Source organism: Mauremys reevesii, linkage group 5 (assembly GCF_016161935.1).
Source record: "Mauremys reevesii isolate NIE-2019 linkage group 5, ASM1616193v1, whole genome shotgun sequence".
In the NCBI taxonomy this organism is placed as follows: Eukaryota; Metazoa; Chordata; order Testudines; family Geoemydidae; genus Mauremys; species Mauremys reevesii.
Genome location: NC_052627.1, coordinates 43,803,887 through 43,875,975, shown reverse-complemented (window position 1 = coordinate 43,875,975; position 72,089 = coordinate 43,803,887). Strand labels below are relative to the sequence as shown.

Genomic DNA, 72,089 nt, shown 5'->3' with positions numbered 1-72,089 from the left:
GGGCCGGCACCCCGGGAAAGCCCAAGACCCTCCGACCCAGGGCGCTGACCAGGAGGAACCGAACCCTGCATGTACCAAAGTCCCACACAGCGCTGGCACGGGGAAGCCTCTCCGCCCCTCAGCTAAGCTCTGGAGTGGCGGGGGGATGGAAGGATGTGATTTCCAGCCTGTTCACACACTGACTTTGCAGGTTCCACAGCAGCCCCCGGACAGGACCTTAGCACCCCCTAAGGTCTCCTAGGCACCAGTCTCTGCTGAGCCACCTCTCTGGCCGGGTTTGCTGAAGCCCCTGCAGTCAGGTTCCCTGCGTCCTGGTGCACAGTTCCTCCTTAGGGCTTAACCCCTTCCTGCCCGTGCTGTGGCCGGGGAGACAGGAGACAGCTGGGGTATGTTGGTGGCCAGCAGCAGCCTGGAGATGTTAGCTGCCTTTCGACACTGTGCGGGCAGGAAGGGACGAGCTGCTTCCAGCCGCAGGGAAGCAGGGGAGAGGTGTGGAGGGGTGGGAAGAGATGAGCTCTGCAAAGACAAAGGCCAGGTCATCCCTCCCCTCTTCCCCACCCCTGCGGCTGGAAGCGGCTCCTGTCCTCCCTCCCACACAGTGCCAAAAGGCTGCTGCTGGCCACATTCTGTGAACCCTGACAGAAATCTGGGGAGGGGGGCCATGTGACCCTGCATGCCCTCCCCCACCATGAGTTGCCTTGGGAAGATGTGGTGCCAGGAGAAGCGGGTCTGTCCCAGGGGCCCAGCCAGGCATGGAGGGCAGAGAGCACATTGCAGGGAGGGTCAGGTTGGTCAGTTACCTACCCTGTGTGAGAGAGGTGTATGGGAGTGTGTGTGTGTTACTTCTCCCCAGGGCCGGCTTTAGGGACCAGCGCTCCAAGCATGTGCTTGGGGCAGCGCTTTCCAAGGGGTGGCACTCCGGCTCCTTTTTTTTTTTTTTTTTGCTTGGGGCGCAAAAAGCCGGGAGCTGGCCCTGAGCGGACGTGAACAGCGGTGGGGGGGCGCAGGGAGGGCTGCAGGAAGTAACCCTGGTGGCGGGGCAGAGGAACCACTCCTCCCCAGCTCACCTCTGCTCCACTGCTGCCTGCTCCCCGGAGCGCGCTGCTGCTCCGCTTCTCCCCCCTCCCTCCCAGGCTTGCCTGGGAGGGAGGGGTAGGAGGGGAAATGTGATGCACCCGGGGGAGGAGGTGGGGCCGGGGATTTGGGGAAGGGATTGGAATGGGGTGGGGAAGGGGCAGAGTTGGGGTGGGGCCGAGGGGGGGTGCGGGAACATTTTTTTGCTTGGGGCAGCAAAAAATTGGCGCCAGCCCTGCCTCTCCCCATGTGAACCTTAAAGATAAGACAGTAAATAAAAATAATCCAACTATGCAGTATTTCTTTTTAACAAGGTTTCAATCAACTTGATGTTAATTTGAACGTTTGTTCTGCATAGTTCTGATTGATTGCCATTGAACTCGCTTGAATACGACTAATTTTACCAGGTGTCCCGTATAGGGAAATGTGGTCACCCTAATCAAGGTGGTCCTATATGCCAATAGTTGCATCATCTTGACCATCTATGTCTATTCTTGCTGGATGTAAAATCCTTGCTAAGTGGCTTTGAACCTTAAACAATGGGAAGACAGAGTAACACCATCCAATCAAAGCCAAAATACTCACACCTATGGTAAATAGATAAGATAGTAACAATCTCTACCTCTTTACCCTTCTTGCTCTCCACAAAAAAAATCCTCAGTCTTAAAAGCAGATGGAGATAAAATAAAGATGCATTTTGCTGACAAAAGCAATTACTTCAAGATGGACCACATTGGTTGATAAAAGAGATGTACTGGATATATACTATGAATTATGTTCCTCACTAACACAGAACCTTACAGCATTATGTTGTAATCACCAGCCAGTTCTGTGAAAAATATTGGAAACCTGCTTCGTTAAAGAAGTAGACAAAACATTGTAAGTTAACATTACCAAACCTCTAATGTAACCCTTTGGAATTGGTGGACCTATAGGCCCAGGACTTGAGCCACAAGAGTGGACTAGTTTTATACAAATGTAACTCCAACTGATGCATTTACACTGGGGCAAAATTGGCATAGTGGAGTGAGAAAAATATGAAGTATACTGGAGCACTCTGCACTTTGGCTAGTGGTCTGAAAAATGCTGTGATTCTAAGGGTTAATATTTTGTAAGCTACTTTTAATTGGAAATAAAAGTTGTGTAAAAGAGGTTTTTTTATGACATTAATCTGTAGATTAATGTTTCCTGTGTTTTAATGACATGTTCCCCAGCAGCAGATGAGTGGTATAAAAATGTTTAATTAAAGTCACTCATAGCCTGTTGGCAAGCAATGACCTTATCTTCAACTCAGCATACTGGATAAAGAACGTTCAGTGTTTTCTTTATTTATTTTTAACAGAAGTTTTAGGCAGCAATTGAAAAGGCATCAAACATTTTTAATGTATCCTGCTGACTGTTGACCACAGTAATCATACAACAGTGCTTGTTTTTGTTATGCAAATAACTTTGTTTCTTTGCTAGAATTTACCAAATGGAAAATAGAAGACATAAGGTTCAGCAGATTTCCTGATGCAACTTCCATTTGGTTAACTCTTCCTAAAAACAGTGTGTTAGTTAGTTTAGGAAAATGTTAATGTAATTGCTTCACTAAAACAAGGCCCATAGCCACCACTAACTATTTCCTGTGGCATTTATTATCTTAGGCACCTATTCCATGAATTATGCAGGGGATATGGCATGTTTGAACATATCATCTTAATGCTTGTGTGATTTCATGTATCTCTATGGTACCCTGAAAGTTCCTCCCCCCCACCATTAACAATATACTGTACCTGCATTGTCCTGTTTCCTATGAAAATTTTCCTCTCATTCCTCTCTCACGCACAAGAAAGAAAGAAAGAAAGAAAGAAAAAACCCATGTAGCATTAAATGCTGATGCACTTAAACAAGAGGGTTGGCTAGCTGCACCAAGGGCCGGCTGCAACTCTGAAAAGTACTTGTGTGTGTGTCTATCTATTTATCTATCTATCTATGTAGGTTGTATCTGGGACATGCAATTATTTTTCTTCTGGTTTTATTTAAGCTTTTAAAATGAGGTCCACTCTCTTACTATTGCCAAAGTAAAATAAACCAAGAGTTTCTTTCAGTACATCTTTCAATCTTTATCAGCTCAATAAATGTACATGAGAAAACCAACGAGTAACTATTGGTGTTCTTTAGCTGAGAGAATGAAACAGAACCAGACATTTTTTAGGTTTATGAGAACATGTAAAATTCTCATTTCCTGTAAAAGTTCCTAGCAGTAACTGGAAGATCAAAATGTCCTATTTAGGCTACAGGGTTAGTCACAAAATATGATACATACAGTGCATTTTGGAACTATCATCTGCTTAGTATTACTGTTGCCAGATTGGAAAGACTGGCACATACCGTGCAACCTCATTGAATGTAGCAATAATAATGAAAAAATGGAGGAGGGAAAAAGGTAGGGACTGCTGTAGCCAATCTCCTAACTAGAGTACACCCTGTGGTCTGAATGATAATCTCCAGCCACCCTGAAACTGAGTTGGCTTTGCCACCTACCAAGATCTGGCTCACTGGCTAAGAGCATACATAACACATCACTACCTTTATAAAGGAGACTAGAATAAAATTGGGGCAACCCCTGGCAGTATCTACTCTTGGTTTGCCCTGTCCTGACGTATCAAAATCCCTAAATTTCTGGTTACCAGACTGAGAGATGAGACCTAGTAAGATTTGTTTAATTGCCAATTGGCTTGAAATGTGTGTCTGTAAGAAATATCCTGTAGACACTCAAAGTTGCAGTTGAAGATTTCAATAAATAGAACTTACTGAGCTGCAATATCAACGCCTCAGTACACAGAAACATACTAAATATAGTCATAATCACTAAGGCTTGTTGAAAGCTGTTTTTGATGGAAAATTGGATGTTTTGTGTGTGAAAACTATCTGCTTTCCATGGAAAGTTTGACTTTACATCAGAAAAACCAAAAAATTAAAAAAAAAAATTGAAAATGTCTCCATAATGCCTCCTGGGAGTTGTCATTCAGTTCTCTCTTGCCCCCATTCTCCTCTATGGGACAGGTTTCCAGCCACACTATATCTTCCATGATGCAGCTTGGCACCAAGAGGAGAGACAGTGATTTATCATGGGAGATGTAGTTTAACCAGGGAACTTGGTCCATAGAGGAGGAAAATGACCACACCGCACCTTTAAGCGTTGGGGGAAGGGCTGAGGGGAGGGGAGAATTTGGCAGAATTCAGAATGAAGGAAACAGTGCTTTATGGCTGGGTCTGGGGTCAGGGGAGCTGCAAAAGGGGACAAGGGTCCAGCCTGACAATGCTGACTCATCTCCTGGGAATTGGATGAGCAGAAGGGTTTAAAAGGTGCAGCCCTGTGAGTGACGTCCCCTTTTACATGGAGCAGGCTGAGGCATCATCCACTCTCCCTCCCCTTTAGGTGGTCACGACTTGCTGTGGGTATTGCACTAGCTGCTCCTTTTAGGGGGGCTAGAATGAATTTTTCCCACACCACCAGATTGGCCTAGATGAAGTTAAGGTGTTTTCGCCTTCCCCACAGGAGGTTCAGGAAAGGCTCTGTTCATGCATGGCATAAATGGCGGTAGGCTGTATGTGGCAACTCATTAAGTGTAGGGCGGATGTCCAATGCAGGTACTCCATAGGAAAAGTACTGGTATAGAGTGACCAGATAAATGGATTGGAAATAGACTTAAAAAGAAGGTGTTAATTAAAGGAACAGAATGGGGGGTGGGAGGCTACTATGATTGTATGGCAGGGAGCCAACCCCCACTCCATTCTTATAGCCCACCTTAACCCTTCTATGGAGTGGGGGATGTTAAGGTCCCAGAAATGGATTGGCCAGGGGGACCTGGATGGAAAAAGAGGGGGATCTAGCAGAATCCCCCTGGGTAATTTTGGAATAAACATGGAGTTACCTGCACTGTACACCTTTATCTGCCAGGTAGTCCCAGACATCTAATAATAAAGTTGTAGCCTTATTAAATCCATATCAAATGTCTCCTTTTGGTATGGTCGTTCTTTTGGTATAGCTGGACAAGGAGGCCATGAAGCACCTGAACTCCCATGTAGTAGCTCAGTAGTATTTCAGAATCAAAATTGTATCTGAAAATTTTCAGGTTTAGAATTTATAATGAAGTGGAAATTTTAGATGGAAAATTTAGATTAAATAATTTGTTTTTAGTTTTCTTCAAAATTTCCCATGGGAAATGTAAACCATTTTCTGACCACCTCTAGCAATCACCAATAAAGAGGAGCTTAATTAACATGCATAGCGCTGCAGTGCATGTGAGGATGTGTGGGAGCCATGCTGGAAGGAAAGGGGATGCCAAAGGGAACACAGGAATTCTCATCCTTGATTGGACCCAGGGCCCATCTAATCCAGTATCCTGTCTCTGAGAGTGTTCTATATCAGGTATGCTACAGAGTAGGATTTAAAAACTCCACCCTAGGCAGATTTGGGCTAATCTATCCCTCACATTAGGTTTCTTATTAGTCTCTAATAATTAGAGACCATAAACCCTGAAGCATGACATTTAATATCCCTTCCAAAATTTTGTTATAATTAATTATAACACTGGATACTTTTGATACCCATGTAAATTCCCAATCACTCTTTGAATCGTACTAAGTTGTTGGCTTCAACAATTTCCTGTGTCATTGGGTAAAAAAGTATTTCCTTATATTAGTTTTGAAACCCTGACCCTTTCAATTTAATTGAATCTCCCTTTGATCGTGTGTTCTGAGACTGGGAGAACACAAGCTCCTAATCTACCATCTTCATGCATGTATTAGTATTCACCATCCAAGCTAGTGGAGTGCCTGCAGAGCCACTCAAAGACTACTTCAGTTCCATCAGTGAAATACTCATTTATGCTTGTTACATACCCCCTCATTCATATCCTTTCTAAGTTAAACAACCCTACTCTTTCATATTGTTTTTTCAAATAAGTATTTTTCCAGGCCCTGGATCATTCTAACCATTCTCTAATTCCCCCTCTACTTTTAAACAGGGAGACCCAGCCTCCTCGGAAACCTCTCTTAAGAAGAAGGTGAGGGATTGTCAAACCTTGCCACAAAATTCTGGATCCCGTCAGGACCCAAAGAGCAATGAATCAGATGTTCCAACACAAAACTGTGTTCTGATTGGCTGGCCAGGGCCCTTCCAGTGCTCCCCAGGCAGCCCTAGCAAGAAGACCCTGGAATCCACCCTTCGGGACTCAGGGTGGGTCATTGAACTAACACATGTTCATTTCTGAGCACCCAATATATTAGGATACAATAATATGTAATGAAATGTAACACAATGTAATGAAATCTTACAAAATTATGTTATGTTAACATGCAGGCATTTTGAATGCATGATTTTCCATGACTTGCATCCGAAGAAGTGGGTATTCACCCACGAAAGCTCATGCTGCAAAACGTCTGTTAGTCTATAAGGTGCCACAGGATTCTTTGTTGGTTTTCCATAAGCGGATCTTTCTGTTACCATTGTTGGAGGGTAATAGGGACTTCTGCAGTTTGCCTCACAACAATATCTTGTTTCACTATGACCTTTAATATAGCCAACTTTTCAGAAAAGGCATCCCATTCAAGAGGGCCTTGGGGGCTAGGGTCAGGTTAAGTTGACCCTTACCACCATTTTGCCTCTATCTCAATTATAATGTATAAAACATCTTAGGCATACAGAGCACTGAGAAAATTTACCTGTTATCATCACTCACAGTGCAAAGTGCAGTGTTACCTAGGTGCATGTATCTCACTTTCATTACTCCTGTTGGGAACCTCAGATTTTTCACTTTCATGGCTCAATACCATGAATTCAACTGGAACACTCATGAATATTGTCTTCCTATTATCAGCATGCTTTGAAAAAGATCAGACTTCCGTGTACTGTAAGGTTCCTGGCATATGTGTAACTCTTGTTTCAAATGCTGAAGACAAAAATTATTTGACCCGCCATCCAAACTAGTGGAGGGCTGCAGAGGCACTGCAGGGCTACTTCAGCTCCATTAGAGAAATATTCATTTATGCTTGTTACATACCCTCTACCTGGGGGAGAGGATGGGAGGAGCTACATAACTGTAGATCCTGTTTTCCCACCCATCTCCAGACTCTCTCTCTTACCTCCACATGTAACAGGGCTCAATTCTGCACATAACATGCATTGTTTGCATGGGCCCTTCACATTGAGCCTTTTGCAGAGCAGAGTTGCACTGGGTACAGCACCAGGAGACACTCTGCAGCCACCACGCATGGGACTGGATGTGCCTCTATGGTATTTGTGCACAAAGTCTGGTAATATTATATATACAGGAGAACTTTAGTTATCTGCTCACTCCATAAATTGCACTCTTTCCACCTCTCAGCATTGTGGACTTCGTAGTGAGATCTCTTACTACTTGTAATAAGAATCCCACTTTATATATACTAGTCTATGTGATGGTATATACAAACACTACACTGGGCAATGCTGGGTTAATAAGCTAACGTAGGACTCAGGCAGCCTTGCCTGACCACAGCTGTGAGAGATGTCAGACCTTCAGGGAGGATCTTAAAAGGGTAAAACCCAGGTTATTTGGTGGTAGGTTATAGAGAAGGGTAGATGTGTAGTTCTCAGCTCTTGGAAAGAAAGTAAGCTGAAGCTAGGAGCTCTTTGTTTAGTGGCTGCCTTGTAGCTCCTTCCTGCAGGAAGTGGGCAGGCAGGCAGGCTGACTGGCCTGGTGCTGACTTACCTTTTGAGAGGAGTATTCCTTTATATTTTCCTGTGACTTTAGCTGGGGGACACAGCTCAGCAAGCTCTTCCCTGAAGGAAGAGAGCCTCACCACAGTTGAGGGATAATTTATTTGTGTTAATTCCCCTTTTCAGTTCATTGACCATTGTAGAAGGGGTGGACTGTCTGAGGCTCAGCCAGAGCACTGAGTCTCTTATGACTGGACTGATGTGGTGGAACACATGGACAAAGCAGAATAGAGGCCTGGAGAATTCTGGGGCCCAATTTAGGGGGTGAGTGTATATAATTGGCAGTTATAAATAATTAAAACGTAACTGTGTTTGTTAATTATAAACGGGGCGGCTCCAGGCACCAGCGCACCGGCGGACCTCCCGCAGACATGCCGCCAAATCCGCGTTACCAGCGGACCTCCCACAGGCATGCCGAAAGCCGCCTCACTGCCGTGCGTGGGGAGGCAAAATATATAGAGCCGACCCTGATTGTAAATGATCTAAATAAAATGGATTTCTGTTGTTATACTTGAGGTTTGTTTACCTAGGCTCTAGCTGTAAAATTCAAATCTGGATCTAAGTTCATATTTTGATACCCCAAAGTTCTGTGATACATTGCAAGGTTTGTTTTTTGTTTTTTGTCTGGTATCTCTGTTTCTTTTAAAATTATCTCTGCTTGCAAACTATTTGCTAAGATTCAATAATTCACTTTCTAGTCATTAATTCAAAGTAGTGAAGTGAATTATTGATATAATAATATATTGATAAAATTTGATCTATGTATTTAGTGATTTTTTTTGTAGTGCATATATATATATATATATATATATATATATATATATTTTACAACAAAACATTCTGAAGGTTGAAAAATTTTAGATTGTTTACTAATTTTTTCCCAGGTGGAAATACACTGGTTTCATAGAAAAAAAACCTTGAACAGAATAAGAAGTGATGATGTGAGGGTAAATGGTTTGAAAAACAGCAAAACATGCAGTTAAAACTTAGTTTATCATATCTTTTTTCCAGGGGGTGGACTGTTTGAGGACCAAATATTAACTTTGCTAAGGAAGTTACAGTTATTTACAAATTCACTATGGCCCACTCTAATAGACATTGAAGTCAATGGTCATCTCTCACAGGCTGCTATATATCTGATGTAGAACTCCTACATTAACTTTCTCTAAAAATATACCAGTTTTCTGAATATTCAATTCCTTGATAGTTTTCAATATCTGAAATTATTTATAGACATAGATTATACTAGAAATTATTTATGAATGGTTTTGTAGCCAACAGTATATTAGTAGTATTTTAAAAAAACAGCTCTTGAATTTTATGCTGTTGTTTCTCAGTTTGTTTATTAAACTGTTTGGTTGGTAGCCTCTGAAAAGGACTTATTTACAATGGTAAGTAAAGCTTTGTTATGTGTCTATAAGGTGAATGGCAGCATATGTCCCAGGCCTCTAGGTACTATCAAAATGCAAATATTTATTTTCCCATTTTTAACCTTATACTGTTGTTATATGCACAAGATCTTCCCCTCTTGACAAGATTACAGAGCTATTTCCAAAGGATATTTATGCCATCAGGTACTAAAACTACTGGTATCTGCCATTATTATCTACATGCTTGCGCCAAGAAGAGGACATTTTCAGGTTGTTTTTCTTCTGGGTAACTGCTGGCTTCCTGTAAAGTAAATGAAAACTGTGCAATGTTGCTTTTTTATTAGTATGTTATGACTAGGACCAGGGAACCTCATCTGAAATGACAGGAGTGTTGAAATTGCAAGTAGTGTTTACATTAGAGCTTTCTTCATTAGAGTTCTGGAGCCTGAAGAGGCAGGCTTATGCACTGAAAACTGAGCTTCATCAAAACTATTAAAATTTCTCTACAATCAGCCAAATGAATTAAAATTCCCATGATGTCCTCCCCTACCCCACAATCTCCCCCTCTCTTTCTGGGACATCAGAAATTGTTCTGTCATCAACACAGCCAGGCATATCTGCACATTAAGCAATTTGGATTTATAACAAAATACAGCTTGGCTGAGGCTTTCTCCCTGGTAAACTGTTTTCTTGCACTGTTTCTCTTTAGCTGCTCATCTGACACTGAATGTCTGACCCCTGCTACCATAATAGCTGTTAATGGAAACTTCACCTCATGCAAAGATAAGATGAATTTTTGGCAGCTGTGAGAGATTATGAAGAGTAAAAATAATCTTAGCTGGAATCAGAAGAAAAGAAGGCATCTATACCTTGAGAACTACTCAGCTGGCTTTCATTACACACCAGGCCTATATTTATTACAAAGAGGCTAGCCAAGAGATGGAAATTGATAGGCCTCTACACTGGGAGCAAGGAAGCCAATATTGGCTTGACAAATTCTTCTTTTTCAGATGTGTGGGCACAAGTGACTAGAGCTGTGCAAAGTTGGTATGATCTGTCGGCAGCTAGACCATACACAAGGAGAGCTTTGTATTATCTACTGCTACCCATGTTGCTCCTTCTTCTCTAGTTCTCACTCCTTCTACCCCAAGCTAAGCAAAGAATATAAATTGATTAACTTGATGCTTGTGGCAGCAATCTTCCCATTTCAAATTTTAGAGCTTCTTTTCCTAAATGTAAGGTCATAACAGTAATACACAGCCTGTAACACCAGAAAAGGACAGCTAAAGATCTATTCAAGGATATAAATTACACTGTTTGGAGTGAAATATTTAGCTTGTTGGAAACTTTCTGTTGAAAAGATCTGTCATTGAAAAATGAGAAATGTTTGAACCTTTTTTTTCCTGTTTTCTGTCCAAGTCTAGAAAACACAGGATACTGAGCTGTCACTAAGGTTTTGGAAGTAAATCGCTACCAACCATGAACCATTTTTTTCTTTTTTCTTGCTGCTCTGACCTGGTGAATGTGATGGGGATGGTTGCCAACCCTCCAGGATTGTCCTGGAGTCTCCAGGATTTAATGATTAATCTTTAAAGATTGTCACGTGACAAAACCTCCAGGAATACGTCCAACCAAAATTGTCAATCTAGTGATAAAAGGCAGTGTAAAAGGAGTGAAATTAAGTTAATAAACAAAACTCTGGGCCAAATCCTGTGATCAGGTACACCAGCATAAAAAATGGAATTATGTTGGTGTAAAGGAATGCAGTTTGTAATGAAAACTAGTCCTAAAAGGCAATTGAGTGGGTACTTCACAATACTTGTTACAAGCTCTATTTCAATATAGGAGAATGGTGGGAGACACTTATTAGTCATTTTCCCCTTTATGGACCAGTTTACGTGCATATGTTGGAGGGGAGGGGGCAATGGGTAGGGGAGACAGTGAATATGTCAGAAGCCTTCCTTGTGCTTGCATGGCATGCATAGGGGTTTGTCACAATTGTTCTTGGGAGCACCTACCACCTCAAAGAAGGAGAGGTGTGAGAGAAGTATCCTAGCTCTGCACCTCCTATGCACTAGCCTGCAGAGTGAGCTTGCCGCACAGCAGCAAGCAGTCTACCCTGGCCTAAAGTATAGTACAGGTTGTGTACTCCCCCTGTGGTGTCAGTCAGGAGGCACTAGTCTCTCTGAGGAGGAAATATCCTTACTGAAACCAGTCAGGATTCAAAAAGGTCACTTCATTGCCACACATACACAAGCACAGAACAGGCCTATTTTGTTAGTTCTTAACCTTTATTATTCTTGCCTATTGTGATATAAAATTCTTAGTGACTAACCTTTTGGCTTTTTTAAATGTGGAAGCTGGAATTTAGTTCAGCTTGGAAACCTGCTTTTATGCACCTGCTGGGAGTGCTAGAGAGCCCTCTTACACAACCACTTCAATAGTTCAAAAGGGCTGACTAGAAACTAGCCTCTGGGATCTTAATCTGATAATGATGAAAAATTGAGTGACTTTATCTAGCCAATTTACAAGTAGTGCAGTAGACAATAATGGATATAAAATTGAGTCTGTTGGGGGCAAATCCTGCCCATTCCTCTGGTGTGGATTCTCTGACCACTGTTGGTTTGCTTAAAATGTGTTGAGAATTAATTCATGTCTAGAAGTGAGGATTTGTTTCCTCATCCTTCTTGTATCTGTCTGTTACATCTGCCCTGTACGGCTACACAAGATGGGTGCAGGGGATGAGGATTTGGAATGTGAGCCTATGCAAGAATCTAAATCTGAAAAATAAGGTCAGACACATGGTGTGATGCTTTTAGCATAGCACCAAATGACTACAAATGGCTTAGTAGAAGAGCAGGATAATTCCTGCTCCAAAAGACTCACATGTTACATAAAACACTCTGAGATCAACCCTTATTTACTCCTCTGTCCCTAAAGATGCAGTTTTCCTCTAATTCTTTCCTTCATGGCTTACTTTTGAAAGTTTTCACCAAAGAAGGGACGTCCATGAATGTGGGATATGGTCCTTAAAATTTCTTCAGAAACCAGCTCATCAGAGTGCTCAGTCAGCAAAGTATGAGGGAATTTCCTCCTAGTCTAGCTACAGTTACTTAGTGCAGGTACAATAGACATTACTAGCTCTCTGGTCCAGATGGATGACTGAAGGATTTCCTCCTTTTCACCAAAGATTAACTCCTAATGGGACATGATTTTGCTTTCCTGCACCCTTCTAAACTGTGTCTGGAATTTGAAGGGAGTACTTTAGTTATCTGGTCTATGGACGCAGCCATTTTATTTTCAGAAGACAAGGTTAAAAAGCTTTACTAGAGAACTTAAAGAATTATGTCGTGCTGGATCAGATGCAGACTGACAATGCTGCCTTGCTATTGGACTCATGCATTTATACCTATCGATTCCGTAACTCCACCGCCCCGAACGGCGGTGGCGGCGTCGACATGGAGAGCCCCGGACATCGATCCCGCGCCGTGAGGACGGGTAAGTTATCGATATAAGATACTTCGACTTCAGCTACGGTATTCACGTAGCTGAAGTTGCGTATCTTACATCGATTTTTCCCCTTAGTGTAGACCAGCCCAGAGGCTTCCCCTTTCTCTCTCTGACAAGAACCAGAGAAAGGACAAATTACCTCTAATATAGAACAGGGCAAGGTAAATGGGCAAATATAATTGTAATTAAATTTAATTACAATTATTTATCTGTAGCATTGTCTAGCCAAATTTATTTCCTATCTTAAAAAAATAAATCTGTAGGATTGCCAGTAAATGATCTTACTTATGACTACACAAGTTCATCTCTGATTAGCACAGAGGTAGCCCCATTGAACTTAATGAGACTATTCACATGGGCAGCCCCACTGAACACTTATGCATACGTTTTCACTGGACTGGGCCTAAAACAACAAATATCAAGCAAATACTGTATCATATTTATGGGGAGCAAATATATATATCCACGAATTTTCAAACCAGAAAAGTGATTTAAGAGTGACACTCATAAAATAGGAATAGGTCATGTGAGCTATTCCAATGTCCAATCAAGTAGCTTGAATTTAAAATATTTTAATGCATGCAATGACATGCCCCATGAATGAGCTATAGCCTGACTCTTAATTGCAGAAAAATATGTCAAATAATGACTCAACGTGAGAGTCCCACAGTTCCTGTACAGAAAAGAGAAGATATTCATTGTGAACTATTCAGCCAGCTCTAGTTTTTAAATTATTGCTGGGACAGTGATTGAGTGGTGCTTTGAAGAGAGAAACTGGACTTAGAATTTGGAGAAGGCAGAGCTGGACAGTGATGGTGTTAGTGTAAGGTCTCTGGCACAGAGGAGGTTGTGATTCCCACTCCAAATAGTGGGAGGATAGGTTCAAAGGAGACCAACTAATGTGAAAAAAGTGCCAGGTCCAGTTACAAACACGAATAAAAATGAAGGGCGGGGGGCACAGGGGACAGCTTCACTTCAGAGAAAGAGCTGATATTTTTGGCTGGATCTAATTCTTAAACTGGCTTATTCTAATATTCTCCTGCCAAACAGAGAGTGGAAAATCATCCCACAACAAAGGATGTCAGGGAGGAAGGTTCACAGGAGGGAGCCATTGGGGGGGTTCAGAGAGTTTAGATAAGCATCAGAACATTTGAATGCTCATCCAAACCTCTAACAACTTGAGGTCAGCCCATTACTAATTACAATAGGATCTTTCTTTACATGATCCTGCAATACTGAGCGATGTGATATACTGTGTGGCAAATATTACAGTATAATGTAAAATAAAGGCACTTCTACTTGGCAGAGGCAGAAACATTTTATGTTGTGCACATAGTGAGATCATGCAATTAAATCACGTCATGCCATAAGGTATACGTAGACCGAGATATCACACACACACACACAGGCAAGGGGGCAGAGGTAAGACACTTAAGCTTATGGCAACCTTGAATGAACTCTTTCTGAGTTGCTAGTATTTACATTTGCAATTACTGTAGCAATGACAAGGCAGTCTTATGCCACTTAAAGGGTTCTTAGTAAAACCTCCCAGGAAATTTTAGGAAGGCTTAGCTTATGCCTTATATTTCCTTCAGTGGGGCTGAGTGTTGTCATTTTTCAAGGAAGCCAATAGGAATTGGAGGGACTCGGCACCTTGTAGGTATTAGCATCTCACCAGTTAAGTGTAGAATTTGGCCAAATGCTTTGGGGAGAATATCCATTCACAGCTGCAGTGAAGCTTTATCTTGGAGCTACACTCAGCCATTCCATTATAGAACCTCAATGTAAGAAGAGTTGAGCACATCGGGAGAGCTGGAAGCGGGCAAGTATTTGACTGACTTCTGTGCAGTTGGGGAGGGCAAGCTTGGGCATCCATATAGTGCTGTTGTGACCATCTTCTGTCTTATGCTTCAATGTTGTTACCCTCCCCAGTTGACTTGAGAAGGTTCAGGCAAGAAAGCTGGGCCAGCACCACATCAGACTCCAAATTAGCTAGAAGAGCTATACCTGTGCCAGAGGGAAAAAAGTACACTGCAGCTGGACTAAGAGTAATACAGCAGCCACAATAATCCTCTGCTCCTATAGGTCTCATGGAGGATAGTTTATAAATAAAATGATTATCAATGCGTGGCAGAGGAGGAGTCAGAATGAAGTAAATGTGGTTTTACATGGAGGGCTAGTTCAGTGTAAATCAGAGTAGATGGTGCAGTACTCGGATTTATGGAGAGTTGAAATGGCCTTCAAGGGGGGTATTTGTGGCATATGGCTAAAGCACAAACCCCCCTTCCCCAAATGTACATCCCCCAAGTGATGCGGGGGGAAGGGAGACAAGGAACTATTGCTATAAGGGTAGTTCTATATCACAGAAGGAACCTTCTTGAACTTAAAGAATTCCATTTAACCTCTGAGGCCAGCTTTTGCTCTGTTTTGCACTATTAGAGATGTGCAAAGCAACCGCAGTGAGGGCCGGGGTCTGACCCTTTATTTTTGGACTGAAGGTAAAAATTTGTCTCATGACGTGACAATCCAAATGTTCCAAGTACAGGCCAGGAACAAGAAGAAACATTCCTGCACTGCATTTGGTTCATCTTTTACATAAAATTGTGGGGGGTTGTCCCAGCTCTGATATGGTGAGACCTAAAGACACTAAGCTAATAACAAAAATACTTTCCAAGCAACAGAAGCAGTTGGGTTATACAAATGAGACTTTCCACTAAATGAAAGCAGGAGTTTTTAAAAATCAGACTTTCCATTTACCAAAACCAATGTAACTGTAGACATGATTTAAAAAAAATAATCCACTAAGTAGCTTTGGAAAAGACCGTAAACATCTTTTGAGAGAGGGGTTTTCCATTTGGCAGACAATCGTATTAATAGAGTTTCCACTAGACTGTATAAACGCTCCTGCCCTCTTCTCTTCCCCTTTCATTACAACCTGTGCTTAGGCAATAGAATTTGTACCAAAAATGCCATTTTAATTTAACGCTCTCATTTTAAAATATCTGGGAGTGTGTGTGCAAGAGAGCACTATCCCCAGCAATTCATTAAGCAGAAAAAATTATCTTCGGACACGTCAAAGCTAGTTAATGCCCTTTGGCACAGCCCCCGTAAGCACTGTGCCACATAATTACCCCTGTGAGGTACTAATTCTCTAAAAGGCTTCTCTTTTGCTCTGGGCATAACTTACTACGTTATTTTATAGAGTGCAACATATTCTGTGCTGAGTATCCACCCAGCTCCGCTGGCTGGCATATGGGAGTGCAATTCAGAGCCACAGCTCTGCTCACTTCTTACTCCTCCTTAACTACTTCTTTCTTTAGGGACATATCTCAGATTCAGCCTCTGTTCTCCCATAAGTGCCAGAAGCTGTGAAGGGGTAGCCCTACTACTTACTTAAAACTGTCATAAGCCAGGAGTGTCTCTTACTGGTGTGTAACTCCATTAACATCAGTGAAGTGAGATCAGAATCAGGTCCAGTATATTTAATGGGCATGTTAAATTTGCTAAAGTGATATAGTCAAGAAAAATAATGAACTGCAGTTGCCAGTTAATACTGCAACTAAGGATGCAGCATCAGAGAATTATACTTCTGTGGCACAATAGCTGAAAATACTGGCATCAATTGGTCTGTTATCTGCAGTGGAATAATTTTGTTTCTTATTTTATTACTGACACTGTGGGCTAAGAAATTTCTAAATATTTGCATCAATGCAGATATTTTACCTGGAAGAAGCTATAGTAAATACTTGTAACAATAGTCTAAATCTTAAGTTCTTTGAATATACAGGACATAGTTTACTATAAATTTTAAGAGTTAGTTTTGCAAGCAGATATTATTTCTATTTGAGAATGCTTTTAAAAATAAGAGCTTTATGTATTCTCAAGATTCCTGGTCAGTCAAATGAGTTCTCTTTTTATTGATATTTTAAATCCACAAATTTGATGTAAGTTAAATTCATTATGGAAGGCTATGTAATATAAATCTTCATTCACTTTGGAAACAAGTTTGTTTTAAATCAGCTGTTAATCAATAAAATAAGTGTTAGCTGAGTTTATGAAGTGGTAAACTTGTTGCTAATACTTGTGGTGGTCTGTGTGTGTGTGGGGGTAGAGTTATTGTTTGAAGAACTGATCACCAACCAACATGAGCCCTATAGGTCAGGCATCAGAGGGGTGATAAAAACCCTTTTGTTTTAAGAAGGCATCAGAGAGAGAGAGTAACTACATCTAGAATTAAAATAAAATAAATCTAGATTAGACTATTATCTCTCCAAATGAAAAAAATGAGATTGGAAGAATAATGAAGAGATTTTAGTAACAAATGTTAGAAAGCAACACAGCATGAATTAGTGACGCAGAGTCTGTTCATAGATAATAAATATCTGATTTAGGAAGTAAATAAATACCCATGGGATTCTGGTATATAATCCTCTTTTAACCATCTGCCAAAGTGTCCTTCTGGGAGGACTTTCTAAAGGAAAAACAGTAAATGAGTCACAAAGCTTGAATACAACTATGTAAAGTGAAAGTGTGTTATCTTTTTATGAGCCTTGAAATGCTTCCACGATGGGGCTGGAGGAAAGAAGTGGAGCAATACAGAAAGCCAGATCTTCAGCTGACCTAAATCCTCATAGCTCGACTGAACTCAGTGGAACAACATCAATTTATACTAGCTGAGAATCTATCTGGCCTTGAGAACTTTTTAAAACTTTCTTTCTGTTCTCCAATAAACTTAGACAGAAAATTGGTTTGTAAAGTATTTTGAGATTTTAATAAAACTCTTTGACTGTCCCAAACTGGGACACAGCTGCCTATATGCACTGGGTCAGATTCTCATCTTATTTACATTGGCATAAATCTATTTACATCAGTGTAAATGATTAAGAATTGGATATAAATGTTGTCTATAATAGACTCTAAATTTATAGAGCTATGCAAATAGTGCCCATCTGCTGGGAAGTGGAATTCTCATCACTATTGGTTTCTTTCTGCTTTTCATCAAAATAAAAAGATTAAGGAAGTCTCTTTATTAGAGTAACTAATTCCTCTTTAGAAAGATAAATGGCTTGACTGTGATCTCTCTTGTATCAATGAAAATTGGGGATGACTGTCCTAAAATCAATTGTTACCTGAGTTTAAGTAACATCAGAATCAAGTAACTGCAACACATTTTGAGTATTCAAAAATAAATGTAAATGGTTCTTTCAAACTAGTGACAGCCTAAAAGCCAATCTGAATAACCAAGAACACCAATGATGTTCATAATATATACAGGAATGAAATAAGTCGCTGTTGGAAATAATAAAGTGCATGTGTGTGTATGTCAGGAAAATAACCACTTAGATGCAATCCAGTAAGATGGGTCTGTAGAGGTCTTTCTTTCTCCTATAAAGGGGAGTTCATCTCTCTTGCGTGTCAATTCAAAACTAAGTTGATTAGGTATATATGCTCAGTGGTGGGAATGGGAACTCATAACAGCCCACACACATACATATATTTCTTTGAAAGGAATTGAGTGTGAGGAAATGTTCCATCTCCTTAGACCAGTGGTTTTCAACCTGTGGTCCACGGACCCCTGAGTGTCTGCAGACTATGTCGGGGTCTGTACTTCTTCCATTTGAAATTTAGGGGTCCACAGATGAAAAAAGTCTGAAAACCACTGCCTTAAACTAGCGTACAGAAATTGAGGTCTTAACAGGGGTGAAGGGCTGTGTCCATGTAGAGTTTAAGTGAAGCCAGCAGAGGCCCAAGTGGGCACAGCCGTCTATCTTCATCAAAAAAGTTGCAGGGTTGGGGCCTAACTGTTCTTTAAGAGGTAACCTAGTTTTAATTGGGTAATAGTGCTGCATTAGTTTCCTCCCTCCACCCCCTGTGTAAAATACATAGCTGGCGGATTGTACCCATGCAAATCTGAGGACCTCTGATAGTGTGTAATGAAAGTTTTGTGTCCTGACCAATGAACTGCAGGAAAAACATATGGTGATGTCATAACTGGTAAGTACAGAGTTACTCAACTGCGGAAGTTAAGTTCTCCTCACATCTTCTATGGGTCATCTCAATTATCACTTCAAAGGTTTTTTTTCTCCTGCTGATGATAGCTCATATCAATTGATTGGACTCTTACAGTTGGTATGCGTACTTCCACCCTTTAATGTTCTCTGTATGTATAAATATCTCCTGTCTGTGTGTTCCATTCTATGCATCCGAAGAAGTGAGCTGTAGCCCACGAAAGCTTATGCTGCAATAAATTTATTAGTCTCTAAGGTGCCACAAGTACTCCTGTTCTTTTTGCGGATACAGACACGGCTGTTACTCTGAAATCTAGGAAGCTCTTGTGAGAGTGAGGCATTCCCTCAGAGGCTGGAGCTAATTGAACTTCAGGTTTAGTTCAAAACTTCTTCAGAGGTCACACTGCTCTAGTATTACATTTAACATTAGAAAAATCAAACAACTGAAATTAAGAATAAATGATTATAAGGAGTCTACTTTAAACAATTACTAATTATTTCAAACTTTCCATTCTCTGCAAAGAACATATCGCATACTACAATGTCCATTTTGCTATTAATAGCATAGACGTGTGGAAACAAGACAAATTTGTGCTTAAAAAAGTAGAGAAAAGATCAAAAGGAAATAACTTTTTTGTAGTAGATTTTAATTTCCACGCATTCTATTATACATTGTGGAATTTTTCCTGTGAAATATGATGCTTTTACTACAAGTTTGATTTATCTCAGTATTCACATTAAAACCACAGCTAAATTACCTAAAATAAAACCTCCTATGAACTGTCTTTGACCATTTCATAGCTTTTGATGATTAACTTCAACATGTTTGGCACACTTTCCTATGCTTTGTTTCATCAAAGTACAAATCATATTTAGGTTAGGCAAGTGTTAATGAAAAATAAATAGGATTTGGTATTTAAAAGCTGATATGGATTTAGTTCACCAATTTCCTGAATAGTAACTATTTGTACAAGAATATTTGCTTTGATAATGAAGTATCGAATTGGCTGCAAACCTGGCCAATTTCAATAATTATGTTGCTAGAACACCTACTCTCTACTGTAATTTGCAGATTAGAGGGTCAATACAAACCCCATTCAGAAATCAGAGTTATGGAAAAACAGCACTGAAAATAAAATACCCAATATTTTATACTCTTCTGTGGATCAGGCACAGAGGAGGCTGCATAAACTGAACAATGGGTTAGAAAAGTAGGTGTAACTCCATGAGTGCCAATGGTCTTTCATCAGGTGTAAATTTACCTCATAAAAGATCATTAATGGACTTGTTACATATTTGTACTCTTTTTCATCTGGGGTTATGAAAAGATGACCATTTATGGAAAGTTACCAGAGAACAGTGGCTTACTTTCTCTTTAATATATTTCTGAAAGTTACAAAAACTAAGGAGCTTCAATAAGCTTAGAGAAAAGCAAATGTAGCCCTGATCTACAAAAAAGGTATCAGGATCAGCTCCTTTCTACTGCTTCATATATCTAGTACCTACTACTGGTAAAATAATGGAACAAAAACTAAATGGAGGAGGGGGAAAGCACTCAACCTCTAGGACCCGATCCTGCACTAGGTATCAGTTCATTAACCACTGAAATACAGGTGAAACCAGGAAACTATTTAACAAAACTGGCCAAAATACTAAAATAAATCAATTGTTTTCATTTTGAAGTTTTTGAAAATAACTGATTTTGAATAATCTTGCAATATTTTCAGTTTTTTCCTTTTCCTTTTTTCACAACTTTTAACTCTTTTTTTCCTACTGGAAAAGGGAAAACGAAGACCAAAAACCCCAGCAAAATACAATATGTAGAGAAAAACCCTCAGATTGGAGAAAAATAAATCCCCCCTCTCCACCCCGAAACATACAGTTTTGATAACAGGCCATTTACCTGTTTAAACAAAATAATCTAGAGCTGCTGTTTAACATTATGCTGTAACTATATACAGTATCATGGAACTGGAAGTGAAGGATGCATGTGCAGGTGGTAGAATGTAATTGCAATACTTTTGGCTTAACATACTCTTTGTCAGATAAGGGGATGTTGATAATTTTAGTTACCACAAATGGAGAGAACTAGAATCTAACAAATGCCCCCTACCCCCCCAAAAATCAGTTTAGTTCTAACTGAAACTGAATTTTCTTTTTCTCACTGAAATGGCAATGTTTTGTTCAACCCAAATTGACTTTTTTTTTTTCATTTTTGTTTCCGGTCTTTTTTTGTTTTTTAATCTAGCCAAATTTTGAAATGAGACACTCTTTTGAAAAGAAAAATCAAGAAGTTTCATTTCAGAATGATTGAAACAATATTTTGAAATGAAAAGTCAAAAGAAAATGTTTCAAAATGGCTAAAATGAGCCTTTTTGACTTTTATGGAATATTTTTCTGCAGAAAAAATTTGCCTAATTCAACTTGAATTTGAAAATAGTTTCAGTGTGTTGGAAAATGAATTTTTAAATGACTTTGCTATACTCCAAAAAAAAAAATTTCCCAGCTCTAGTCTGGACCCCTTTTCTCATCCAAAGATGTCACCTCAAACAGCACCCTACTCCCTTGCACTATTCTGCAGCAGTGGCTCAGTACAGTGAGAAGGGAAAAATGGCCCTATCAAGTAACCATTGCCACTTTCTCTGGGTGTTTCTTAAATGTCACCCAAATACTTACCCATCCTGATGGTGCTTATCTTATGAGATAATTAAGACAGAATCACAGCCACAGGTGAGCTTATTATATTAATGTTAGGTCAGCTTCTCAGGAATATAACCCTAAGCCTGTTTTTTTGCATGATCATAACAGTATTATTAACAACAAACTAAGGCGCTAAAACCAACACTGATTACTTTGTATGTCAAAGTTTAGCCAGATAACATTGTCTGAAGACAGTTAAATTAATCTTCAGTAGCCATGCACATTAATCTATTTTATCTCGGGTTTAACTCTTGGTATCAGTCCCCAACTGTAAGACTTAACAGTTAATATCGTCTCCTAACTTCCTGCTTCTATATAAAGTCTGATACAAAATCTTTTCCAGTACAAAATGGTATGAGCCCAAATGTCACACCCATGAGTAATTGAGTAGTTGCTTAGCCTCTGAGCAGATTCATTGAAACCAGAGGAAATCAGCGGGCACCCTGCAGAGGAAACTAATACTCAGACTGGGCCCAATTCAGGAAAGCATCTGTATTCAGGAAAGCACTTAAGCATGCACTTTACTTTATGTACATGCTGATGTCCCATTGATTTCAATGGGGCAGATACTCTCCTGTGTTTTGCTTTGCTCAACACAGAGGCGGGAGCTGCATCAAAGAGCTGGTGGTTCCACTTTAGAATAAGAATATAGGAAGAGAGATGTAGAAACATAATTTGTGCATGCTGAAAAGTAATTTGTTGGAATACTCATTTCTTTTATAATTGACTGTCAAAACACTGCAGAAATAATGTGTGCTACATAAAAATTAAAGCTGGTCAGAATTTGTTAAAGTCAAAATGTTTCATAATGGTGCTTTGATTTTTGACTAAGTTCCAAAACAAGCCAGTCAGGGATCCAACAAAACTTGCTGGGCAGGTTTCAAAATCTTCCTGGCTTCCCGCCAGTTTGCCCATCCAGATCAGCAGCACGTGCTGGACTGCCCCAGACAAGTGGGCTGTCCTGGAATCAGAGACCAGGCTCCTTTGCCTTTTACGGATCACTTCAAAATATCAAAATCCTCCATGAAATAGCCTTTCTCCCCACAGCTCTACTAAAAATCTAAATCTTAACAAAATGATAGTCCACATTGAATCTCAAATTATGTTTTACTGGGTTTTCTTTGGGAAGATGCTCTGCATCTCACAGACATTATTACAGCAATACTCTTCACCCTACTGCAGTTAAAGCACTGTCAGCATTTTCATTGTAGGCCTATAAAATTTTCAGGGATATTTAACTTAACTTGTCCATGATGACTTTCTCTAGGGCAACATTAAACCTACATAGCCAATACATACACTTCGATATAAGTTAACCACTTCTTTCCCCTCTTAATGTATATCATTTGTACAGAAAAATAGCTCTGTGTCAGATATATGCTGCATGTTTGAACGCTTTTGTATAATCTGCACTGCATAGAATGACTATGATGGCTCAGGCCTTGATCATGCAACAGGATTAATGATATTTGGGATGGAAAATCAGTGGAACTCAGGCCCAGCTAGGGTGACCAGATGTCCCGATTTTATAGGAACAGTCCCGATTTTTGGGTCTTTTTCTTAGATAGGCTTCTATTACCTCCCACCCCCGTCCCGATTTTTCACACTTGCTGTCTGGTCACCCTGGGCCCAGCCTATGCTTAAAAGTTAAGTCACTTAGTTGTATCTGTCAGGGTTCCGAAAAAAAACACACTAATGAGTGCTGTAGTTATGTGGACCTAACCCCCAATGTAGATGCAGCTATGTCAGTTTGCTCAAGGATGTGGTGGTGTTCCTGCATTGATTCAAACCCCTCTTCTGTTAGCATAGGTTTCATCTACACTATGTGGTTATTCCAGTATAGCTACAATTGGCCTCGCTATGCTGGCATAGTTTCCATAGTGTAGATGTACCCTCAGTGATTCTGTGGTATTTTTCTATAGCGATCAAAAACTGAATTTTGTTATTGGAGATAGGCAGTACAATTCTAGATGAAAATGGGGTACAAATAATATGGTATATCCTAGGGCCTCAATTAATCAGAATACAGTCTCTAGCAAACTCATTACTATTTAACAAAGCACTTTAGAGTTGTGTTTAAGACATACTTGTCATAGGCATAGGTGCTTTGCTGAATAGGGATGGACTAAAGAATGTGCTTAAAGTTAAGCATGTGCTTAAGTGCTGTGCTGAATTGGGGTCTAAGGAAAAGAATGAAGTTGAAAAAATGAGTGGTGTTAAAGCTCCCTGGGAAAGACACCTCTGTGTTTTGGCTAATGTTCAGTATTGGTGTTTAACAAAGAAATAATAAGCAGCACAGTAATAAATAGTGCTTACGGGTGGAGTACCCAAAGGGAGTTAGGCACCCTAGTGCCTTTGAAATTCAGTGGGATTTGAGCATCTCCTTCCTTAGGACTATTTTGAAGATCCTAGTGTCCAGGGATTTTTTTTTTAAGAGTTGTAGAGTTTTCATTCTCCTGCTGCAGGATTCAGTAGCACGTCACTGAAATGAATGTCATTTTACCACCAAATTCCTTAAATCCTGGCTATAATCCTCTGTCACTGCATTTGTTTTAAAAAATCAATTTAAACACATTGTAGTTTCTGGAAGGAGTAAAACTCACAGTGTTTCTTTTACAAGTATGAAAGGATCTACATATATGGAATACTGATTCATGTAGTTTGAAGTCAGAGACCATTATATCATTTAGTCTTACCTCCTGCATATCACAGGCCATTAAATTTCACCCAGTTACCCCTGTTCTGAGCACAGTAATGTGTGTTTGGCTAACATATGTCTTCCAGAAAGGCATCCAATCTTGATTTGAATGCATTAAGAGATGGGGAACCGCTTCCCTTGAGAATATGTTCCACTGTTTAAAAAATTGTGCTTAACTTCTAATTTGAATTTGTTTTGGCTTTTGGTTCCTGTTATGCCATTCTCTTACAGATTTAAAAAAAACACTTTAGTACCTCATATTTTCTCCCTGTGAAGGTACTTATTCACTGTAATCAAGTCACCTTTCAATCATATTAAAAGAAGATAGAGGTTGAGCTCTTTAAGTGTCTCAGTTGTAAGTCATTTTCTCTAGCCCTTTGGTCATTTTTGTGGCTCTTTCCTGCACCTTTTCCAATTTATCAACATACTTTTTAAAAATATGGACCCCAGAACTGTGTGCACTATTGGTTTCACCAATGTTGTGTATATAGAAATAAAATTACCTTTTTTATTAGAGTTGGACAATTTTTTGACAAAAAAAAAAGTGCAGAATTGGTGACACCTAAACATTTGGTAAATTTGTGTCTGCATCATCAAATGCTCTTGGTCAGAAAATTGAAGGGAGGGATTGAGAATTTTTTGTTTCAAAATTTCTTTACATCTTATTTTGAAAAATCATTTTCTAAAAAAAGCCTCAAATCACAACAAAACATTTCAATGTTGTCAGAATAAAACACTTCATTTGACCCGAAATGAACATTTTTGTCAACTCTCGATTCACCAATAATTTTGAACACTTTTGGTTTGAACGAAGCTACTTTTTTTTTCTGATTGTTTTGAATTGCTTGGAATCGTTTTCTGATTGTTTGGAATCTTCACATAGCTCTATGTCCTAATCCTCTCTTTATACATCCGATGATTGTATTAGCCCTTTCTCTCCCAGAATCACAGTGGGGCACTCATGTTCAGTTCCTTGTTCACTATGATCCCTGACTCCTTTTCAGAGTCTCTGCTTTCCAAGGTACAGTCCCCAATTCTGTAAGTATAGCCTGCATTTCTTGTTCCTAGATGAATAATTTTGTTATATTATTACTATATTCAAAAACATTTTGTTTGAATAGTCCCAGTTTACTAAGAAATCCAGATTAATGTGTATGGACCACTCAGCTAATCTTTGTCATCCACAAATGTTATCAGCAGTTATATTTACCTGAATCATCCTGCTTGCCCTTTCTGGAACAATAAGCATTATCCCCATCTTCTGCATTTTCCTCAGTATTTCAAGATTTTTAAAAAAAAAATTAACATCAGTGGGCCAGAGATCTCCTCAGCCACACTTTTAGGGTTCTTTGGTGCACATTATGAGTTGTCTGATTTAAAAAGATTGATTTTTGGTAGATGTAGTTTAACATCCTCCATAGTTATTAAAGGCCTGCAAAGCACTGCATCATCCTTATGTTATACAAATATATTATCTTGCTTCTTTCCAAATACAAAACAGAAAAAAGTAACTAAACTTTTCTGCATCATTAACAATTAGCAGTGGGGCAATACCATAGCTAGGATTTAATTTTGTTCCTAATATACTTTCAAAAATATTTAGCCTTAGTCCAGCCAGCCATTATCATTAGTTACCCTTATCAATTTCTACATTTTTATAAATTCTTATTTATATTGCATTGGAATTTATTTCCCACTGTTCTCATTGTTGTTATATGTTGCTTTTTTATTTCTAATTGGTACCTTCACTTCACCAGGATAGGATATTTGCCTAGTCCAAGGCCTCTTTCTTATCTCTGGCATTTTAGCCATCTAATAAACTCTTCTTAAAGATATCACAATTTTATTTCACATTTTACAGTCTAAATTTTTCCTCCCAGTCAATTTCATTCATTTTTGGAAAATTAGTCCCTTTGAAGTGCCAAGTATGCATATTACTGGCTGAGACTGTCCTCTTTACCCGTATTGAATGTAAGGTCATAATTCCTTATCCTTAGCCAACTACCAACTTCTGATTTATTAATCTTACTCGGTCATAAAGAGCTCCAGAATTGGTAGCATAGAAGACTAGATAATCAGAATGGTGCCTTCTGGCCTTGAAATCTATTGTGTGTTGAGAGGCGATACTTTGTGGTTATAAAATTATCATCTACAACTTTAGAAACTCTAGTGATGTTTTATTATTGGCTTCATGAGACCTCCAACATATGATGAGTTTCAGCATGCTCAAATTGCAGAAGTACGCTTTTTTCGTTCAATTTTTTGGGTTGGTTTTAACTCACTTTTGGCTTGAACACTGACAGGTCAATTTACACTAATTGTATACATTATGAAAAATAAATCTTAACTTGAATTTATTGATGTGTTGTTCACTTCATTTGTCAAACAGCAGCATTAGCAAATCTTGAAACAATAATATAACTGAAAGCAAGAAGCATTACTTTCTTCTCAAGGAAAAGATTCTCTAATTCTTTTAAAATAACTGGTAGGAGAACGAGCTTTTAATAGAGTTGTATCTACACTCACCAAGAGATGTAAATGTAAACATTTCATACCAAAATCTTGTTCTCATTTACCCTTTGTGCAATCCTAGGCCAAAATTTTCAAGAGTTTCCTCTAGTTTTGGGTGCCTATGTCTCCTAGTGCCCAATTTAAGAAACCTGGAGCCTGATTTTCAGAGGTGCTTTAGAACTTCATTTGGAGTTGGGAGTACTCAGCACTTCTGATTAGCAGGCCCAAGGTGCCTCAAGCGGGACACCCAAAAAGTGAGGCATCCAAAATCAAAAGTGGTCATTGGGAATTTTGGTCTGGTAACTTCAGTAGTGGTAGCCAGTGTGCATGAGTATGGAAATTTCCCCCTCTGTCTATATGCTATAATATCATCCAATTTACCTAGCTTCTTCCAGAGTTTGCTCCTTTTTACCTTGTACAGCTGCACAGAGGTTGATGATCAGCTAGTTTATTTCTTATATTCTTTATGAATCTCATCTGTTGCCTGGTAGCCAAATAAGAGGGTTTTTTTTCTCATCTCTTAAGAACTCTACATATGTTCTGCTTTAAAACAATGTGGTTTTACTTTGTTTTCTTTAAAAAAAAACACAAGTAAAACACTCCACAGTGTTTTATTTATATATATATATATATATTTATATATATATATATACAAATCATTTATGATGGGTGGGGGTAGAGAGAGAAAGAAAGGTGGCAAAAAAACAGAGAAGGGGCACAAGGTCTGGAAATCAAGTGAATGTAACAAACAAGTCAGCCAACTCTTGCAATGGAGAGGGGAAAGAAACATGCTAACAAGATGTTTCCCATGTTTTACCAAAGATAAACTAGTAACAGGGTTGGCAGCAGGTACCAGAGAAGATCAGTCAGCTGAGATTCTCTTTTGCTTTATTGAGCTCATATTTCCCTGCTAAACAGAATTAGCACCTTCACTTTCATGGACTCTTTTAAGTCAAGAGAGTTTTCTTTATGCTGTTATGATAAAACAGCCTGTGGAAAGCAGTAAAATTAAAGGGATGCTCATAAATATATCTTATGCATAAAGGGGTACTGTGACGTGGGCTTTATTGGTGTAAATTTGAGATGGCTGCATTAGATAGTTATTCTGGTTATTTTCAATTTGTGCCATTAACACCTTAATACTATACTACGCCATGATTTCTTATCTCTAGCTAGACTAAAATATTTCCCTTTTCTCTTAAACACTACATAAGGCATTATTAGTATGAGCAACAATCCACTTTACTTTATTGTTTATTATTGTAGTAGCACCTAGGAGCTCCAGTTATAGATCAGGAGCCCATTGTACTAAGTTCAAAACACAGAACAAAAAGACAGTCAAAGCCCCAAAAGCTTAGTCTTAAGGCAGGTGACAAAGATACAGATAGATGTAGCCAGACCAATGGGGGAGTGTAAGAAAACAGAGCAAGCACAACAGGCAGTGGTTTCAAAACACCAGCTGCCTAACCACTGTCAAGTTTTGGGGGGGGGTTTGTAGGCATTATGGCAAAGTCATGAGGTGGGATCTGCAGGTGGCATGACGCACTCCATATGCTTTATGAAAATATGCTTATAAATGTGAATATGTAGTAACTGGAATATGCTTTATGCAAAAGGTCTCTTGTAAGGCATCAATCATTACAAAGCTTATAATCTACTGAGTGTGTTCATCCTATTTGTTTTCATGTATTATTTCTATGTCTGGAGATAAGAGAATAAGATATAAACTTGTATTACTGATGTAATCATATGAAGTGGAAGCCATTAAGCATGCTTCAGAATCAATGAACAATAAATGGCTCTGTTTTCTTGCAAACCTTCTGGTCTATGTGTTGGGTCAGCCCAGGAAGAATGGAGACTAGGGGTCTTATGGAGACTGTAGAATGGAGACTAGGGACCATGTCACCTGATAATAAAATCCATCTCAAATCTGGTATTTTCCCATTTAGAAGGAGGGGTGGGGCCCAGAGAGACAAAAGGTTCTTGCCTTGTGCCAAAGCTATAAAAGCGGGTAAAGCAGGACAAAAGAGGCAGCTGGTCATGAGAAAGCCCCTGCTTACCACCTGAAATGTCTGCTGAAACTAACAAAGACTGTACAGGGGAAAGGATTGGGCCCAGACTAGGAAGGAGTCTAGTCTGTGAAAGACGCGTACTGGAACATCTCTGAGGTTGAGACATTACCTGTAATCAAATTTCTTAATGTATTATGCTTATACTTGTGTGTTTTTGCTTTATTTTCCTTGGTGACTTTGTTCTGTTATGACTTGAAATCATTTAAATCCTACTTTTTATATTTAATAAAATCACTTCTGTTTATTAATAAACCCAAAGTAAGTGATTAATACCTGGGGGACCAAACAGCTGTGCATATCTCCCTATCAGTTTAGAGGGCAGACAATTTATGAGTTTACCCTGTATAAGATTTATACAGAGTAAAACGGGTTTATTTGTGGTTTGGATCCCATTGGGAACTGGGTGTCTGGGTGCTGCAGAGGTAACCTGCTGAGCTGTTTTTGGTTAGTCTGCAGCTTTGGGGGTGTGGTCCAGACCCTGAGTCTGTGTTGCAGCTGGCTAGGGTGTCTGGCTCAACAAGGCAGTCCTGGAGTCCCAAGCTGGCAAGGAAAATGGGCTCAAAGGTAATTTCAGCACATCAGGTGACAGTCCAAAGGGGGTCTCTGTGACTGAACCCGTCACAGGTGGATAATGAAGTAGCTTTGTGGATGCTTACCAGGACACTCCTCCAAAGCATGAGGGTCAGCAAAGGAGAAAACATGATAGTGCTCATTTGAAAATTTAACGAGTGGGCGATGGAAGTTGGCATCATGGGTCAATCAGAGGTGGGAGTTATCATATCAATAATCAATGAGAGCTGAATGGTAGAGTGGAGATGGTCCTTAGTCTTTGAAAATGAAGACAAGTAGCTTATGTTTGATGCAATAGAAAAGGGGAAGCCAGTGGGAGGTTGCAAAGAGGTGGGTGACATGGATAAAGCAATGGGCTAGGAAAACAATCTTTGAAGCAGCATTCTGAATAGATATGAATGAGACAAGACTGCATTTTGTCAATGGCACAGAAAAGGCTGTTTCGGTAAAGGCTGTTGAAGTATCATGTCTTGATTATGTGAGCCTGGATAAGAGATTTAGCTCTGTGGATGAATAGGAAAGGACATATCTTAGCGATGTTATGAAGAAAGAATCTGCAAGATTTAAAAATAGTTGGTCCTCTCTCTAGGTCTTCAAGAGAAAAAGATACCCAGCTTATGGGGCTGAGTGACAGGCAGGATGGTGGTGTTTTTTGTTTTTTGTTTTATTTTAAAGTACAGTATTGGGAATCCTTGTAAGAAGACTATTTTAGAAAAGTATAAGGAAGTTTTGACAAAAGATTTTTTTTATTGTTCCATTTGTAAATTCAGGCTTCCTTACTGTAAGCTCCAAGTGAGGAAGTGTGAGGGGGAGGCAGAAATTATAAATGGCATTTAACTTTTTCAGCTATAGTAACATCAAGTTACTACTCTTGAGGTTTTGGATCTTAACAAGGGCCAAAATGTTCAGACACTGGGTGCTTTAAATTAGCACCCAAATGTTATCCATATTTGGACACCTAAATAAAAGTGGCCTGATTTTCAGAGGTGCTAAGCCATGGGAGCTGTGGGTCCACAGCACCTCTGAAACCTAGGCCACTTTTATTTAGATGCTTATATATGTAGACAGATCTCTAATAGTAGGCAGTTCAATGTGAACTCTTTGGCCAGAATCCATATATCATTAAAAAGGGGAAATTACTACTGCCTTTTCTAATAGTTTTGCAACTATTGGGGTTAATTCTGATCTGTTACTCCAGTGTTAAAAGAGTTAGTCCACTGACTTCAATGGAGATATTCCAGGTTTATGTGAGTGTAACTGAGATAAGAATTTGGACGCTCTTTTGGACTGATCGGCTGCAAGATATCTGACCTTATGCAATTTACTGGGCGAGGGCAGAATAGTGACCTCATTTCAGCTTGGACTAGTGTAATAAGAATAGGCTGCAAGACCTGCCCACAGATCTGGGGGATCTGTATAATAGTCTGTGCCTTTACTTTGTCTCTGGTTCCTAAAAAAACTGCTGCTGCCTCCCAAACCTGCCCTGAACCCAACTGCAAGTGTCAAGTTTGAATTGCATCATAGAAATAACCTCACCCTCTTGGGCATGGGTTGGTTTGGGTGGGCTCAGATCACTTCCTCCTACTCGTGTGTGCCATGCAATCACTGCTGTGTGCCCTACTCCTGCCAGTCACCACGTTGCTACACTGTGTGTGCTGTAGAATGAATGTGTTGACAAATCTCAGGACCTCTCACTCCACACAGCACAGTGAGGAGGTAGTGAACAACAGAGGGCATGTAGCTAGCACCACAGGCAGGAAGTAGCCAGAGATGGATTGCAGGCAAGAGGCGGGGGAGAGATGGGGAAGCAGGAAGACCCTACCAAGTGAAGCCCCAAAGGAGAGGTGGTGGTGCTAAAACAAATTTAAGGAGAAAAGTCAGGTTGGGTCAATTCTGAAAATAATTGACCCTCTTGGGATTGGGTTTGCGTTTGGCTCCACTTGTGCTCACACTGGGTTCCACTCACCTTTTAATATTAGGCTCGACCAGACCTCTAATCCAGAGCCATGATGCTCCTTTATAGATATCCCCGTGATTGCCTCAGGACACCGAAAAGGTGGGATATCTCCTGAGGTGGCTCTAAATCATGCCAGCCTGTTGAGACAAAGGGCATAAAGATGGCTTTGAACAATGTTTTCCCTTCACTTTCCTCAGTTGTACCAAGCAGAGGTAGTTACGGCTGAGCACCTACTCCTGTATCTATCAATTTCAGAAAGATGATGCTTTTTTCTTTCCCAATTTCATATAAGTGGTCTACTATACAATTAATGTAAAAGTCTAAATATAGTTTCTTGATTACTATTGATGAAACACGCTGAAATAATTTAGCTCATTTATAGAGCAAAATGTCATTTTTAAAGGGTGTAACAAAACAGATTTAGTCTAGCACTCTAGTTTATGTGGAAAGATATTGTCACTTTTGTCAATCCTATAGACAACCAGGGGGACTTAATTCTCAAAGCCACAGACTGGGGACATTATTGCCATCCAGAGGTCACTTTTTTCAGTCCAAAGGACAATATTTTTTTATATAGAGACTGGAGTTTTCAGTCTGTTTTTTATTATAACTTTTTTAATAGCTCTTTTTGTTTTAAACGTTGCACAACATTTTGCACAGCAAGAGATTTTTATTTTCTAGCCAGCTCCAATGATATTTTAGTTGGTGTAAAACTGGCAGAACTGACTCCTGAGCCAACTTCCCCCACACCACCACAACCTGACATGTTGGGGAATGTTGGAGGTGGGAAGAAGTTGAGACACAGCACCAGCTCTTGGAGACTATACCCAAATAAAGTAAGTCAAGCTGCCCCATGGCTGTTGTAACTCTTGCTGGGCAGTGACAAACTGAACTGTGACTGAAACTAGTATAGTACTACATACTTTTTAGTTGTCCTGTTGGACTTTTGGTTATTTATTTTTCTTTACTGATTCTTCCCAATGAATTTTTTTTATCTTGAACTTGTCTCCTAATCACAAACATTCTGGACTGTCTTTACCTACCTTTTTTCCCCCTAGATTGTCATTTTCAAGACACGCTGAGTTGTTTGTCAATATTTTTAGGCACAACCACAAGAACAAAATTTAAAACCCACCCATCAAATTTTCCTCTTAAGTCACTTATTCAATTACTACAAGTTTTGAAGAATGGAAAACAGTAGCCTTGAAGCCCTCATGCACATCTTTCTGGCTAGAAATCTAGGACAGGGAAACCAAGTGACGCTACAGATACTTTTGCAGCTGCACTTGGTTTCAGGTCTTTCCTGGACTGCGAAACTTACACTATCCTTTGTGAAGTTATTTATTCATTATGACTAAGGATGTGCAGAACAACCATATGCATGGTTCTTTACATTAAGCTTTTTGCAGCTTGTATTGTGGGCAGACTAGGCATTCTCATTCCTTCTAAAACCAACATACCAAAGCAGTGAGATCTCACAGCAGCCGACTACAAGCTGAGTAGACAGAATTCAAAGGGGACTGGATGCCTTAGGAATAAGTAATGTCCCCCAGTTCCCATCAGTAGTTCACATCTAATTGTTCTTGTTGGCTTTATGTGAATGAGTTGATAGTCTCAGTCTAATTTCAAATGGATAGATTCCCCCAACAACAAAATCCACCATTAAGAATTAATGGAAAGTTTACTGACATCTTACTTCTATCGGGGACCCATTCAGAACTGACACTGTGAGTGACTAATTAAAAAATAGTTAATCAATAACGTTATTCTTGCAAGGCATGAGTCTGTAGATATCTTTCCTCTAGGAACTGAACTGTGCAATTTCATGTAATCATAGAATGACCTTCAGATGGTAACAGCTTTATTCAAGCAGCAAAGAATCCTGTGGCACCTTATAGACTAACAGACGTTTTGCAGCATGAGCTTTCGTGGGTGAATGCCCACTTCGTCGGATGCAAGAGTGGAAATTTCCAGGGGCAGGTAAATATAAGCAAGCAAGAAGCAAGCTAGAGATAACGAGGTTAGATCAATCAGGGAGGATGAGGCCCTGTTCTAGCAGTTGAGGTGTGAAAACCAAGGGAGGAGAAACTGGTTCTGTAGTTGGCAAGCCATTCACAGTCTTTGTTTAATCCTAAACTGATGGTGTCAAATTTGCACATGAACTGAAGCTCAGCAGTTTCTCTTAGAAGTCTGGTCCTAAAGTTTTTTTGCTGGAGGATGGCCACCTTAAGATCTGCTATTATGTGGCCAGGGAGGTTGAAGTGTTCTCCTACAGGTTTTTGTATATTGCCATTCCTAATATCATACCTAATATCTCGATGCCAACTCTGCCCACATATCTACACCAGCAACACCATCACAGGACCTAACCAGCTCAGCCACACCATCACCGGTTCATTCACCTGCACATCCACCAATGTAATATATGCCATCATATGCCAGCAATGCCCTTCTGCTATGTACATCGGCCAAACTGGACAGTCTCTAAGGAAAAGGATAAATGGACACAAATCAGATATTAGGAATGGCAATATACAAAAACCTGTAGGAGAACATTTCAACCTCCCTGGCCACACAATAGCACAATAGCCACACAATAGCAGATCTTAAGGTGGCCATCCTCCAGCAAAAAAACTTTAGGACCAGACTTCTAAGAGAAACTGCTGAGCTTCAGTTCATGTGCAAATTTGACACCATCAGTTTAGGATTAAACAAAGACTGTGAATGGCTTGCCAACTACAGAACCAGTTTCTCCTCCCTTGGTTTTCACACCTCAACTGCTAGAACAGGGCCTCATCCTCCCTGATTGATCTAACCTCGTTATCTCTAGCTTGCTTCTTGCTTGCTTATATTTACCTGCCCCTGGAAATTTCCACTCTTGCATCCGACGAAGTGGGCATTCACCCACGAAAGCTCATGCTGCAAAACGTCTGTTAGTCAATAAGGAGCCACAGGATTCTTTGCTGCTTTTACAGAACCAGACTAACACGGCTACCTCTCTGATACTTGACAGCTTTATTCACTCCATATTAGATTTGAATCAGTGATGGAGAGGTAAAAATTCAATATACCTCACTGAACCACAGTCTCAATGGATTTGATGCATTTTGTGGTATGTTTAATAATTTCTTTGCTCAGATCTATCCAATCTGTTCAAGCAAATGTAAGGTATATTGTCTAAGGAATAAATCAACCTACATAGTCATAGGGTTGGATTTTTACAGGAGCCTAAGGGACTTAGACACCTATTTCCCATTGAAACCACCAGTCTAAAATTCCCAGACATAACCAATAAACTAATGTGAGCATATGAGTTTTAGTAATTCCAGAGGCAGCTGGATTAAAAGAAACTTTTGATATATGTAAGATGTTTTGGGCTTCCTGTAGGTAATTTTTTACGTAAGGATGTGTTGTGACTCCCGTTTTTATTATGAGGCTGTTTTTAAACTTTTCTTGTGCTCCCACTCACAATTCTCTATGGTATGCCAAACTCTTTTTCTCTGACATTCCATCTACTGTTTTTATCTTTTATTGACTTCAGAATTAAAAATTGCAGTTGAAAGCTCCATTTTTCACTGTTTGTTCTGCACACAAACATAAGAATTATGATGATCCCTCCTCCAATCCTAAAGTACATTCACCAGGCTGAACTAAGAAATAAAACTACGTTTAGAGTATTAATGATCAAATCACGGCTAACTGCTGATAATTGTTTAATAACTATACTAGCATTCCAATAAGCAGCTTTGTGCATTCTCTCATGTCATATACACGGGAAGAGCTCCTGGTAAACATACAAAACCACCTCATTGTCCTTCTTCAAACCTCTTCTGAAAACTCTTTTGCCATGACCTACAAAGAACATGACAATGGCTAGGCAACAAGTATATTTTAGCCACCGTTTATCAGGCTGTTCATAATCATCTCATGCTTTGGGTCAGGGAACCTTTTTATTATGTTTGTATAGTTCTTAACACAGTGATCCCTGACTGACTGAAGCCCTGACATTCACCCCAATACCAGCAATAGTAATTCATGCTCTATTTGCTGTTAGCTATTGTTAGAAACAAAAAGTTATCTAACCAAAGCACCTATGGAAAATGAGACTCTCACAAATTATTCAAATCAGTTATTATACTAGGTATTATAAATTCAGCTAGGCCCCAAGCAAGAAAAACAATGTGCTTAACTTTTTAGTTCTGTTGAAGTCAATGGGACTACTTGCACACTTAAAGTTAAGCAGCCGCTTAAGTGCTTTGCTGGATCAAAGGCTCTAGTTAATGGACTGTTTGATTAGAAGCATTTTATCTCCTTTGTTTAACACTGAGTAGAAAACTGTTTTCTTGCATATTTAATTTTTTGATGTTGCAAACTTTTCAAGTATTACACGAGTAATTCAAAATACCCTTGGTTTGTTTATTTTCTTGGCCCCAAGGGTGGGAGTACTGGCCAGATTTACAATTTTGCTGCTAATTTCTTTTAAATTTAGTGGTCAAAAGCCATCAATCTCCAGGCTGATTTTATTAAAGAATCCTGCTTCATTCAAGTAGGATGTAAGAAATCAATGAATTAAAACACTTCAGTTTCTGGTGGACAAAAAAATACCCTATATGAGCATATCATAGATCCAAATAGCACTTTCTGAACTAGCCTATGGGCAGTGATCTAACCAGCAGTGACTGTCAACTCTTTAACTGTAAAGCAGCAATGAGTACTTTAGGGTTGAATATTTCCTGGGGAATAACTCGAGTTCCCACAACTACAGGCACCATCAAAAATTTTTTAAAAATAGCGTAGATTTCCACCCCCTGCCCTCCCAGCAAACTGAAAAAGCAAAAGTAATATGACACATGGTGGCCCTTGCTGACTGACACATGCACGCAGAGAGAAAAAAGCTTGGGAATAGAGGCTTACTTTAGCATATTTCTCAGCTCTGTTTCACATAACATTCTTTTTAAAAAATTCATTGGATTATGCAAATATTAGCAAGGCCAAATTGGCTAAGTGTAAATTATGTCTCACCTCTTTTGAGTGTTGATACTCTCCAACATAAAATAGCAGTAATCTCCCAAAGGCAATCATTAGGTCCAATTAATACAACCATCACATTTCTCTACCAACTTGTATAATGGTGTAACATGCAAAGAATAGATACTGTATTCCAGGGAGTGCCATTAGTAATCAGGAATTCTAGAATCATTAAACTTTAAAGGCTCAGAAATAGAGTGGCTGCCCACAGAGGGAGTGAAACAAAGTATAAATGAAAGGTGAAGGCAAACTCAAAAGGACCACTCTACTAGTTGCAATTGCCCAGTGCTGAGCAGTCAATGCCCTTTCTTTGCTAATCAGCAACTACTGCTCTATTCAGTCTGCAATATGCTTCCTTTCCATGTAACGGAAAGCTTAGCCAAATGTTGGGCTTCATTGGTTCATATTTTCATTGCAGAGGAGGTTGAGGTTGGCTAATGTAACAGCATGTAGAAAAGAGCAGACAAATGGTCTGTTTTTAAACCAGGTGCTCCTACCCACATGGCACGAGTCTAAAGATGGCAATTATGGGGTTCCATAGTCATGAGCTCTGACATTCAGATTAAGGCCCCTATGGTGCAATGACATGTGCCTTCACAATGTCATTGCAACATTGGGTCCTAAATGGGCTTACTTTACAAGTTAGAGTTTTGTGTGGGCAGGGGGAGGGGGAGGGGGGTTCTAACTGTCATCCCTACAAACTCAAGCTGATGTGAATATCTGGCTTCATTCTCTCTGGTTTATGTATCATTAAGAGTAATAAAAATCCAGTAAATGGAACTTAATTAACAATTCTGCAAGGGGAGTTGGAATGACTGTGGGACTATGAATCACTTGCTTCCCAACTTTACAGAGTTTGTGCATCCAGAAGGAGGTTTGGACACCATTCTACAGAGACCGGGAAGTGTATGTATGTGTGCACCCATAATTATATTTTTGCATTTGAACTTGATCATAACAAGTACTAAAACTGTGAGGAGGAGGAATCCTGAACATATAGTCTTTAAAAGATAACACTCTCAAATGTTTCAAGGGTTATAACTTGTGTGTGAAAATGAGAGAGAGATTTCCTAAAACTTTTTTTCTTTACAGATATTGTGACTCTCCAATCAGAGCCTTAACTCCATATAATATTATATCCAAACCCCCAAAAGGCTAAACTGTGGTCTCTACCACAGCAGAAAAGAGCTGAGGAACAAAAAACGGTTTAGTTTTCTTTCCCAGTGTTAGCATATTGGCTTCCCCAAAACTGGGGGGTGTGGGAGTGGGGGAGGAGGTGAGAGAGAGAATTGAAACTGAACCTCTGAACAATGATTCTGAGTACAGCAGTAAAATACAAAGATCTATGTATTTTATTGCTTCACTTTCATTTGAGGTTGTTGTCTGCTATGGGCACTTCCTTTGGGATAAACTCCCAAAATGTTCTATAGAAGAGGCAAATTAAATTGAAATAAGCAAAGTTTGCAGATTGGTAGCTAGTGGTTTCTCTAGAGAGACAGTCCAATGATGAAGTAAATCTACAGACTGCTGCAGTGGGAAAAGAAGGAAACCAGTTATGTAGTGTGTGTGTTTTGAAATTCTAAATAGAAGCAATTGGACTCTTTTTTGTGTTAGAAAAAGAGGTTAGGAGTTAGGGAGTTCTGTTTAGGCTTGAATAGAGAAGGCTGGGCATTCCTGGGTGAACCAGGAAATACAATACAAATCTTTACCCAATATTTAAAACTTATCCAAAATGGACTTTTTTTAAATTATATTTTTAAAAACATTTTCCATTTTCACACATGTCTGTACCTCCTGGATGGGAAAAGCTTCAGAAATGAAAGTGCTAATGTACTACCAGAAGGGACTGTCTTTTAGACACATTTCCAACACAAGTGAAAGCAGGATACACTGGAAACCTTAAGAGGAAGCTATTGTGGCTTTAGCCTAGTTTTGCATAGTCAAGAGGCTTACAAATTTTGGACAAGGTTAAGATAAGCATGCAATCATTTGGGTACATATTCAATCTAAACCATTTGTGGTTTATTCATCAGTGGATGTGATCTTTCTGATGCTTCCAAGCCCATAAATTAGAGACAGACATTTTGGTTTTTTGCACAGCACTTGATATAATGAGATACAATCCCCATCTGGGCACTTGTGAAGAGTAATTGCACATTTGCAAGATATTGTGAGATTTATAATAGAATCGCATCATTATCTCAATCAATAAGGAGAACTCCATCTTACTCAGAGGAGTAAATTGGCACAACATGGTGAGTTTTTGTGAAAGATATCATGTGATCTCCCATGAAAACCAAAATTATTGCATGTCACTTTTGCATATTCATTAGATTATTCTGCAATACTGTATTTCAAGTATTCTTATGAACATGAACAAGCCCAGACTAAACAGGATATAGTTAGAGATGAAAAATGATGTTGTGCTGTGATCTCTGCAATGAGACCTCAGCAATTTTTAAGAGAGGAACATTGAATTATGGGGAGAACTGAGCAGTCAAAAGTAGACATGGTAATATAAACTAAATCTCAGGAGGAAAAATGGTTGTATTGAAAATAATAATCTGGAGAATGAAAATTAAGCTTCTTTCTGTAGAAGTCAAAAGAATATTTCCCTCTGTGCCTGCACTCATGCCCTTGCCTGACATTTGTGACTCTGTGTAACCCACCACCATCAGACCTGTCCACAGTTTGTCTCTCACCCATATCACTCTTACCAAGTCCCTCTCCAAAGGTTCTGTTGTGACCCGTGGCCAACACATGTTCCATTATATATTACAGACAGCACCCTAGTCTCAGATCAATTCATCATCTTCCCCTTGCCCCCTGTGGCTTTCAATCCTTCACATAACTTCATGTAAATTAACAATGAAAGATTATCAGGGGAAAAAAGTGTGGGAAACTGTAGTGGCTTGCATTCAAGCTTTATGAAGCATCAGTGAACAAATGAGAACAAAACCAACCAAACAACCAAAATCTTTGCAGACAACCACAACAGGATCTTACACCATGGGAATCCAATAGTCTTTGGCTGACACAAGACAGAAAGAAATTACTCACATTTATGAGGACAGAAGTAAATTTTTCAATTATCCACATAATCAGTGGAAAACTGTAGCTAAAATAGATAATAGAAGATACATTTGCAGTAATTTTATCTATTGGGTTGGGTGTTTATTTTCTTTGTGAGTGTACTACTTTTTTTTAACACCAGCAAAATAATACCTGAATTAATCTGTTAGGTCCTGATCTTGCAGTTGCTTAACTTTACTCATATGAGCAATCCCATTGGTTTCAATTGGGATTATTCAATGAGCAATGTTAAGAATGAGTTTGTAAAAATCAAGATTCTATTCTCTAATAAATTCTTTCTGTACAGTAGTGAGATGTCTTCTTACTAGAAGGGTGAATGAGTTTGAACATAAGGTAATGTAAGTGTTCACAAGCGTTCCTCAGATGGGTGTTTTTTTCTGCAACTGTAGCAAACAACAGATTGGTGGAGGCTGGGGCTGGATTTGCCCCACACTTCAGAGGCCTCTTTGGGAGGAGAAGCAGTCCAGTTGCATTACACAAAGAGGGTGCCAGGTAGAAGTCAATCACCTCCTACATAGCTGAGCCCAGCTTATTGCAGACAATGTGGAAGTGGCAGGGCATGAGAAGCCAGAGTAGGGATTAAAGGTTCTTCTGCTGCTTCAACCCATCCTATCCTCCTCCCCTCTACAGGGACACACACAAGGGGCCACTGATTCTACTTCAGCCATTCCTTCCACTCTGTGTCCTATACATTTATCCAGTCTTCCACTTAGAATCTTGAACCAGGCACTGTTTCACCATTCCTTTTGTATGGGGATGAAGTAGTTGTCCTTTGTTTTGTAAGACCTGCTAGCTAACTTATACTATGTTCCTGAGGGGAAAGAAATCATCTGCTAGTAGGAAAGGAAAGCCCATAAAGGAAAGCTCTATATGGCATAACTGTACTTAAAATGAAATCAAAGCCTGTAGCTTGGGATGAACATGCCAACTTTGGGGAGAAGATGGAATTTTTCACGGTAAACTTATCACTGGTTTCCTAAATGACCTAAGATAAACAGAAAAAACCCTTTTATGTGGTTGCTGTGATTTAAGCAAGGTCTGCAAGTTGGCAGCCTATCATCAGAGGTTTCAAAGTGAAAGAAAAAAGCCAGCTTCCATTTGCAGAGTATCTTCCTGCTATTTGTACATAGTCTATCTTGGTAGCTGACATATGCTGGAGTACATGCTGTCTGTGGGCTTGAAAATCTCACGGCAGTAATCAGAAGTGTACTGGTCCTGATGGCAGGCATCAAATCGGTTACTGCCAGATCTTTGAACTACGAAAATAAATAGAGAATGGAAATGTATTGTATTGGCCAAGCCTGAGGCCTAGTCATCTGTCTTGGAGCATGCTCTGGTGAAAGTGTTTGACTTGGATTTCTTCCATCACATGTGGTAGCTGCAAGAGTGAAGAAAAAAGAATAATGTTAGAGGTATATTTAATAGTGTGTTGGCTTAACAATCCTCAGGATACGTTTACTTCCATGTTCTCTTAGGAGTCAGAGCTTACCTTCTTTGTTGTGCCTCTGGATGAGTGCACATACAAGATCATGCATATATATATATATATATTATTTCTGAAAGGCTACACACAGTTAAACACACATGTATCTATTACACATGGTTATAGCTAGGACAGGATTGGAGTTGTGTGTGCAATAACTCTCAATTTTGACATCTTTGACTTACAAAGTTCTTTCAGTGAAAAGCTTCAAATCAGAAGATTTGGAATGCACCATAACTGAATGTTTGGTGGTTTTGACTGAAATATATTCTTCTTCTCTTCTCTTTTGTGGCCAGTGTATAGAACAATATAGGATCCCCTTTTTCTTTACTTGGCTACATTTTTTTTAATAAGAGCCTCCTCCTAGTCCCTCCTTATTCATAATAATCATGTGATTACGAAAATTATGCATTTGTCAAGAGTGTGCCCCGTGCAAAGATATCATATTCTTACGTGTTCTGCATTAGGGAATACTATGCATGTTTTCACAGCTGAATTAGTTTGTATTATGGATTATCAGGAGGAGCTTTTTAAAAATTAAGTGAAACTTTATAATCTTGAAACAAAGCAAAATAACTATTTTCTATACTTCTATCCCAGTTTTTCCAATAACTGCTTCTGGTGCTCAAAGTATTTGGTAGAACACTAATGAAGAGAAAGAAGATGAGAAAACATAAAGGGCCAGATTCCTTGGTACAATCTCACAGTTTTGTACCATGCTGGCAATGCAAAGAGACTATAAGCCTGGCTGAACTAGGTTCATAGCTGTTTTGTCATTTGACTACCACAAAAGCAACTGGAATGTACTGAAAAATATGGTTCAAAATAACTATGCTAGCGTTTCATTTATGAATGATAAATGCTGCTTTTATTTTTATAGCTACCAGACTACACTTAAGGTAAATGTACACACAGTGGAAGTTCAGTGCTGTTCTCAAAGAAAAGCTAACAAAAAAGTACTAAAAATAATTTTTAGTTTTTTACAAACAATGACTTTTTAACATAAATCTTACTTTTTAAAGAATATATAGGCTGTTATGTTGTCAGGAAATGATGCAGAAAAAGTCTGAAAGAAATTCATTCTGCACTCCAGGGTGACAGTCACCACCTGAATGGTGTGGAGCTCTGGTCCTTGTGTGACAATGCAGAAGTGGTTGGGGATTGGCCCAAGAGAGGGGTGGAGCTAGACAATCTTTCTGCTGCAGACATCCTCCTGCGCTGTGTGGAGGGTGCACATAAAAAGAGATTGAATAAGCGCTTGCCTACCCTGAAAAGCTAATATGGATTAATGTAAGGTGTGAATGCAAAGCTTAGTATCGATTCTGGAATAACTTCACATGTGGAGAAGCCCTCAGTTACTTCCAATTTGAACTTTCATACGAACACATTTTCATATGTGTATTATGAGACTATTAATGTCCATGAACTTTCTTTCCAATAAAAAGCAACATGTTCATGTTTTCAGAAAACAAAAAAGGATGCTAAAGTGAATATGCATGTTTATTCAAACAAATATTTGGGAATACTTTCTTGCCCAGTTCTACATGTGACGACTCTGAACAATAAGAATAAACAACCCACAGCATTGTTTAAAAAAAAAACCAAAAACCTGCAAAAACTTAATAAAGCAAATTTTTATAGTTCACGTTTAACATGGTCTGCACAGTTTATGCACTTTCCACAAATAGTCAGAGAATTCTAAATAGAAGAGGTAATCATCCCTTTACTGAGCTATGTTAAAACGTGCAGGGATGATTATTCTGACAAGGATATTTTTTGGTCTCATCTGGAAGAATAGGTAATTGGACTGAACTTTCAAATTTAAATTAAGATGCATTAACCAATTCCAATGAAAGTACAACCAACCTAAACCTTTGCCCCAAACTTAAACTAAAATCATACATATTTTTATTGACTCAAAGATGTTGGAGTGTTGTTTTGTTTCTTCCCCCCCACCCATTGTCATAGGCTTTATCACTTGTAGATATCTGACCAATGTTGGAACCAGGAAATACCGAAAATATCATGAGCGTATATGTTCAAGAGAGATTTCAGCTCTGATTCCTAGATTTGATTAAACATTCAAACTTTTCAAAGCTCATCTGCATTCAGCCTTTGAACCATCAGATATTTACCTATCACTAATATAAATGGAAAGTTTATACAGGTTAATTAGTATAACAGGAGGTGGCATGCTAGTTCTTTGAACTCCCATCACTGAGAGGGGACATTTCTTAACATTCCTTTTTCTTTTATTTTTTAATTCTGCTGCCGATAAGAATACATTTTCAGTCTCCACTTCTGGACACATGAGATGAATTAGTGCGTCTGTACGGGGAGACTTTGGCAAACCAGTAAAGTGCCTAAAACCACTATGGCTTATTGTTAAAGGCGGCCTAGTCAGCAAGCTGTAAATTGGCCATTCAGCAATCTCAGCTTGACCAAGGCAGGAGGGGAGGGAGTTTTGGGTGCCACAGCAAGGGTAGCTTGACCCTGCGTCCTTCCTGATAAGAATTGTGTTGAAGTTGCCGATACATGCATTTTAAAAGAGCAGGATGTACCCTCAGGTCCATGAACTTTCTTTCCAATAAAAAGGAACATGCCCATGTTTTCAGAAAACAAAAAAGGATGCTAAAGTGAATATGCATGTTTATTCAAACAAATATTTGGGAATACTTTCTTGCCCAGTTCTACATGTGACAACTCTGAACAATAAGAATAAACAACCCACAGTCTATTGGGGTCTCAAGGCTGCAGACTCTGGAAAAACCCACACCTGGTTAATCAGCAGGGGCAGCTCTAGGCATTTTGCCGCCCCAAGCACAACAGGCAGGCTGCCTTCGGCAGCTTGCCTGTGGAGGGTCCTCTGGTCCCGCGGCTTGCGGGAGGTCCACCAAAGCCGTGGGACCAGTGGACCCTCCGCAGGCAAGCCGCCGAAGGCAGCCTGCCTGCTGCCCTCGCGGCGCCGGCAGAGTGCCCCCGCTGCTTGCTGCCCCAAGCACGCGCTTGGTGTGCTGGGACCTGGAGCTGCCCCTGTTAATCAGTAATCAGAAGGAGCCTCTTGCTTGATCATTGAAATTGCTTACTTAACAAGGTTTCTTTAAGGGACATGTCATCCTATTACTAATGTATAAATAAGGGGGAAAAGCTTGAGATAGTTGGACTTGTTTGGGGACTCTTTTGGACTCTCTTTGGACTCTCCCTCTGGATACATCTTGTGGTCCTCACCGGCAGACGGAAGATTTGGCCACCAGAAGCATGCCGCTGTGTCACTTGAGAGCCACACTCAGCTTTGGTAATTATCAAGGGTTGGGGGTGTTTTACTGTGGATGTGTGTAAGTGCTTGAGACTAGTAAAGTTGAACTTTAAGTGAAAGCACTCTTGTGTTGTCCTGTTTGTGCCAGCCATCTATTGGTCGGATGGCTCTGTCTCCCCTGATTTATTTCCTGACACCTCCTCGCACAGAGTAAAAGTTACCAAGAGGTTTGGGTTGAAAGAACCCTGGGTAACACTTCATATGAACCTTGAAAATCATGCATCCTGCAAACACAATTGTAGAAATGACAGAGGAGCCTAAGGAGCTCTTCCTGAAGGAATTAAAGACCTTTGGCAGAATTGGGGCTGATATAAAATGATTGTCCTTGTAACTTTCAATTGGGTGGCCCTCTGGTTCTGTGGTTTTACCAGATTGCAAATCCTTAGTAGGTTATGTTACCTTGCTACTTCTTACTTAGCCTAGAAACCACTCTGTAACTGTTCAAAAAATTTCCATTGAAACTTTTTATTTTTAAAAATGGCCTTTTTTTAAAACAAAAAATTTCAGAAAAAGTTTTTCATTTGAATTTTCCAGTTTAGCAAACAAATGTTTTGGTTGTGGTTCCCCCCACCCCTCAATAATCAGAAACCAGATTGTTTCACAATGCTTGTTTCCCAGTTGTTTTTCCCCCCAGAAAATACGTATGATTTAATTCAAGCAATTCTACTCCATCCCATCTACAAGGCAGAATCTTCAAAGACAAGATAGGAAAGGATTGTTTATACCCCTCCACTATGTTGATTCAAATAATGATTTTTAAATTCTTTCAACATGGGAACATTATCACTGATCTATTTTGTTGCCATGCTCAGTGCTCTGTACACAACATTTAAGGTTTTCCTCCACTTCTTTGTTCACTTTCTGATCAATCCTAATCCACAGATTTCTTCTAACCCTTTAAAAAAAAATTACTACTCTGATTAGTTAACTGTGCTCTTCTTCCGGAGAGTAGTTTCCTCAGAGAAACACTACCTGCATGTGTTCAGTTTCAAGAAGTCAAGAATCTTCTGCTTTTTTGGTTCTGATGTCCGTAACTATTTGGGGTTACATTTTTAATGGAAGGCTGAGGTATGTTTACCAGTGAGTGCCCCATATTTGCATACTCAGTTATAATGAATTAATGTGTAAAGTGGTCTACATGCTTCACTCACTTATGAGAGGTGCTAAACTCACTTTTTATACATAATTATACAACTTACACATACACTTATAGTAATTGCATTCATAAATGGGGTGTAATGCAAGAGTGAGGTGTTTCTGTGCGTGTGAATGCACCACTATGCTTTGAAAATTTAGTCTTTAATGTAAGCACACTGCGGTAGATGAAGTTAAATACTCCATTCTAAAAATCAGGGCATAGTGTAACAACACTTAGCACAATCTAAATAGTCCAATGTTTTATATTTTTAACAACAACCCCCAAATAGAAAATAAATAAAGGAAAAAAGCCAAATTCAGTGGAAATTGCCAACTTTGGTTTGACTTCAGGGTGAAAACATAAATCCTTCCATGGCTTTGCCTAAACTTAGTCCATATTTGCCAGAGATTTCTGGCATGAAAAAGGGCAATCAGGAATACCTAGAAGGGTGAATGTTTTTTGTAGTAAACAATATAATTAAAAATAAAGCCATCACTAATTTTGGCTATATATTTCATGGTATATATGGATCCTGTAGTCCAACAGTCTTGGTAAATCTATAATGAATAGACAGATTAGGATTTAGAAGGGATTTTTTATATGAGACTATATTGTGGTGTTAGCATGAAAGCTTTATTGGTTCATGGTCTTCCATTTGAAGCCATAAAACGTAATATGGCAAAATAAATTAGGTTACGAATAAAGCTACATACCATTTTCACTTTTCCTGATTTTAATTCCCCAATTGCTAATTTTGCAGCTCAAGGAATCTCCTGGAACTACTCTGATTTCAATAATTTAATTGTGGCATGTAGAAAGGAGAACTAATAGGATACAGGTTTAAAAATTATTTAAGGTACATTTAAATTATATTCTCTTTTTCCAAATTACATTTTAATAATCTAGCAAAAATATGTCTCAGTTTAAAAAAGAATGTTTATTCTGCCTATTACATGATGTTTTTCTTTGCTTGAAGGAAGATATTTGCCATTCTTAATCTGTGGTAATTAGCCAATTTGGCTGAGGGTCATTTCTTTTTTCATCTACTCGTTGTCAGATATGTTTTATGGGCATTGTGAACAGAACAGGTGATGCATCTGTCATATGTGTTCCTAAAGAAACACATTTAAAACAAATGCTTTCCCACTTTAATTCAAATAATAGCTTCCATGGATATGGCCATAAAGATTCCGTTACACCAAAAATGGGAGAGGTGTGTGTGTGTGTGTGTGTGTGTGTGTGAGAGAGAGAGAGAGAGAGAGAGAGAGAGAAATGGCTGTAGGCTAGCACAGAGAATGTCAAATAACTGAAGCATTTGTGAAATTCCTATTGTGCTTTAGGGATTTGCATATTTGACGCATGGAAGGTTGAAAACTGCATGTATGAGCCTTATTTTTTTTAATTTTTTGAACATTTAATGTAATGTGTTGAAGCGTAAACTTACCAAGTCACTTCTGTAAGAAACATAAGTCTGACTGGCAGCAGGAGTAAGGGCAAGGCCTGGCAGCCCTTCCCGCATGGACCCAACAGCAGATACTCTGGGACTCACCATGCTTCAGGGGTTCCCATCTGAGCTACCCACATAGCCAGGACTAGTGTAGACCTTCAAACTCAGCCAGTAGAACTGGATGCAGTGGCTTCAGCATCCTGTCTTTACAGCAGACAGCCACAGTGGGAGTCTTCTGGACTTTCTGTTCCAGACACAATACCAAAGCCTCTTGACTTTCCCCACCCTTCTCATCTCCCTTTTTAATCCCACTCCCCATCTTCCTCTATCAGAAAGAAAGCTACATGCCCATAATCACAATAATGCTCATATATTGTTTGCCTTTTCTGACCAGCTCTAAAAAGACAAAATCAGACCAAGCAAGGAGCAATCGTTCACTGAAACTGAATTTCAGGATAAAATTGATATCTTTCAATAATAATCCCCACCCCTACATACAATCTATTTTAATGAATTCTATAGCTGAGTGGAAACTGAAAGTAAAGGTTGTGGAGAGCAAAATATAGACAGTTCACTCAGCATTTAACTGTATCAAAATGGGGTGGGGGGACTGTTTAAAAAGGAAAGAGGGTGATGCACGTTGTTAGAGCACAAAGCAAACTAGTGAAATCCCTTGAAAAGTAATTAGATGATAAAGCAGAAGGCTGGACTGTCACAAGCACCTATCTTTATTTCTAAGTACTGTAATGCTTCTGGACATATACTTCCAGCCCCTTTAAAGTAGCTTATTTTGTTCAACATTAGAATCTCATTTACCTGGGGTAAAGGGTGAGTGGCCATCCAAATGCCACCCACCCACATCAACAGGTGGGGGGAACTAATTTAAAAGGGGTAAGGGAGGGAAACATGTGCCAAGGGACAACTGGTAGCTTCTGGCACCCATTCTCTAGCTGGGAGAGAGAACGGTGCTGAGTCGCCAGCAGTCCCAACTCCTAGGAATTAGTCCAGAGAAGGGGCCATGAGGAAACGCTTTTGGTTCCATTATAGCAGCTCATCCTACCCACCCACACCAGGAACAGGAACCCAGCCTGCAGGTCTAGCCAATCACCCATTTAGGGGTCAGGAAGGGATTTTTTTCTCCCATAAGTCATTGGTAGAGGGCCAGAAAGTTTTTGCCTTCCTAAAGTACCTTCAAGCCATAGTGGGGTAAGTAGGAATGTGTTTAGCATCTAACTGAGATCCTAGGGCAGTAGTGTTGATTCATTGCAACTTGCAGCTGGTTTCCAGTACAGTTAAGAGAATAAAATGTATGGTTCCCGGAGGTAAGATACCTTGGATTTTGGTGATGGGTCTTGGGCTCATATGATATGGTGAGACTTTGGGGCTTTTATATGCAGAAGTCTGACCTTGTTGGCCCTTGCTGGCTGCAGTCCTCACCCTGCTGCATCCTCAGTCCCTCTTGTGGGGGTGGGGGTAGGATGCTAGGACTCAGACAGCTGAGTCCTGTGGGGAGAACCACCTCACATTATGGGTTATATGGTAAGAAGCCCCATAACCCTTGCACTGAAACCAATTAAATGTCTGGTATAGGAGAGTACGGGTGGGTAGCGCACCCCCAGTGGCCCTCCCCTGTGTTAAACTTTAATAAAAGTTGTGGCCTGCCGCTTAATTCCATGCATGTGTGCCATCATTTTGCCACTGTGTCCACATCAGCAGATTACTGTAGGATATGACAAGGTCAAAGTAATGCAGTTTCACTATGTATCGTATAAGTACATCAGGTGTCAGTATTCTGATCCTTCATTTTCCTGACAAAGCTTGTGCACATAACAGGGAAGAAATGAAAGCTGCTTAATCAAGTCTCAAAAGAGAGATCCTAATTCTCCTATTGAAGTCAATACAAAACTCTTTTTTACATCAGCAGAGGTAGGAGAAGACCCTGTATCATAATAGAAATTAGAATTGACACTGTCCTAAGACTTTCAAAGCCAGCTAGCGGATTCAGAAGCTCAATTGCCATTAATATCCAAATTTCTTAGGCACACAACTTTGAAAAATCTCATCCTGAACCTTTAATTTGTCACAATCTTTAATTATTTTTTTAGGGGAATTTGGTGGCCTTCCCTTGCAGACTAAGCAACTTTTCTTTCCAATATATGATTTTACAAGAGAGCCTTTAATGTAGAGTTTTTCATACTGTGATGCAGTGACTATTGGTGGTGGTGGGAATACTTGATGGTGATCCATAGAGAACCTTTGTTCATAGATCAGAGGGGTAGCCGTGTTAGTCTGGTTCTGTAGAAGCAGCAAAGAATCCTGTGGCACCTTATAGACTAACAGATGTTTTGCAGCATGAGCTTTCGTGGGTGAATACCCACTTCTTCGGATGCAAGCAGTGGAAAAAATTTCCACTGCTTGCATCCGAAGAAGTGGGTATTCACCCACGAAAGCTCATGCTGCAAAACATCTGTTAGTCTATAAGGTGCCACAGGATTCTTTGCTGTTTGTTCATAGAGTGTTGCTTTGTCTTATTTCGAGCTGCTAAATCACATTGAAAACAGCTAAAAGACATAAAATATTTTCCTATTACTTAATTTTACTTCCCCCTACAGTTGGAATACTATGCAATTGCAAATGGAAGGGGATGCTGTCTATGTTGTGAGAGCAGATAGGGAACATGCACAGACAGCACAGCATTCTGCACCATTGCAAATGGAAGGAAGTGTGATCCAGGAGGCAATTTTTCTAAGATGGAAGTGCTTGCGAATCCACCGCCTTTAATTAATGCAGGGATGAATTAATCAAGTTCAGATAAAATAAAAATCCCTCCAACCCTTCATCTGTTTTACAGACTCAACATTTGTGCATAATATTATTATTTTTCAATTTGGCTTGCTGCTATATTTCTTGGTCCTGGCTAGGAGTGGAAAGTTTTTTGCAATCTTTCTGGCATGGAGACCAGGTAGCAGTAGTGATAATGGCCCAATCCTGCCATCTTTTACTTCAGCAAAACTCCCTGTTACCTCAGTATGAAATTTCCAGAGGAATTTTGCTGGAACAAGCTCTACAGGATCAGGCCCTACTTTTCAGACCTACGTGGTTCTACTAGTTCATCCAAAAGTTCCTCTAATTTACATCTCAGATCTAACCTTTTGCTTTTCACCCATCTTTTCTTTACCTTGATATAAGATTGTACAGTATATGCTGAATTGTAGATGATGATTTAATTGAAAATATTTTGCTCATCATTTGAAAATTTTACATTATTTTGCAAATTGAAAATTGTTCTCTTTAGTGACGTTTTCAAAATTAAATAGGAATGTTTTTCCAAATGACATTATTTTCATAGTAAAACATACAAAATGTCACTGTTTATTGGGTTTAAAATATGACCTCAAACACTAATGAATTTTTCTTCATAAAAACTTCTGCAAGGTGGAGATATATTGTAATCTCCTTTCCACAGATGAGGAAGTGAGGCACAGAAAAGTTAAGGGTCTGATCATGCTTTCTTTGAAATAAATAACAAAACTTCATTTGATGTCAATGTTGCAGGATTGGGCCCCTCAGCGATTTACTTGGCCAGCATTACACAGGAATTGAATGCAGCTATCTATTCTCTTTCTTCTGAAGCTACGTTATTTTTTTCCGGGGTCGCCACTGCAACATTCTTAGCATACCAGTCATTCTGGTACTTCCAGGAATGGTGCCCCTGCTGTAACCTTGCATGCACCATTCATGCGAGGTCATGCCAAACAGAGGATGCCATTTTGAAAAGCACAGTACCCCTCCCTTGCAGACATGACCTTGCATGCACCATGTGTGCAAGGTCATGCCAGCCAGCGGGGAGCATCTCCAAAATGGCCTCCCCCCATCCATGATACCAGACAAAGCCCAACTTTAGGCAACCATTTCTGAAAACCTTAGTTTGTTTTTTTAGCTTCTCTTCAATAAGACAGGCTGGAAACTGATACTAAGCCTGGCCTTAAGGCATCAACTCAACTCTCACTTCTTGTCCTGTTAATCTAATTCAAATGGAGTAGATTAAAAAAAATGGTACCGAAGTAGAATTTATAACTATGCTAATAAAGTATGTGACCTGAATAATGTATCTCAGACTCTGCTCTTCTCATTTCCCTTAATTCTCTGCCAATGTTCATTTTGATTGCTTGAATGCTGTGCAGTACTAGGTCTAGTTCTCTTTTATCTGCGTATCACCTGCAGGCAACTTAATCTCGCCCCTGAGCCCTCCTGATAACTATTTCTAAACTTCTGTAAAGAATCAAAAAGGCAAAGAGAGGACTTGGGAGAATGGGCTGGAAGAAGATCATAGCTGAATGTCCAGTTTATTACTACATTTTTCACTTATGATTGTATTTGAGTTTTTGGTTCTTCTCCCTCGTCTATGCTCCTTATACAGTAATAAGGACCTCTGGATCAGACCACCATGCTAGATTTTCAATTTGAGCTCATTGACTCCAATAACTCTTCAGAGTTCGATAATCTCACTTTAGCTGAAGTCATATTCTTTATTTTGTTATATCCAACTGCACATACTGTGCCATTGTATTTTTTTTAACCTGAACTCAACATGAACTCAGAGGTGATATCCTGCTTTTCATGATGAATTCTGTTTGAACCAGTGAAATTCGAGTAAACTAGAATTATTCACCATCCTAAGACTTTAAGGACTAAATTCCAGTTTCTAAAGCTTTTCTCTTCTCTTCAATTCTTAATGAAAGAACATTTTTAGTATTAAAATCTGATTTATTATGGTACTAGACCACTGAGTGTTTTCGGCTGTACTACCTACCATCTCTGCCACTGATCAGTAGTTCAAAGACTCTGTTTCTACTAGAATAACCTGGAAGCAATATAATCACAGAAGTGTTCTTAATCATCCTGAATTCAAATGCAGGCAGTTTTGAATTAATAATTTTTAGTCACTGTTGAAGTTCAAAATAAAATTCCTTGGGGGACTCAACCTGAACAGTGCTAAAACTGAGTCCTTACTAGCATTCTTTGGTCTAAAATGCAATAGCAGAGCTGAATCCACAAATTTTGAGGAAGCTCAGGTCTAGCTCCAGAACAAGATCCAAATTTCATTACTGACTCTATCCAACCGGAATACAGATACAAATGGATGTTTGAAATCCTTTAAGCACTTACACATGAGTAATTTTACAAACATGAGTAGTCCTACTGGCTTCAATAAACTCCATTAATGTAAAGAAACTCATGTGTAAGTGTTTGCAGAATCAAGGGCCATATGATTCAGGCCCACCTGCAATCCCTGGACCTATGTACTCATTTAGATATTGTTTCAACAAACATATAAGATTTGTGGGTTTTTGTCAAAATGTTGCCCCCTTCTCTGTCTCAAAGTGTGTGCGTAAGGGGGGAGGGGATGGAAGGGGGTGCCTGATCAGACCAGCAGGAAAAAGACAACTCCTGAAGTCCCAAGAGCAAGGGAGAAGGAAGAGGCAGAGCTGGCTACTCTGGGGCCTTCTCCTCTCCCCCCACACCAGGTGCATTTAAATGTAATGAGAGTTAGTGCCGTAAGAAGATTAGGTGCCTTCTGAGAACCCATTAGGTACCTCTTTATGTAAGTCTCACTGACTTTCAAAAAGATTTAGGTGACTAAATCACTTTTGAAAATTGTGCCCATAGTCACTTTTATTCATGTTACTTTACTATAAATATAGTACTTTATAGGATTTTCTATTTTATAATAAAACATGATTTTAAAAACCTTTTCAGAGTCATACTAGTTAATCAGTTTAACTATTCTGAGCATAGAGTAAAATTACTAGCTAAACTTGCCTTAAACCTGTCAATTATTTTTATATGCATATTAAAGCGAAAGGTGGAGGTTATCACTGGGAGTCGTAGTCCCAATCCTGCACGCAGGCAGCCTGTGGATAGGTGGTCGTCCAGCTCTGTACTTGGGGCAGCAGAGTTGCCCGGCAGCATCCCAGGCATCTGAGCAGCCCTCTTTAGGACAGCACTGCTCACCCTAGTAAGGGAGGGGCCTAGAAAAGGTGGCCTAAAAATTGCCTGCCCTACAACAGCTGGCCAGCAAGCCGCGGCTGGCAGTTTAACCCAATCTGCGGCCGAAACCAAAAGAAAAATTTGAGAAAACTTACCATTGGTGTATGGAATGTTCATACCCTCATGGATCGAGAAGCTGTTGCAAGACCTGAGAGAAAGACAGCTCTCATTGCTCAAGAACTAGCCCGCTACAACATTGATATAGCGGCATTAAGTGAAACAAGATTGCCTGGGGAAGGTTTCTTGAGCAAACTAGGAAGTGGTTACACCTTCTTCTGGAAGGGTAAGACTGAGACAGAGGACAGAATACATGGAGTTGGTCTGGCAATAAAAACCTCATTGATGCATCAACTCCCAGACCTTCCAGTGGGTATCAATGAAAGATTGCTGAAACTACGCTTCCCACTAAATTCCAAACGTCATGCCACCATCATTAGTGCATATGCACCCACTTTAATATGTTCTGACAACTCAAAGGAACAATTCTATGAAGATCTCAACAGACTGATCAAGGCCACACCTGTAACAGACAAACTACTCCTACTTGGAGATTTCAACACCCAAGTTGGGGCTGACAATGAGAACTGGAAAGGAGTAACTGGGCCACATGGTGTAGGCAAAATGAACAGCAATGGACTACTCCTTTTGAGCCTTTGTTCTGAAAATGACCTGACCATTACCAACATTCTGTTCCGACAAGCGGATAAATACAAAACAACATGGATGCACCCTAGGTCCAAACAGTGGCATCTGATAGATTATGCCATTGTCAGAAGGTGAGACATCCGAGACGTAATGATCACCAGAGTAATGCGAGGCGCAGAGTGCTGGACAGACCACAGATTAGTCAGGACGCCTCTCCAACTTTACATTGCTCCCTCTCGGCACAAACGCCCTAAGCATGTGCAACCTGCTTTCAACATAGCCAAACTGAAGGATGCTCAATGTTTCAACAACTTTCAGAAGAGTCTTGATGACAAACTTACATCCCACGGACAACTGATCGGTACTGCAACCGAAAAGTGGGACCAGTTCAAGCAGATGGTGACTGATACTGCAATAACATCTCTTGGACCAAAGAAAAGAACACATCAGGATTGGTTTGATGAGAACCAAGAAGAAATATGCTCAGCTCTGGAAGTAAAGAGAAAAGCCTTTATAGAATGGCAGAATGATCCCTCCTCAGTCTCCAAACGGGATCATTTCAAGTACCTTCATAGCAAAACACAGAAAGACCTCTGTCAGATACAAGACAACTGGTGGGAGAGCAAAGCCAAAGAAATCGAGCACTATGCTGAGACCCACAACTCAAAGATGTTCTTCAGTGCTATTAAGACTGTCTATGGACCTTCTAAACTAAGGACCACCCACTGCTCTCATCAGACAACACAACGCTGATTAAAGATAAAGAAGGCATCAACAAAAGATGGCAAGAACACTTTAGCAACCTTCTCAATAGACCATCAACCGTGAATAATAACGTCCTCAATGAAATTCCACAACAACCTGCTCTGACAGATCTTGACTCTCTGCCCACTATAGATGAGATTAAGAAAGCTGTTAGCCAGATGAGTTCGGGAAAAGCTCCTGGAAAAGATGGGATACCAGCAGAGATATACAAAGCAGCAGGTCCAGCAGCACTAGCAGCGTTACACACCGTGATCATCAGCATCTGGGAGGATGAAAACATACCACAGGACCTCCGCAATGCTACTATTGTCTCTCTTTTCAAGAACAAAGGCAGCAAAGCAGAATGTGGAAATTATAGAGGCATATCCCTCCTCTCCGTTGAAGGGAAAATCATCGCCCGCATCATCTTGAACTGCCTAATAGCCAGTATTTCCGAGGCAAAGCTACCTGAAAGTCAATGTGGTTTTCGACCTGGCCGGAGCACAGTCGACATGGTGTTTGCTGTCAGACAAATACAAGAGAAGTGCATTGAACAGAACATGCTGTCTTCATAGATCTGACAAAGGTGTTTGATACCATCAACAGGGAAACCCTTTGGACTATTCTAACATGACTTGGCTGCCCAAGAAAATTTGTCCAGATTATACGCCTTTTTCATGACAGCATGACAGGCGAAGTATTGTCTGATGGAGCCACATCTGCCCTCTTCAACATCACCAATGGCATGAAACAAGGATGTGTTCTCGCTCCTGTCTTATTTAACCTGTTCTTTGCATGCGTCCTCAACCATGCAATGAAAGATCTGGATTGAGGTATATATTTGAAATACCAGCACGATGGTTCACTTTTTGACCTCCATTGCCTGAATGCAAAGACTAAGACAGTGCAGAAACTCCTTCTTGAGGCACTCTTTGCCGACGACTGTGCCCTCATGGCTCACACTGAAAATGGTCGTCAGCACATTGTCAACAAGTTTGCCAAGGCCTCGCAACTCTTCGGACTAACTATCAGCCTCGGAAAGACAGAAGTTCTCCATCAATCTGTACCTGGATCAAATGCTTCTGTCCCAAGTATCTCCATTGATGGCACTCAGCTTAAAGTAGTGGAGAACTTTAAATACCTGGTAGTGTCATATCCAGTGATGGATCATTGGATAATGAGATCAACGCACGAATATCCAAAGCAAGCCAGGCACTTGGCTATCTGTGTGTCAAAGTTTTAAACCATCACAACATCCGGATGTCAACAAAACTGCTTGTGTACAGAGATGCTGTTCTTTCATCTCTTTTGTACGAGTGTGAAACATGGACACTATATAGGCGTCACATCAAGCAGCTCGAAGCATTCCACATGTGTTGCCTCCACAACATCATGAAGATCCACTGGCAAGACAAAGTGCCCAATCTTGAGGTCCTCGAGATGACAAGCATCGAAATGATGATCATGGAGTCACAGCTACGTTGGACCGGTCATGTCAGCCGCATGGATGTCAACAGAATCCCCCGCCAGTTTCTCTATGGTGAGCTCTCCCAGGGCATCCGGCATATAGGTCATCCACGAAAACGTTACAAGGACACCATCAAAGCCAATCTGCAGTATAGCAGTATCAAACCCAGGGATCTTGAGGACGCTGCAAGCAACAGAACACAGTGGCGTGCAACAGTCAGAAATACCTGCATCGCCCTTGAGGAAGACCGCTGCCGGCATCTACAAGAGGCACGCAAATGATGTCACAGAGCACCAGCAGCGCACAACCCACTGACTGTGAACTTCCCCTGCACCATCTGCAGCCAAATGTGCACCTCTAGAATTGGCTTGTATAGCCATCAGAAGGCACACCATGAGACGAACAATAGACAATTTGCTCAGATTTGTCATCATCGGATCGATGGACTACCAAGATTATGAGGGCTCTCCTGCTTGTCTGTTTCTTTTATGAAAAAGCACTTTTTATCTTGTGCTGTTGAACACAACAAAAATAGAAACTGATCATATTGGTGGCATTTCATTCAGCTGGGAACAGAAGGGAGGTCTAAAAGAACAATTTTGTCTTCTGTAATGAAAAACTGAATCTTACTTTAAAATAAGATACTCATTTGTGGTTTAATGCTTTTTGAACTATATTTGTAAAGATTTCCCTTTCTTGTCTCTTTCTTGTGTTTGTTGTTTGGACCATTCCAAGAATTGCTGATGACCTAATATTCATATTGTGTGGTATTATTTTAATTTTAAGGATAGGTATCAACAGAAGTAGCTTATACTAATGCATATTGTAAGGCTTTGAGCATGCCCTGTGCAAACAAGATGTTTCCAGAAGCCAAAGCAGATTCATACTGAGAGGAGTATTTGTGTGGTTAATAAAAGTGCTTTCTGAATTCTATACGGAGTACTTACTTAAGCAGAAGAGTTCTCACAAGTGGGTCAACTAGCTATTTCAAAGAATGATTGAAAATGATCTACAGAAATTTTCTTTCACCTAAGAGTCAATAGCCAGAAATTTTGTCTAGGTTGTTGGAAACTGCAAATCAGCGCTCTTCGTAGTTTGACATAAATTAGTTGTCTTAGTCCAGATCTTAGTTCAAAGGGCCAGACTTAAATCTCAATTCACAGGAGTAAATCTGGAGCAATGGAGATCAGAATCTGCTCCAACTGGGCTCATAACAAATATTATCAATACCATTGGTATTGTTCAGCAATTTTGCTGGTAACTGCAGGCTGAACTACTTTCATAAACCTCAAGATGGACCCAGTTGGTCAGATCTGAGACAAACTGATAAGGCAGCGTGGTGGAGCTTTAATTGCCAACCCTCACATCCTCTCATTGTACTGTTTTCCTGGATAAATAGAACACTTGAATTTCCACTGCAGTCTTTCTATACATACGCAAGAATAAATTCTACATTGTATGCCAAATTCTTCTCTCTGTTGAAATGAATGGAGTTACACTACAGTAGCTGTGAACAGGGTTTATCCACTTTCTTGTGCGTATCCCAGTCATTATGGGTCTGACACTTTTGCTACCCTGTCCAGCTTTTATGAAGGTTTTATCCATTTTACAGAAAGAGGTTCTAGTAGATCACAAATTTAATGAGTCAACAGTGATGCTGCTGCAAAAAAGGCAAATAATTCTGGGATGTATTAACAGGAGTGTCACATGTAAGACACTCTACTAAACACTGGTGAAGCCTCTACTGGAATGTTATTTCGAGTTTTGGGCACCACATTTTAACAAAGATGGAAAGTTTCCAGAGGAGAGCAACAAAACATAAGCATGTCCTATGTGGAAAGGTTGAAAGAATTCTTCATGTTTAATCTAGAGAAGAGAAGGTTGAGGGGAGACATGATAACAGTCTTCAGATATCTGAAAGGCAGTTTATAAAGAGGACAGTGAGCAGTTGTTCTCCATGTGCACTGAGGCTAGGACAAGAAGTTATCCACTTAGTTTGCAGCAACGGAGGTCAAGGTTAGCTAATAGGACAATTTTTTTAACTTAGCTCCGAGTTTAGACATACCCTATGGGTGAGATTCCCAGTTCACATGGATATACTCATGCTAGCTTTCATTTGGATTAGTGCACTAAATAGAAGTATAGTGGGGGCAGCAAGATCTAGTCATGCCGAGTACCGATTCAGAAGAATTTCAGAAGGCTAGTCCATGCCCCGTTCCCCTTCAATGCTGCCCATACTACCAACTACATTACTCTTTTTCTAGTATCTACATGAGCTAGGAATCACATCCCAAGCTCCAAGTGTAGGTTAGTTAAGCACTAGAGCTGGTTACCTGGGGAAGTTGTAGGTTTTCAGGAACAAGTTAGAGAAACACCTGTCAGGGATGGTCTAGGTATATATTAATGGTGCCTCAGCATGGAGGGTGGTTGGGGGAAGATGGTTTAAATGGCATTTTGAGGACTCTTCCAGCCCTCTATTTCTATGATAATCTCAACATCAGGAACACTGACCCTCCATTTCTGGAGTCATGGTACAGCTGGAGTTTTTTATTTTCTTTTTCTGTTAATATTTTCACAGAACGCAAGTTTCTGTTTTAATATAAATTATTTTGTAACATGAACATTGATATTTCTTAAAATGAAACCAAAAGTAAGTGGGCTACATGTTAAGCAAAAGCCTCTTTTAATAAATTAACAGCTAACAATATGCACTATACATAGATGGGACAGTGTTAATGTGGTTATGCAAACAATATCCAACAGCTATATGTCTGGATATATGATCACAAGCAGTAGATTGTTTGTTTATTGTCAAAGGTCTGAGTGGCTAATAAATGCTGGCAATAGCTTGAATTCACTGGAATGCTACACAGCTGCAGCATAAGTAAGACTTTCCCTTTTCTGAATTCTATAATCCCTTCAATATTGCATTAGATATGTTTTCAATATTTATCTGGCTAAAAATATGCTGAATGTTGCAACTGTTCAATTATGACATTTGTCACACAGGAAATCTGTGTAAGGCAGAAGGTAACAACATCTTTATTGTTAAAACCCAGTGAAATTTTTCTCTTGTATGGCTCATTCATATGCTTATGTTCGGGATATTTACAACATTCTGTAAGGCTTTGTTATCAGTCAGAAGTAAGGGCATGTTAAAATTACTGAAGCCAATTGTGAGGCCTTACTGCTCGGCTGAACTGACCCATTGCCAACAGTGAGAATCTGAGTCCCTATATATCTCAGTGTCAGAATGCAGTGGAGTAAAAAATAATAAATGGCTTTTGGATTTGTTATACTCTTCAGTCCAAGCCAGAAATAGAAATGGTTTAAGTGTTGTTGTTTTTTTTTTAAATTAGCTTTCCTAAATGATCAGCCAATCTGTTGTTCACTGATCTATTGTTTTCCCTCAACTCCCAAAAATGTCATTTGAACAATGAGGCAGTTTATTTAGATAATGGTGATTACAATTAATGATGGGGTGGGGGAGTATATTCTCCTCTTATGTTGTGGGGTCAATTTAGACAAGGAATCAAAACATACGAGATTAAAGTTAACCACATGGTCTAGCGCAGTTCTAATGAAGCCAATTTTCACCATGTCTATACATTTCTACCAACAATTATTTCTCCAGCTGCTGCTCAAAACAGAGGACAGCAAGTTGAAAGAACTATAAATGGAAACCATGAATGACCCCTTGGTGCTTATGATGAACATTCTAGCTATGGGATGACCCGAGAAGATGGAGGATGTTGGAATTAGTAAATAAAGCTGGTCAACTTTTTTTTAATTTCGAAAGTCCAATGACATTAATTTCAATTACATTTTGGTGACCTTTTTATGCATTTGTCACCCAGCTGCATTAGTAATAGCTTGGCTGGAATCTGGCTGTGGACTTCAGAGTCTGTCAGCTCTGAATCATCCATCGAAACAGATTAATAATAGATGACTGTCATATTAACGGAAGGATGAATTGATAATCTCCATTACCTGTTCAGTCCTTGGTGCCTTAGACTGCCAATAAGTACATGAATTAGTCTTGCTCTTTTTTAGGGTTCACATCACTATTTAAACTAAGTTATGGATTCACCCCTAAATGTGTTCCCTCAAGAAAAGGTGAGAAAGCTTGAATGGAAGCTGCATCTGTTCTGTGAAAATGTAGAGCTTCAGTAACTAGTGCTGTTAAGTTGACACCTTTCCTAAATTTGTGGAGGGGGAGGGAGTGTTTGTTTTTTAAATCTGACTGAGCTATGAGGAACATAGTTAATATGTCTTCTGGTCTTTAAAGTGGAAGTTACTATACAATAGTCCAGAACACAAACTTTTTATACGGTATCTCTCTATGCTCATTTATTTTCATCTAGTCTCCTGACAGAGACTCACTGGCAGAATGATTACAGTTGAAATGAGGTAAATGTAAGAAAGAATGAACAAGGAATGTACTCAGCTCAGCTCTATTAAACTAGCTTGAAATACTATACACTATAAAAGCTAATTTCTACCCTGAACTCTTTTGGAGATAGACGAAGACTAAATGAGGCTCAGATCTACCAACAATTGGGATGTACAAAAATGTCCACTTCCTGATTCTTCCTTATAAACTACTCCACCCACTGGTGTGCACCTTTGTCTTCCACATCTAACCCCCATTCTCCCAAACAGGCTCTTTGTTTGCCAGTGACTTGCCATTAACGTCAGTCGGACTACACACAGGCTTAAAATTAAGCATGTGTGTAAATACTTGCAGGATTGGCCCCACTATGTCAGAATCTGTTTCACTGAGCCAAAACTAAGGATATTGTTTACATCAGCTTTGAACAAGATTACCTGAGCAGTTTCATAAATCATAATGCACCCGATTCTTCTCTCATGCCAGTGCAAATTGGGAGGTGCACAGCATACAACTAGAAGGGAGAAAATAGGGCCAAATAGTTTGGAAGTATTTGACGCACAAAATATCATGCCTGCTCCCATTGTGGTTACTATCCACACACCAAAGATACAGCAGTGTAGCTATGGAAGATCAGTGAACAATCTTCTACTTTCAGTAGTAACAAAAAACGTTTTGCTTCCAGCCCCAAAAGTTTAGAGCCATGATAAAAATGCCTTTATATTACTTTCTAGTGTGCTAGTATGCACTGCTTATCCAGTTTTATGATGATCAGGCAGGCCCTCAAGAAAGCTGAAGGATGAGAATGTAATTATAATAATTAGATAGTAGATAGTCTACTACACAGACCTGCTGAAGAATGTATCATAGACCCCGTTCCTACTGAAGTTAAGAACCTTTCTAGTTTATCTCAGGTGGTAGGATCCATTGCTTTGTGAAGGGGAAGGAGCCTTTTGCTTGCACAGGCAAGGGCTGAGAGAACTGGCTAATTGTGATACCAGCTAGGGCTGCTAGTATCACTGATCATTGACTGCATATGTGTGGGAATTCTGTCATAGTATTCATCTGATTATATTAATTAAAGATATAGTTTTGCTCCTCTCTGAACTTCATAGCATAGGGGTATTCAGAAGTTCATTTACTATTTCAGGTATAATATCATTGGAGCTGTATGGGCAGAAATAATTGAGGGACTATATTACTTCACTATTTCCTGGTGCAATGCCTCTTTGTAAGCATCTAAAGTCATATGATCCTTGCTTGTTGCCATATCACATGATATAATTAACTAATTTGTTTTCCACTGTCACTGCATGGTGTCATGGCATTTTTTGTTTCAACATTTTTTCCTCTCACTGAATGTGTTTTGAATTACTTTTCCCCAGATGCACAAATTTTCAGTGTTCTATTACTTTATTCTTTTCTACTCTCATTTAGACGTTGTCTAGGTCTGTTTGTATTTCTTTTCTTGCTTCCAAATTTAGTAACCATTTCTAATTCAATATCACCAGCAAACTTCATTCAGATGCTTCCACTTGCAAATCACTAATGAAACAAGGTTGGATCTAATATTGAGCCTTATGATATCCCTTTAAACTATTCTATATGTGGATAACAGATAGGGCTAAATTCAGCACTAAATCTCTTATGCAAGGGGAATTTTAATTAAACAGAAGTAGAATTTGGCTGAGGGACTGGATTAAACACCCCTTTTGTTAGAAAAGGGCCATGAGATCTTTATCATTATCAGGGCCTTCGTTTTTATGAAAAGAACAGGAGTACTTGTGGCACCTTAAAGACTAACAAATTTATTTTAGCATGAGCTTTCGTGAGCTACAGATCACTTCTTCGGATGCATAGAATGGAACATACAGACAGGAGATATTTATACATACAGAGAACATGAAAAGGTGGAAGTATGCATAACAACAGGAAAAGTCTAATCAATTGAGATGAGCTATCATCAGCAGGAGGAAAAAAAACTTTTTGAAGTGATAATTAAGATGGCCCATAGAAGGTGTGAGGAGAACTTAACATAGGGAAATAGATTCAATTAGTGTAATGACCCAACCATTCCCAGTCTCTGTTTAGGCCAGTGTTAATTCTATCTAATTTGCATATTAATTCGAGTTCAGCAGTTTCTCTTTGGAGTCTGTTTTTGAAGTTTTTTTGTTGCAAAACTGCCACCTTCAAGTCTGTCACTGAGTGGTTAGAGAGGTTGAAGTGTTCTCCCACTGGTTTTTGAATGTTATGATTCCTGATGTCAGGTTTGTGTCCATTTATTCTTTTGCGTAGAGACTGTCCGGTTTGGCCAATGTACATGGCAGAGGGGCATTCCTGGCACATGATGGCATATATCACGTTGGTAGATGTGCAGGTGTACGAGCCCCTGATGGCGTGTCTGATGTGATTAGGTCCTATGATGGTGTCACTTGAATGGATATGTGGACAGAGCTGGCATCGGGCTTTGTTTCAAGGATAGGTTCCTGGGTTAGTGTTTATGTTGTATGGTGTGCGGTTGCTGGTGAGTATTTGCTTCAGGTTGGGAGGCTGTCTATAAGCGAGGACTGGCCTGTCTCCCAAGATCTGTGAGAGTGAGGGATCATCTTTAAGGATAGGTTGTAAATCTTTGATGATGCGCTGGAGAGGTTTTAGTTGGGGGCTGTAGGTGATGGCTAGTGGCGTTCTGTTATTTTCTTTTTTAGGCCTGTCCTGTAGTAGGTGGCTTCTAACGCGGCTGCTACTCTGAAACCTTTGTTTTTATGGTTCACTCAAAAGTTGACTAAATGGATCAACTGCAAAAACTCCATGTTCAACTTGAAATATTGACATTTATTAGTATAATTAGAGTCAGAGTTTTACCTAAAATAGGACTCTGAATCTACCTAATGTTGTACTCTTGTTTCAAAGAGCAAATGGTTTTGTTGTGATTATTGTTTTTAAATCTATGCAACTATGTTTTATGGTTCTGTCAATTATGATATGTTTAAGGACAATTTGTGCCTGGCCTTTATATTGCTGCACAGTAGGGGGAATGGCGGACAGAACCTTCCTTCTCTCTGTATTGTACAGTCTGTGTAATCGCCTAGCACAATCACTCAAAACCTCTCTATTGTGTTCAATCTGTTCTGTGAGTTGTTATAAGCAGCTTGTTCCTATAATGATGCCCTGCTACACAGCTGTACTCCTACATGCAAGAACTGTATTTGAAAGCTAGTGAACAAAGAGGTCAAACTGGTCTGATAACAGTGCCTTAATCTTAGATTATGTAAAGAGATTACCACAAATATTCATCAAATATCTAGTTCAGGAGGAAAATATTATAAATGTGAAATCCAGACTACTAGTAAATGATGAGGAGTGTGCCAGTGCACCTTGAGTCTGTGGCCAGAGACTTCTGCTCACAAACAAGTACACAACTAAAAATAATATTGCAGGCCTAGTGTATTCATACTCAATGTGCTTGCACATGTATAAGCAAGGAAGTACTTGTTTGCCTTTTAATATGGAATACTCATATCTACATTATTAAAACCAAGGTTTCAAGCCAGGAATTATTTTTGTTATCTGGTACCTTATGTTCCTTTTTGCAAACTAAAGCAACTTCTTTATGTCCAGAAGTCTCTACTATCAAAATTTTAAATACACATTTTGGGGAAAACTGTTTGAGCCTTTTAACCGTTCAAAATATTTAAACCCAACCCCTACTACTGCCATACAAACCTCAGAACAATCTCTTCCATCCCAGACTTGAGAACTAAATCCTGGTTTCCTGCTGACAGGCTTGGGCAGACCTTTTTAGTAAGAAAGCTGAGTTTACTTAGGAAAATAACATCATGTGGCAGGGCTATGGCAACAATAATATCTCTGCTGCCAGAAAACACTTATGCTGGGTGGCTCAGATGGCCCCAAACACTTAAGAGCATTTTTCTTGTACTGTAAATTCCCTGTGGCACATTAATTTCTACTGAGAGCTAATAACTATGCTCTCTCTCTAAAGCAACTGGTCTTAAGTTTATTAGCTTGCAAGACAGAAGAATAACAGACACATATCACTTACATTTAACAAAGCTATCATTCATGTTTTTCTTTATTTTTTCATATGCACCACACATTTCTCTTGAGTTGGAAAAACACATTTTGAACCATGTTCTGAGTAACTTCCCAGGAAGCGAAACAGATTTTCCAAAAAGTCCTAAATATTTTACCAAATACTGAGATCCTTTTCAGAAAGTTGTAAAAGGGTTTAAAAAACCCAATGGGGAACCTTCCCCACCAAAACCTTTCACAGCCTTACTGTTGTGATATATCTTCTTCCGCAGCATCAAGAAAACAAACCCATTCCTGCAATGACATGGGGATTATTAGACTCTGCTTCCAGTTGCATTTCTTTCAGTGGTGCAAAAAGCTACTGTGTACTGTCAGTCAACAAGAAATGGTATGTAAAATAGCAAGTCATATATAAGCTTGTTTGCAATGGTAATGAAAATCAACAGTATAATGCGAGCCGGCAAAGGCTTCAACTGGACTCAAATTTTAATCTTTCAAGTAAAGTCTATGTAAACCAATATTTTTGTTGTCATCAGAATAATCTAAATTATCTATCGCCACTAAAAATAGATTCCTTTATTCTCACTGGTAATCTTGGTGCTACTATAGTCTAGTTCTGATGTCTGGTAGAGGGTCATTGCAGAAACTGGCATGTCAATCTATAAAAGAAATTCCATAATGTTGGTGTTTAAATACAACAGCTTTCCATTAAATGGGGAGGCACCTTGTAGGTAGAGGACATCCAACTCTATGATGAAACAGGATCCCCATCAAAGCTGAAAGTTTGTTGTTCTTGAAAATGCCCATTTTCATATCTTTGTAGCCAGAGAATATCTAAATATTCAGAGCCAAAAAACTAGCCCCTGCATTAATTTAATTGGCTGCCTGCGGATTTGCCCAGTATGACAGAATCCTCAAGTAGTGTAGGGCTTGCATAGAAGCTGCTGCATGTTCTCTGTTCTAGGCACTCAGTGTAAAATGACTAGTCAGAAAAAGGGTCCATGGTGGCTGGGGAGCTACTAAATCTAGCCAGTTCCAAGCTTCTGTTGCCCTCGCAGGATTAGCTCTGGAGCAGTGAGGCATAATGATGATGAGTAAAGGACCTTCATGCTTCATCCTTTCTGACTGTTGAAAGAGCAGTCCCAAGGAAATAACCCTCAAATTATAATATGAGTATTATTTAGATGATATTAATCAGGTGTAACTCTCTTGAAGTCACCATCAGTCAGGTAACTTTGCTTTTCTGTGTGGGAGACTTGGGCCCAGAGGCACTTTTAGCACACTCTTATCTGGCTGGAAGACCTTGAAAATTTAAAGAAAGAAAGTAAGAAATTTGATCACTTTAGGGGCAGGTAAGTGGGTGGCCAGCCTAGTCAGACACAGAGCACATTATTGTTGGCTAGTTCTCACAGCAACCACATTTGTATTGGCTTCAAAAAAAGTCACACACACTTTCCAAGCTTACAGTAAAGTACCATGTTAGAAGCTTCTGGAGGAGAAGAAAATCCTGAAGTGAGGATCAAATGGAAAAAGGAAAAATCCTAAATAGAATTCTATCAATTTTAAACTCTCTTAAACTTGCCCTTGCCCTTTTTGGGGGATGATCTGAGATGTGCAAGAGGGTTTCTCCCAAATTACTGAACATTGGCATTTAATGATATGAAACTCCAAGAACTAAAACAGAACACTTTGGAAATACTTCTCTAGGGCCCAGTACTTTCACTACTGCAATCAATGGCAAAACTTCCATTGACTTTCTGGAACAGGAATGAGCCTGAGATGATTTTAAACTCTATGAAGACAACCAACAACCTTGACTAGTAATAACAGGAATTTCAAGAACAAAAAAATTGTTTTTTCTTTTCCTCCTGGAATTTTAATTTCAGTGACATTTGGTAGCATCTCCAAACTAAAGTAGAGGGATTCCTTTTTTTTTCCTCCTCCCCTCTCTCACACATAAGCTGCTAAGAAGTCTGCTTGGGTGGCATTTAACAGGACAAGGAGGTGGAATAAAATTTTTTACAAGTCCGTAATCCAGTTTTTGTCTCAGGAGGAAGGATTACATCTAATCCTAATGGAGAAGGATAGTAATATTTTACAGATTAACATTTTCTTTTAATTTATACAAGACTTGTGTGTTTTGTCTGTAAAAACTAATTTGTTTAAAGATGCACAAAGGGTTATCAAAAGGGAGAATCTTCATTACCTAACTGCTAATGCCAAGTAGTTCAATAGTAATCTATACTGAAATGGGGGTCTACGCATGATATACAAAGAGAGTAGATACTCAGCAGATTTCAGAAGATTGACCCAGCAAAATGTTTACCTTTTGGGGGGTGAATGCCTGTTGCTAATTTAATTAATTATTTGGCTAGAATATTAATAGAAAAAAAACAAAGACTAGGAAATGCTTGCAAAATGTGGATAGTACATCCCTGGGTTTTATTTGGACAATTTCAAAGGCAGCGCAGAAACTGAAGTAATGTTTTTATGTTTAATTTTAAATAAAACGGGTTTGTTATAAGTATTGCAAAGTAGCACATCAGAGTCTAGCTTTTAGGGTTGCAAAGAACTTGCTTTTCTCTTTGAATCTGACCTACCTAGGATTTACTGAACATTCAAACAAGAAATAAAGATAAGGGACTGTATTTAAGATTAACAAATTAAAGGATGGCCATGCATTTCCACATCCTTAATGATACATTAAATACATATACTTTAATTGCTGTCAGATGATGACATAACATTAAACTGGGTCCAGTAGTCCACCTCTCCGTCACTTCAGATTATTTTATTGCTCTTCCAGATTCAGAGTTACAGGACCCTGATTCTCTATTTTATTTAAAATCTGCATGAGTAACAAGGATGTTAGCCCCTTCTTGTCCTGTTTCCACAGTCTTGCTGTGTACACAACTTTATCACATGAATGAAATCCTTAGATTTGAAAACTTTATGTCTAGGCAGATGCAGGCAAAGAACAGTTTTATGAAGACAAAAACCATAAATGGGAAATGCTAAAAAAATTCTTTGGAGGAGAACTAAATAAACTAGAACTAAATAAAGATGATGGCCCTAGTACAAGGTTGAGGCTCACTACCAGGAGGGGGCTTGCATTGTGCTACCCTTTCTCTATCAGCTTTTTCAATCAACAGAAGTTTTCATTCTTCGGGTCTACACTCTTTATGTCCATCCCATCCTTGGCTTCTTTATTAAGATGATTAAAAAGGAGGAATAGGTCTTATTTACTTGTCTTGCTATGTTTTTGTCTTCCCTTTTCTCCCTCTCAAATATTTTTTATTAATTTGCCTCATTTTAAAAACTAACTTAAAGTATTAATTCTTCCTTTAATCATAGAATATCAGGGTTGGAAGGGATCTCAGGGGGTCATGTAGTCCAACCCCCTGCTCAAAGCAGGACCAATCCTCCTCAAGGATTGAACTTACAACTCTGGGTTTAGCAGGCCAATGCTGAAGCCACTGAGCTATCCCTCACTGGTGGTAAAAGACCAGTGCTATTTACTATAGACTTGGAGCCTGATTTTCCTCTGTCTTGCACCTTCTATAGTCATTTAAATATGTATAAAATGGGCCTAGTCATAGCCTAGCTGTGCTAAGCACAGGACCAGAGATTGAGGGTACAGGTGGCTTTATATCCCAAAGGATCAGTCTAAGAACTGGGGTTAGCTGGAGTGCAGAGGCACCATGGCCATACTTCTCCACACAGGAAAAATCCCTATGCCTACAGCATTGAAACACCAGTCCCAACATGGGCAAAGAGGGAGACTAGAACCATTCTGCCAGCTCAACACCCAAAGATTCCTCTCCCAAACAATCTTCAGGTAGCCATTTAAGTTCCCAGAGTGTGGCCCAATAAGTGCCAAATTTGTATTAAAGTCTACAAATACAAGCACTGTAGACCCATTTTGTGCTCACTTTGCACAGGTGTAAATGGCTACCTAAGGTGCAAATGAACCTCTGCATATCGTGGTCTGATACTGATATTAAAGTTGGATTTTTTTTCCAAGTACTCAACATTAGCAAAACTCTGCATCTATTAAAGTGAATTATCAAACTCCATCTACAGCAAGGAGAAGCCAACAATGAATACTTTTGAAAACCCCACCCATAAGGTCAACCATTATTCCTACCTCCAGTAGGTTTTCATAGAATGCACTAAGTGCAATGGGTTTAAATTAGTGGTGAGTACAATTGAAAGGTGGCCTTTATCGGGGAAAGATAGCTATGTTATTGCTTTAAACCCAATTAGCGTGGTGTTCAAGGATATATATATTTTTATAGTCTTCCTGATGCTTGGGGCAAAATATTACAACCCGAACAAGGGAATGTTAAGACTAGAAGCAGTTAACATTTTTGTATTTTTTTTTTTGCCACAGAAGGGGGAAAAAACACCTTAGTTTAAGCTTTGGGCTAATGCTCATTACTTCATCTATACATACTGCTCACCCATGATTAATATAGGCTTCTAGCCTATATTAATCATGGGTTCTCAGTCCTCCACGTGTGGTTGACTTTGGCTTTACTTTGATGACTTCAGCTCTTAGGCCAATAAAAAACTGAACTTAATTCCACCAATAAATGCTTTCAAATATGATAGTTTATTGTAACTGTTAGAGAATGCAGTTTATAATTCAAAACTGTTGTGCAAATTCTAGCCATTAATTTGTTGAATGGCTTTTCACGTATCCTTTGAGGGGGAAAAATACAATTTTGAGATGTTTCCAAATGACTTCACCAAATACAACTTGCAGCATGATTTGAAAGTTCCAAACATTTAGAGGCTCCCCTGAGCAAAGGCTGCTAATGTTGTTGTTTATTCCCTTCTCTGCAACTCACATATGACAGAGTTCATCCCTGAGGACTAGCCCAAGGTCTATGCTCCTCACAAAAAGGCTTAAGTGGGATTTCAGTGGTCCATAGGTCTAGTCCTGGCCCTCTGCACATGAGTGAATTTCAGCCATTAAACATTGTTGCAATAATGCACTCTTGGTAAAATTTACCCAAAGTCAGTGGGTTGTTACAGGACACTAAAGGTCATCCATCCCACTTAAACCCCATCTGGCTGAATCATCATTCAGGGTTGCCTGTGTAATCCCTACATGCCGCAGAAAAGATCTCCATATCTTAGGGGTGGGCAGGATTGGCCAGGAGAGGAGCAACTTTAAGTATTTTTTATTTTTTTACTCAATATCAAAGTAAAAATAAAAGATTATGCATACAGTTATGAAAAAGTCTACTTGTGACGAATTTACTTTTAACCATATACAAGCCCAAACAGTATGCTGGATACTGTAATAATACAGTGATTGCCTTACAAGAATAGATCTGTGCATCTAGTCTTGTGTGTTGTCTTTGGCTGAGTTCCTTCTAAGCCGCGCAGCCGCCCCGCAGGCTATCAAGTGCCGCACACTTCAGGTGCCCCTCCCCCCTGCCTTGCTGCTCCTGCCCTCTGCCTTGGAACTGCTGTTTGCTCTGTGTGTGTGGGGGGGGGGCAGGGGTCGGTCAGTCTTTCACACTCACCTCCCAACACATACTTGTGTTGTTGTATTTGTTACTTCTTGATACTTCCTGCAATGCACATGCATTTCATAATTTATTTCTCTTATGCTTAAATTTAATTATTTGAGCAGTGAGTTCTAAAATGTCTAACCTGTCCTGGCTGAAGTAATTATCCCTATGGTAACTTTTAAAATATAATATATCTAGGTTTTTTGTTTCTGTTGGTGGTGCACAGCCATGCATTACCTCGATAATTTGGTGCACATAACAGAATTCATTCCACACATGGATGGAACATTGCCTGGAATTGCAATTTTCACTTTATAAAGCATTCAGACAATTAGGGACTCTAATTCTCCTTCACTGTAATAGTCTATAAATGGAGTGTCACCATACATGGAGGAGTCTATAAATGGAGTACTTAATATGTAGCCAGAGTGAGTCAAGAGGGATATGTTTCTTATGGAATGTTAATATTTTACTTTAATTCATAGGTGACAGAACAAAACTAATTATGGTTAAAAATTATGAAGTAGACATTACAAACTGTCCATTAATGTTTATATGTGTATTATGAACCAAGTATAAAATAAATTATGAAAAGCAAATTTAAGTTTTTTTTCACAAATGTAGGGTTTTTTTTTCAGCAACAGTAATTAACAGTGATTAATAACCTATGAATAAATAGAAGCTTGATCCTACTACCACAGCAATATCAAGTGCCCATTTTATTTCAAGGAGGACATGAAGAGTCCCTAACTATCATAAAATCCAAATAAAGATGAAGGATTTTCTTTTGGGTTTGGAGTTCCACTACAATGGCTGAACTCCTCACCCGTCACAGACAAACATGAAATATAAACATAAAGTAGGTGCCATTTAAAAACTGGACATTTACCACTAGAGCTGATGGATTGTTGTTGTTTTTCAATCCCACAATAATTCTGATATTTCAACATTTGTTTTCATTCTGAATCAGGACAAGAAGTCTAAATATTGAAACTTTTCACAAAATAAATAGTTAAGAAAATTATCCAGCAATGTTTTGTTTGATATTTAATTCAAAACTAATCACTCCAACAGTCCCAAATATAAATCTTTCATTTTGGGTCAGTTACCCACAGGGAGAAATCATGATGCTTAATGGGACACATAGTCTGGCTGGAAAGCTAGGCTCGGAGAAGAACAGGAGCATAAGGGGCCCAGAATAACAACACCTTAGAGGCACCTAAGTGGCTCAGGCAGCCAGAGATTGTAATGTTGACCCAAAACAATGTTGTTGTTTTTTAATTTATTTTTTCTGGAGGGAAAATTTGACCAAAATTAATCTTTTCCAGTGGAAAAAGCTTGCTTTCAACTAATCTCCATTGTCTGAGAGGAAAATGTTTTGTTAGAATATTTTTTCACCACACACAAGTTACATTCACTGCAACATTCAAAACAGAGGGAATACTGTGAGATCTTCATTCCAATCTAGAAGGCCAACACAAGGCACTCTGCACTATTGAAGTCCCACTCAGATTCTGATGGATTAACAGCTGAGTATTTGGTCAAGATTCAGTTAGTAGATATAGTAAATGCTACAATTTCAGATCAGACACACAGGAATAATCTTAATAGAAAGCAAAAAGGAAAAAAAAGACAACACCCATTTTATCCAGTAGAAAAGAACACGTCTCCTTAGAAGAGAATGGCAAATGAGAGGATATTCACTTTGGCTGTATCTGTGATCCTCTCTTCCTCCTTATCCTGTCATGAACTCAGATAAAATAACAATATATCTGAATCTTTGTTCAAGACTTGATCCAAAATGACTGGTTCAAAAAATGCTTGGAGAACTGTTTTCCCCATTATTTCAGTCTTATATGCCTCTAGGTTCCTTCACAGGTTGAAAGGAAATTTTCTTAGAAGATTTCCAGTTCAGTTTTGCAGACTTGAAGGACAGAATCAGGCCCAAGAGGTTCAGATACATTGGGATAAAGTTTGCATAAGTGATTAATTATAATTTCTGGATGCTGATCACTTAATATTTGCCCATTACTAACTTTCCTTTTTTCTGCCTTACCTGTTGGAAGTCACAACTATGACAGCAGATACAAAATTGTAAAGAAGATTAAAAAAAAACCTTCATTTGTTTAATGTTAGGATATTACAATACTACTGGTAAATCTCTGACATTTTACTTTGAGGTGAAGGGGTTAGTTAAACAGAAATTAAAAGGTATGGTGACTAAAGTGAAATCCCTGCAAGCTGCATGGATGCTTTTCAAAGACACCATAATAGAGGCCCAACTTAAATGTATACCCCAAATTAAAAAAACACAGTAAAAGAACTAAAAAAGAGCCACTGTGGCTTAACAACCATGTAAAAGAAGCAGTGAGAGATAAAAAGGCATCTTTTAAAAAGTGGAAGTCAAATCCTAGTGAGGTAAATAGAAAGGAGCATAAACACTGCCTAATTAAGTATAAAATATAATAAGAAAAGCCAAAGAGGAGTTTGAAG

The 72,089-nt window shown here is 39.3% G+C and overlaps 1 pseudogene; it reads left to right on the top strand.

The window, feature by feature from the left end:
- Positions 1 to 48,028: 48,028 nt before the first annotated feature.
- On the top strand, positions 48,029 to 55,034 carry LOC120406136 (annotated as a pseudogene).
- Positions 55,035 to 72,089: the final 17,055 nt, after the last annotated feature.